The 69,965-nt window shown below is 52.8% G+C and overlaps 2 protein-coding genes and 1 long non-coding RNA gene across 10 annotated transcripts in view; 1 reads left to right on the top strand and 2 right to left on the bottom strand.

Annotated features, from left to right (window-relative positions):
• The window catches only part of TTLL2 (tubulin tyrosine ligase like 2), a 10,265-nt gene extending 5,147 nt beyond the window's left edge, over positions 1-5,118 (bottom strand). Inside the window, exon 1 of one of the 2 annotated variants that reach the window (XM_061428549.1) lies at positions 4,146-5,118. In XM_061428549.1, the coding sequence (XP_061284533.1) occupies positions 4,146-4,217 (72 nt within the window). In that variant the 5' untranslated portion in view covers positions 4,218-5,118. Of the gene's footprint in view, positions 1-3,287; positions 3,536-4,145 lie in introns of those variants that run through there. The other variant, XM_061428550.1, reaches the window with a different exon arrangement.
• Positions 5,119-12,178: 7,060 nt separating this feature from the next.
• UNC93A (unc-93 homolog A) lies at positions 12,179-47,142 on the bottom strand. Of its 7 annotated transcripts, XM_061428551.1 has the most exons (11): positions 47,036-47,142; positions 46,174-46,350; positions 33,506-33,635; positions 28,693-28,869; positions 28,089-28,264; positions 27,412-27,641; positions 25,381-25,506; positions 23,228-23,442; positions 19,443-19,578; positions 18,302-18,433; positions 12,179-12,921 (listed from the first exon to the last, which is right to left on the bottom strand). In XM_061428551.1, exons 3-11 carry the CDS (start codon positions 33,590-33,592, stop codon positions 12,656-12,658), a joined length of 1,545 nt encoding a protein of 514 aa, XP_061284535.1. In that variant the 5' UTR covers positions 33,593-33,635; positions 46,174-46,350; positions 47,036-47,142; the 3' UTR covers positions 12,179-12,655. The 7 variants fall into 7 exon arrangements, with proteins under 7 accessions (XP_061284535.1, XP_061284538.1, XP_061284537.1 ...); XM_061428554.1 differs by lacking the exon at positions 28,089-28,264; XM_061428553.1 differs by lacking the exon at positions 28,089-28,264 and having other exon boundaries at positions 28,693-28,874.
• Positions 34,503-38,520, top strand: LOC133254309 (uncharacterized). The gene is made up of 2 exons (XR_009738644.1): positions 34,503-37,481; positions 37,534-38,520. It is a non-coding gene; the product is annotated as an uncharacterized LOC133254309 (long non-coding RNA).
• Positions 47,143-69,965: the final 22,823 nt, after the last annotated feature.

The raw sequence follows: 69,965 nt of genomic DNA on the forward strand, positions 1-69,965 counted from the left end.
ATGCAAATTGGTGAAACCATTGTGGAGAACAGGTTCCTTAAAAAGTGAAATATAGAGTGACCATATGATCTCACAGTCCCACTCCTGGGCAGAGTTCCAGAGAAAACCCTAACTTGAAAAGGTGCGTGCACCCCCAGTGTTCACTGCAGCGCTGCCTATAATAGCCAAGACATGGGAGCAGCCTGGATGCGCATCAACAGACAAAGATGTGATACATACATACAGTGGAGCATTACTCATCCGTGGGAGGAAACTCAATTGTGCTATTTGTAGTAACAGGTATACCTAGAGACTGTCACACTCAGCGAAACAAGCCAGAAAAAGAAGGACAAATACCATATAATGTCATTTACATGTGGAATCTAAATAAGACGGTGCAAAGGAACTTATTTACAAAACAGAAGTAGCCATAGATGTAGAAACAGACATGGTTACGGTGGAGGGAGCGGTAATCTGGGGGCTGAGGTTAACATACACACGCTACTACATATGAAATAGACGACCGATAGGAACGTACTGCTCCGCTCAGGGAACTCTGCTCAATGCTCTGCAGCGACCTATGTGGGAAAAGCATCTGAAAATGAGTGGATATATATATGTGTGTGTATATAACCGAATCACTTCACTGTACACCTGAAACTAACACCATACTGTAAATCAACTAGACTCTAATTTAAATAAGAAAAACAGGTTGGAGACAAACTCTGAGGCCCTTCTGTGGGAGGAGGGACATGGGTCATAGAGAGTCCCTTGGAGACTGGTACATCCTGGAATGCTCCCAAGCCAGCAACCCCAAGGAGAGGGGTCCCGGCCCCGAGGATGGAAGCCAGGGGTGGGTCTCTGTCCCTGGAGGAGGAGGCGGGCAGCAGCCCCCTCAGCTCTGGGGAGCTGTGAGCTCCGCAGACCCCGCAGCAGCCAAGGCCAGCGTCCTCTGTGTGTGCCCCACGCCACTGCTGCCCGGTCCCTGAGATGAAAAGCCCTCATCTGGACGGACGATCGAGCACACAGGGCCGGAACCAGCCGTGAACTCAGCTGTGTGAACTAGAGCGCCTAAGGGAACCTTGGAACAGGCTCCCCGAGACTGACGTTTCAGACACGCCGAGTCCCACGTCTTCCGTGGGAGGTAACACGCTGACTTTGTCAGAGCACGAGCTGGCCCAGGAGCAAGACGATTCCAGACACAGAGGAGGTCGTGAACGTAATTCCAGCCTCGTGATGTCACAGCTCAGGAGGTCGTGAGCGTAATTCCAGTCTCATGATGTCATAGCTCAGCTCATAAAGAATCTGCCTGCAGCGCAAGAGACCCCGGCCCGAGTCCTGGGTGGGAAGATCCCCTGGAGAAGGGAAAGGCTGCCCACTCCAGTATTCTTGGGCTTCCCTGGTGGCTCAGCTGGTAAAGAATCTACTGCAATGTGGGAGATCTGGGTTCCATCTGTGGGTTGGGAAGATCCCCTGGAGAAGGGAAAGGCTGCCCACTCCAGTACTGTGGCCTGGAGAAGTGGACTGTATAGTCCATGGGGTCGCAAAGAGTCTGACACGACTGAGCGACTTTCACTTTCAGCCCTGTTCACACATAGTCCTGGCCATAAAGGAAGCTTCTCTTTCCCAGACCTTGATGATATCCCAGCACACAATGGGTTCTGGGGATGGGAATCAGCCAGACAGCACTTCTGTCATGGCCGGAATCACAGCTCCCGGGATGCCCCTGTGGGCCCACTGCTTCTCCCGAAAGACCGGTCTCAGCATAAGAGTTCCTAGGAAGGGCTGGCCCCCAGGGCCCGTCAGACTGCCAGCTCTCATGCTCCCTTCCTCCCAAAGTAGACCCTTAGCGAAGAACTGGGAGTTAGTTTTCCCCCACCCCACAGTTTTTTTTAGCACTTTCACTGCTTAAAGGACAAATTGCCCCCGGGGCTGCTTCCATGGGAACGAGATCCCACTAAATTATTAAACCATCTAATTAACACCATGCCCTTCATTCGCCAATGAACTGAGAGAGGGAAGGTGTGGGGGCGGGGAGAGGGACCTTCTCAGGCGACCCTGATTCACCCAAGTGGAGAGTCTGGTTCCATAAGAAACGTCGGTCAGTGGACATGACCGACGAGCCTGTTTACAGCGTGTATGTGCACGAGATGCAAGTCATAAAACTGTATTTCTGCAGAAAGGCCTTGAAACTTCAATTTGAAAAGTTAAATCCAAAAATCTTTTCCCCGCCTTTTTTGGGAATTACTGGAGAGTTCCTTTACAAAGCCTTCACTTTCATGCGTCTCTTAAGACAATGGGATTTCCTTTTCTTTCTTATTATTAATAGCATTACCTTCAGTCACACAGTCAGTGTATTTTAAAATGCCACCTTGGTGTGCAGGTAGAATCTCTACCCACAGCTGACACTTCACACGGCTTAGCACAGCGATTTTCAAGTTGAGAAGTTCGTTAAACTTTAAAAAAACTTCCATTTTTATCGAACGGGAATGAGCACTAGCTGGAGGCTCCAGCGTAATTTTTCTGGATGGAGAAGCCAGTTTATGGGGGCGAGTCAACCTCAACCGTTTGTCTTAGAGACGTCACCATCCTGTTTATCCCCCTTTCCTGATGCTTAGTCTACAGACTTCAGTCATGGTTTATAGTTTATAGAAACACGGAGTGCCTCTCACACTAAACAAATTCCCTATATATTACCTGCCCTACTCTTTTAAGTCTATTGAATTTGCTACAATATTCCTTCTCTTTTATGTTTTGGTTTACTGGCCCCAAGGCATGTAGGATTTTAACTCCCCAACCAGGGACTGAATCCTAACCTCTGTGTTGGAAGGTGAAGGCTTAACCACTGCACCACCAGGGAAGTCCCTGATTTGTCCTATGTTTTAAGTCAGCCAACTTAAGAGTTCCTTCTTACACTTGAAACTGATATTGTTAATCAACTATACCTCAATAATAGCTTTTTAAAAGAGTTCCTATGTACTACATACGTACATGTTCTTTTCAGGAAAAGTTGGCATCGTTTAAACCCAGAACAATTTTTCATTATTCTCAAACAGCACCCATGTGCCAGTTTTGGTGTTAATTGTAAGGAAGTCTATTTAATCATTAAATACTTCAGTTTCCTGAAAGCAAAGGCCACTTCCAAACACCTCTCGGGCCCAGCCTCCCTAGAATGTGTTCATGGTTCATAAATGCTGCTGGAAGGGGACAGACTGGAAATGGGAATTCTACCATGTCCCAGGCTTCCCTGGTGGCTCAGACAGTAAAGAATCCGCCTGCTATGCCAGCAGGACAGGATGTCTGCTCACCGATCCTAGTGACCCTGGACCCAGCACCTCGAGGAGGACAGGTCCTGGGTGCCGGCGCACTTAGGGGCCACCCTCCAGGCGTGGCTGATGTCCAGGCGTGGCTGCGATGTCCAGGTGTGGGTACGATGGCCCCTGAACTGGCTGCATATAAACGCTGGGCACCAAGTGGGAACGGAACGCTGTGTCGTCAGGCCCTGATCCGGGGGTGGGTTTGGGGTCTTCCCTTGGCAGCTGCAGAGCCCAGCTGAGAGGTGCAGGACCGGACGCTGCTGTGTGGGTCACTGGTGATGCGGTTTGCTCTCCTCACAAACCCTGGGGGCCTGGTCAGGGTGTGGGCCCCAGGCTTCCCTCCCTCCAGACCACGCAGGCCGAGGGCTCAGGGCCTGGTCAGGGTGTGGGCCCCCAGCTTCCTTCACCCGCACTCTGGAGGGCTTCCTTCCCTGCAGGAGACCATGAAGGCCGAGGCTGAGTGGTCCCATCGATGACACTCCTGAGGACTCAGAGAAGAGGCGGTGGGCGCCTCTGGTAGGCCCCTGGGAATCTCCTGAGCGTTACTCTAGTGGGACCACAACAAATATTATTTCTACATAAAACATCTGCATTTCCAAAGTGAGCCTTTTTTATCCACTGAAGCCACAGCAGACGCCGGGTGGACACACCCTCCAGGAAGGCTGAACGCTGCCCCAGAGTCTCGCCCCGTTTTCTGGGGCCTGTGGGCCAGGCCTGTGGACTCTAGCCCTCAACCCGAGAGAGCCGTCTCGAAGCCGGGGCCTCGCACAGAAACTCTCTACTCAGCCCCTTCAGGTTCCGGCCTGTTATCACCTCACTGTTAATGTGTACCGTTTCCCCATCATCTACCTCATTACAGGCCCGGTTATAACCACTCAGGACCAATAAACTGCTTCGCATAACTGTATAAACGCTGCACATCCCGGCAGCTGAAGACGTCGGCTGAGTGGTGTCAAGCAAAAGGGAATCACTGCAGATTTTCTAGTTGGCGAATCAAGAATAAAATCGGTCATTGTATGGAGCCTAGAAGGCATCTTTCTTTTTCGATTTGTTGTGTTCACTTGTTATTATTCATTACCGTCCTCCAGCCACCCACCTGGTAAGTTTTCTAAAAACCAAGAGTAATTAAGTCCTTCGGCTGACTGTCTTGAGGCACAGCAGGCGAGGGCAGGCCTGGGAGGATGTCAGGGACGTGCACACCGGCCTAGGCCTCTGGGCTGGAGTGAAGGCGCCTGGACCTGAATTGTCTGAGTTGGATCAACAGTTGCAGATGTTCCGTTCAGTTCGAGATGGTCCTTGAGCTTCTAGAGTTTCATGCTGAGTGCCCCGCTGAGTGTCGGGGCTGGGAAAGGAGGTGATGGTTCCGATGAGAGGTGGTTGCTAAGGGCCCATGAACAGCAAGGAAAGTGCAGGGGGCGCTTATCTGATGACAGTGATTGTCCTTTTCCAAATGAGAACATGCGTTTCTCCAAACTGCCTTTTCCACGTTTGGCCTCCTTTTGATCATTTCTCACTGGGCTCAGTTTTCTCCATGGCTTGAGTTCTCCAGAGGACCCTGGGCCTCCTCAGACATGGGAAGGCTTCAGGATGGCTCAGTGAGTGCCTCCTGGTCACTGCCCACATGCAAAACCGACTCAAAGGGGTGTCCGCGCTCCAGGGCAGGGCTGATCCAGGACTGCCGTCTGCCCAGCTCCACGCCAAACCCTTTGAGGCTTTCTCTCACCAGTTTCGTGGACCTCACAAGCATCCACAGTTTACAGCGTCTGCTAAACTCACCCTCAAGCTTGCAAGTCTGTTCTCTGCAACCAGACAGTCTTATTGTACATTCTGCCCTCTGAGAGGATCAGGAGGAAGCTGGATGTATTATGATGTTTAAAATCTAGAATTTTCACGGAGTCCAAGGAAACTCTGAATCCGTAATAGAATTTTCACTATTTTGTTATACCCCAGTTCCATCCCCAAGACCCTTGCCCGAGGTGGTCAATAGAAAAGCAACCCCATCTACCAAGCCTGAGGGAGGCAGGCAGGGAAAGCAGCATGATTATGGGAATGTGGAAGTCTTTCCTGGACCCCAAAGAACGTGCCAACCAGTAACCACACTGCTGACACTTTGCCAGTTAAAATGCATGGGAAATCGAAACTTGGGTCCTGCCTGGCTCATTGGAAGGATGGTAAGCATTTATTGAGAATGGACTGCTGTTAATTACCATCATCACTTAAGTACTGTTGAAGCACTTACATGAACAAGATACTCTTGTAAGAAAAACTTCAGAGAATCACATGTGAGCAAGCACATAAAATCAGCCTATGGTTTGGGAGCTGTCGCCCTTGGAGGAGGTGATGGCAACGCGTCCCCGGGGCCACGCTGGCGCTGGTTGGTCTCTTGATCTAGGTGCGGGTTACGTCGGTGTGTTCTGTTTGTGAAAATTCACCAAACTGTACACATGTAATTGTACCTTTTCTGTCTTTACGTTGCACTTCAATAAAAAGTTCTAAAAACTGAGCATCTATCTCAGTTGGAGAGCATTGGGAATTCTTTATCACTCTCTTGCCTTTTAGTAGAAAAACATCCTCAACCGTAACTTACGAAACCAGGTTATAGTACCGTTTCCTCAATTAACCAGCTGTGTGGTCCAGGACTAATCACTAACCTTGCTGTCTAGTCCTGCTTTTCTCATCCATTTCACAGGGGGAATTCGATCTAGAATCATCTAAAGTCCTGTCCTTCCCAACCCCCAAATATTTCAACGTTATGGTCCCCACCCCCAAGTAGCTTGTATCTGATCTGCCTGCCAGGCTCCTCTGTCCATGGAATTCCCCAGGCAAGAATACTGGAGTGGGCTGTTATTTCCTTCTCTGGGGGATCTTCCCAACCCCGGGATCGAACCCACGTCTTATGCTTGGCAGGGAGATTCTTTACCACTGAGCCGTTAGGGAACCCTGTACTGAAGATTAATTGTTCTTAAAACAGTCAAGATGCTGCTGCTCAGACCACCAGTGACTGCCAGAGCTGATTGCTGTTCTGCATGTAGCCTCCTCCTTCCATCTATACACCCTGAAACTCCGCCTTAGAAGCTCTTGCCCACTGACCGTCAGTAGGAGTGGGAGCTGGCCTTTGGACAGGAGTCACACTCCCCCCTGGTTTCCAGCATCCAGAATAAAGGAGACTTTCCTTTTCACCAACCTTGTCTGTTTTCTGATTTTTGACCCACGAGCAGCTGGACCTCAGTTTTGGTGACATAATGACCCTTGTGCCCAGGGCCATGCTGGAGCCGTGGCCTCTCCTCTGGAGAAAACTTCTGGGTGGGGCTGGAGACCCCATCGTCTACACTTCTCTTCTCTTTGAGCCACTGTGCTCCCATCTTCATCTCCAAGTCCGCCCAGTCTCTGCGATCATGGACACCAGCAGCCTCAAGACCGCCAAGTCAGCGGCCGCCTCGCCCTCGTCCCACCAACGCCGGGTCTCCGTCTGGACCCTGCAGCCCCGCTCAGCCAGCCTCCCTGGTCACTCCCCCAGCTCCTCGTCCTCATCCTGATGTTTAAACCTTGGAAAATGCCAGTGTTGAGACCTCAGATCTTTGCTTTCCTCCAGCCACTCACTCGAGAGCCAGATAGAACCTAGGTCTCCCGCGCTGCAGGCAGATTCTTTACTGTCTGAGCCACCGGGGAAGCCCTCTTGCGGCTTTTTTGTTTTATTTTTTGTAAGGAAATGAGGGAGCAGAGGTGAAGGAGCGCTGCGTGACAGTCGGACGGATGTTCTGACAGAAATAACACGCGGTTCCTGGAGCCAGAGGGAGGTGGGCGTCACCTGCGGCGGGAGCATCTCTTGGGGAGCTCAGGTGCGGGTCGGCGCCCGCCCCGCCCGCCAGGGGGCGCCGCGCAGCCGCTCGGCCTCCGTGGTCCAGGTGATGCTAGCACGCTGGTCCCCGGCCCCAGACGGACAGACGGGACAGACAGGCGCCTCCCTCTTGCCCGCCTCCCCGGCCCGGGGCGCTGAGCCCCGGCGAGGGAGACGGGGAACAGGCGAACTGCTGACTGCTGCCACAGACCCAGGCTCCTCCTGCTGTGGGATCTGCCTCCATCCCCACTGTCCCGGCTGGAGAGGAGACAGACACACTGGTGAAACGGGCGGCGGTTCGCGTGCCTGCGTGGGAGGAAGCGCTGGACCCTCTGCGGAAGGGTCTCTGCCTGAGGGGAGCAAGGCAGCTTTGAAAGAGTGCCCCTGAGAAAAGGCATCTGAGGTGAATTTTGAGCACAGGGGGAGGAAAGGACTTTTGATAAAGCCAGCGATCACTGCAGAGGCGCAGAGATTATATTTATATGCAATATGTTTATAAATTTATGTTGTACTGGGGGAACTTTATATTGTATTTTGGGGAGAGAAGGGGTGAGGGCAAGGATGAGTCGGGACTGCCTCACCGAGGGTCCAGCATGCCCGGCTAAGGTGTTGAAAAACAGTGGCCAGAGCTGGCCAGTCGTGAGTAGAGGAAGCAGCGTGTGAGTCTGACTCTCTGAAGGATGGTTGTCAGGTCAAGAGCCACAGGAGGCCACAGAGAGCGCAGGGCTGGAAGACGTCCCGGAAGCAAGGCCAATGGGGCCAGTGCCTGTCAGAGGCTGCGGCCGGGCGTGGGTTAGGCCGGGGCAGCCGGCGGGTGTGTGGAGGCAGGGGTTGCTCCCCATGGGAGGTGATGCTGGACACAGAGCCCTGTCCAGGGGCGGGTGCCTGTTGGAAGTGGCGGCTGGGCACGGGTTAGTCCGGGGCAGCCGGCAGGTGCGTGGAGGCGGGGGCTGCTCCCCATGGGAGGTGATGCTGGAGACACAGGCCTGTCCAGGGGCGGGTGAGTGACAGCCGAGAGCCAGGGCACAGTCCTTGGCAGCCACAGGCGCTGTCTGCAGGCATCAGAGGGCAGAGGCCTGCAGGGGAGGCCAGGCCCCTGGGGGGGGTGCTGGAGGCTGAGGGGTGGGGGTGGGGGGCGGGTATGGGACAGGGAAAGGGTCAGTGGACCCGCGGAGGGCTTGGCTGCGCCACCACCGGGAAATGTGAGGACAGTGAAGGCCAAGGCCTTTCCCCCGGAGCTCTGGGCCGAGCGGTGCAGACAGCGGCCGGCGCTTCACTCGGCTGTTTGGCCGAGTGTCAGTGGAGCTGCTACTATTTTCGTGTTGCTTCATGGCGTCCAGGGGACAGTGGGATCCCGTGATGTCACTTGTCATGAGCTGCAGTGACGACAATAAGTGAGGCTTACTCCTAGAAATTCTTTTCAAAAATGTACTTTATATGCTGTTAGCCAGCTAAGTGGGCGAGCTGCTGCAAGAGCCGCTATGTGACATGGCTTTAAAACCAGTGCTCGACTCCCGCCAGCTACACATTCCAACGCTGGGGAGCTCTCCAAAATGCGGATGACCAGGCCCCACCTCAGGCTGAACCCCTGGGTCAGAGGTCAGGAAAGATAAACCCAGTGACCCAGCCATGAGGACGGGATGAGGAAGCCTGGTAACTGGTCATGGACCCAGCGCGACAGTGGTGACGGCCTCTGTGGAGGGCCCACCACGTCCCCGGGACTAGGGGCTACCCTGCGGCCCACAAGGCTCTCCCCCGGTAGCTGGGTCACCCCGACGCTTGGCCAGAAGTCTGGAGGCGGCGGACGCAGCACCACCCGAGAACTCGTCCTGCCTTTTCCGTCTGCAAACCTCACCTCCCTGCAGACGGACGGGCGGAGACCTGCCTGTGAGCTGAGAGGAAGCCATGGAGACAGACTTTGCAGGTAGATGAATGTGTCGGACTTTTAGTCCCAGTATTTGAAAGAGAAAACCAGGAAGCCTGGGCCCCAGGAGCTGAAGGGAGGCGATTAAAGGGGCAGGGAGACGGGAAATGAGCACAGATTATGGGGCGGGGGGAGGCCAGGAAAGGGTTGTGCAGCTGGGGATGGAGGTTCTGAGAGCCTGTTTGGCAGAGGCTGGAGGGGGAGCTCAGAGATGTGGAGAAGCGTGACCTGGGCCTGGAAAGGGTCTCAGGAGGAAAAAAAAAATCTCCGTTTCTGATTTGGACGTGAAACTAGAAAAGGCTGCCAAACCACTGAGTGCTTTTTAACACTCTCACTGCATGTGACTTACATTGTCGCCCTCTCTGACTAGACTAGTTAGCCTGCCTCACTCACCGACTGCATAAACCTGGTCGGAGCCAGGGTGAGGGCAACGGTCTCCCAAGGCCCAACGCTTCTACTTGAGTAGAAGTTTCCGGGCTCCTGGAGGGTGTGGTGTGAAGTGACGGGCCTTTCTCACTGAAGGCTGCCCTCCTGGCTTCCCGGGGCCCCCGGCCCGTCCACAGAACGACCATCCGGTGGCATCCCTGAGCCGTCACTGTCTCCAGGACCAACCTGCAGAAAACACCCGGCCGTCGGTCAGGGCGGTGTCCGTGGGCTCGTCTGTGCTCCTCACCAGTGACCCGAGGGTGCTGGTTTACATCTCAGGATCTGGAGAGCTGTTCTCTTTTAAAGCACTGGTGAGCCCCCTTCCATCAAATAGCGGCCGTTAGGCTGTCTGTGTTCTTTCTTCTTGGCTGGGCTGCCAGTAAACTCAGGACTCGTTTCAGACAATGATGGTGACTCCTGCAGCCGTGAGCCTAGATTCCTACCATGCCACTTTCTCTTTAGTATTATGTGCTCTTAACTTCATTTTTACACTTAGCGTTTTATTTTAGATACACATTTAACTTTTAGGAAAAGTTTAACAGTACACTGTGACCTGCATTGGTACTTTTTATTTTTGAAAATCCTTCCCTGGTGAGTGACTCTGAGCAAGAGGAAGACTGTGCCTTTGTTACTGAGCCCTGGGAGGGGACGAGAGACTTACGGTTGTTGGATCCAGTCTAACCGAGGCTCATAACAGCCCTGCTGGGGGTTAGAGATGGACAAAGCATTGCCTTTAACCTTAGTCTGCGGTGTTCATTCTCATTTCACTGTGCACAGTACTCTGTGTGTGCTCAGTCACTCGAATTGTGTCCACTCTGTGACCCATGGACTGTACCCGCCAGGCTCCTCTGTCCATGGGATTCTCCAGGCTAGAACACTGGAGTGGGTTGTCATTCCCTTCTCCAGGGGCTCTTCCCGACCCAGGGACTGAACCAGTGTCTCCTGCATCGGCAGGCGGGTTCTCTACTGCTGAGCCACTTGGGAAATCTGTACAGTGCTTGTCAGTGTTTTATAACCCACAGTGTTTTTTTAAAAAAATTATAAGCATTATATATATATATATATTTTATTTTTCTTTTTTCTTTTTCAGATTCTTTTCCTTATAGGTTATTATGAAATACCGAGTCTATTTCCCTGTGCTGTACAGTAGGGTCTTGCTGTCCATCCACTCCCTATGTAACCGTGTGTATGTGTTGTTCTCAACCTCCTAATTTATCTCTCCTCTGCTTTTCCCCTTTGAATAATGTCTTGTCTCAATGATTCCTTATGGAGGAGGAACATTCCCATTTAGCAAATGGAGTACTACGCTCAAGATTAAGTCCCTCACTTTCTGCTACAATTCAGCCTTCCCAGAGCAACACTGACATGACCCAGGGACCCCCCGCTCACCCCCCGCCCCAGCCCGAGGCCCAGGAGGAAGCGAGAGCCCTGGTGGTTCTGTCTCCGTGCCCCCATCAAGGTACCCGAACACACACCCAGGTTAAAGGGCGCAGGCCAAGTTCAGAGGATGAGCAGGAAAGAAAAGGCCTGAGTGCCACGGGCCACCTTCTGGGAGCAGCCGGCTGGCAGGCAGGAGCGTGCCGTCCAGTGGGAGCCTTCAGTGGCCCCAGCAGCCACTCTCCAGACGGTTGCCAGACCCAGGCCCTCATCCCCTGGACCTGGAGCCCTCCCGTCGCCCGAGGGGCTGGGGCTCCTGCACATCTTCCATTGAGCAGCAGCAGCCGCAAACAGCGAGGAGCTCAGCCTTCCGCCAGAGCCTGTGGTGCCTTGGCCTCTGACCCCGAATCTCACGGAGATGCAGGGGCCTCCCGCGGCATCTCAGCCTGGAGTCAGGAGAAGGGGCGGCTGTGGGCCTGATGTTCCCGGCCGGGCCCCTCTGCCCACATTTGCACATTTCTGTGAGTCCGCTGGGTCTCTGCAAGCAGAGTGTCCCCCAGCTCCAGCACTCAGGCTCAGGAGGACCAAGCACTGCCAGCCACAGTACTGAGCAGGGGGCACACACAAAAGCCAGCCTCAGGAAGTGTGTGTCCCGCTCACGCAGCACGAGCACAGCCCGGACAAGCCCGAGGGGTCTGTGTTGAGGGCAGGAGGGTGCTCAAGGTCGAGGAGGCCCGTAAGCAAAGCTCTAGAGGCCACAGTGCCCTTGAGAGGGGCCGGGCAGCCCCCTGGAAGGTGGAAGGCCTTGGGCTGGGCTGCAGGACACAACTCGGAAACTTGGCCTTGGGAGGATCACAGGGTCTGGCAGACAGGTTGGCTTCAGGGCTGGAGGAGGGCAGGCAGGTGCCCTGCCACGGGACGCGTGGAAATAAGCCTGGAAAAGAGCAGGGACTGAGGTGGGGAGGAGGAGGCGAGGTGGGGTGAAAGGAGAAAAGAGGAGACATGGGGAGCCCTGCCCAGGAGGTTCCGGGGTGGGGTGTCTCAGAAAGACAGCTGGGCTCAGAGAAGGGCCGTGCCTGCATTACTGGGCGTCAGACGAGGAGGAAGGAGCAGGATGATCGTACCTGCCTGAGAGGCGGGCGGAGGGCAGGAGGCGGGTGGGCCCGCGTCCGGGTTCATGTGTCATCAGCCCCACGTGTCAAGTCCCGCTGGAAGCAACTCGTGTCTCTCGTCATCAGTGGCCTCCGACAAGCCAATGTGATGACGTTTGTGTGTGTGATCCAGGTGAGTGAGTAAAGTATGTGGACGAGAGTTAGGTCCATAATATGATTGCATTTATTTAGAAACTCATACCCAAAAGCTTCAGGACACAGAGAGCCTAGTCTGGCTTCGTCCCTCACTGACTCTAGGAGGCAGTCACTGACTTGCCTGGACGTCAGTGTGCCTGTCTGTAAAGTGCTGGCGTTGGGCTGCGTCTTTTCAGCAACTTTCTAGTTCTTAACCACCACCCCCAAACAAGCCTAGGCTCCTGACCCGTGACTCTAGGCATGTCCCTAGTGGTACCCTGAGCTGATTTCTTTTGTATCTGAATGAATTGATTCCTCCATGTACACTCTGCATCTCCACTGAAGAGATGGAGGACTGAAGAATCTGATAACATAGAGAAAACGTGACATAACAGTGAAACCTCGTTGAAGCGGTCGTAAAGAATCACCTGGAGGCTCTGCGGCGGCTCCGGGTAAGGCCCCCTGCTCTGGGTCCGCCCTGGGCCCACCCACCACGGGGTTTGTCGCTTCACAGTTTCGTCTGTGTCGCCCCCTCCTCGGCGGGCTTTGTCCGCCCTGCGGCCAGCGGCCCGTCCGCCTTCCTGGACTCCGTGTACTCGACGGCCCCGTAGGCGGCCATGGCGGCGCTCAGGACACCCAGGAGGACGTAGAGCTTGACGCTGACGCACAGGAACGTGCTGTATCCGAAGGCGATGACGAAGCCCAGGGCCTCCCAGAGGCGGTAGTTGGCGAAGGCGGCCTCCTTGTTCTTCTCAAACAGAACCCCGAAGAGAGCTGCGGGGAGAGGCGGAAACATGGCTGTGAGACAGCAGACAGCCCTCCTGATTCCTGCAGAAAACGCTGCTGCTTCCCCGAGGCCCAGGTAACCACCCAGGACCTTCCTGTCTGGAAATCAGAAGGCTTTCACGTTGTGGACGATGACCAGTCCGGTGAGTGGGCCTCTTGCTGCGAAGGAAGCACCATCGCGTAGACGAGAAACAGAGCAGAGGAGAGTCACCGCCGGAGGGGCCGTGAGCCAGCCCCGTACCTCGCGGGTCAGGAAAGCAAGGCTGGGAGACGGGACCTGAGTAGATGAGGGCGAGGGGCCCCCTCTGCAGGGTCCACAGGTGGGCTGGCCGTGTGCTGTCCCCCTGGTCAACATGACAAGAAAGGCCCTGCACTCGGGTCTTCCTCCCCGAAACCATAGCTCCAGCCCAGTTATGAGAAGACATCAGATGAACCTGAATTAAGGGACGGTCTACACAACCCCTGACCAGTATTCTCCAAAAGGGCCACAGTCATCAAAGCAGAGAGAAAGAGAAGCTGGCACAGACCAACAAGGCAGGCGCGGTGGCTGCATGTAATGTGGCCTCCTGCCTGGGGTCTCGGAGCTCACAGAGAAAGGGGGGGAAAGCTGGAAAAACGGAATAAAATCGGAAGTTCCGTTATTTCGCAATGTTAATTCCTTGGTTTTGACAAATGTACCACAGGTCTGTAAGATGTTAGAATTGAGGAAACAGAGTGGACAGTATGTGGGAATTCTGCACTCTATTGGCTACTTTTCCGTCGATCTTAAATTATTATAAAACAAAAAGAAGAAAAGCCTGCTCGCAGTCCGGCCTGGCCATCACACCAGGTGAAAGGGACCGGATGCAAACCCCTGACCTCCGATGCCAGGATGAGGTCAAGTCTTTGGTTGGAAACGACAGGATGCATGAACTGGGCACATAAGAAAGGACAGATCTTCTGAATCTATCAGCCTGGAAGCAGCCCCTTTTGTGGCTGATGAGGCAAAAGGGTATTTCAAGGCCAGACATTCCACGTTGTCTCAGATTCAGGCACTGGCGTGCAAGTGTTGCCATGGCAACAGGACTGTCAGGGTGGATAAACAGAGAGTAGCCAAGATGAATGGCTCCAGAGGCGAGAGGACTCCCCGGAGCCCAGTGGGAACCCTGAGCAGGGAGAGGCAGGATTCTGCCCCAGGAAGGAAGGGCTGGGATGGTCCGCCCAGGTGTAGCAATCAGCTTTTCCATTGAGAAGTGGTGACTGCAAAGGAGGGTTACACTGTACTCAATTGTATTGTCTCATTAACTAGGAATGTACATAACTAGGAATGTATGTGACTCACGTCTTTTCTTAACAGGGACGACACATTCTGGGAGAATAGCATTAGAAATCCATCTTGCTATTGAGACAGCAGAAGTGAGATTGCTGGTCTTGGCAGGTGGAAAAGCCACACAAAATGTGCAGTTTTTGAAAACACAGAGACAGTACGGATGGATCACACTGCAGGGAGGGGAGCCCGCAGGGAGCTCTGTTGTTAAAACAGCCCTCCTGGGCAAGACGGTTGCGAAAGTCACAAACCACAGATGGGAAGAACAGTTTCCCCCCAAGAACTGAGTGTTACTCAAAAAGATTTAATTTGAACAAAAAGACAGAGATAGTTCATTTTAAATTGATATTCTTATTCAAGAAGGACCTAACCCAAGTCATTCACTGGACTTCATGTAGCTGCTCAACTTGACGAAGGCTCAGCCTGATAGTCTCTTGTGTCCGTGGAAAGGAAGGAAGAGTTGGGGCAGTTATTCCGATGTCTCAGGGACAGAAAAACCAAACAGGTTTACTGTGAGCCTTCCAAACACCTGGGAATTGTTGTATGCATACGGCTGTGCACCCCAGGCCCTGACCTGACTTCTAAGTGTTCAGTTCAGTTCAGTTCAGTCACTCAGTCCTGTCCGATTCCTTGCGACCCCATGGACCGCAGCACGCCAGGCCTCTCTGTCCATCACCAACTCCCAGAGTCCACCCAAACCTATGTCCATTGAGTCGGTGATGCCATCCAACCATCTCATCCTCTGTCGTCCCCTTCTTCTCCTGCCCTCAATCTTTCCCAGCATCAGGGTCTTTTCCAATGAGTCAACTCTTCGCATGAGGTGGCCAAAGTACTGGAGTTTCAGCTTTAGCATCATTCCTTCCGAAGAAATCCCAGGGCTGATCTCCTTCAGAATGGACTGGTTGGATCTCCTTGCAGTCCAAGGGACTCTCAAGAGTCTTCTCCAACACCACAGTTCAAAAGCATCAATTCCTCGTGTAAACACTTCAAAAAGTTCAGCTGAGCTCAGGGAAGTCAGTTAATGAGAGAGCAAGTCGGCAGAAGCACTGGGATATAAACAGTGGGGCCCCCTCGCCTGTCCACAGGGACGTGGAAGCGCTCTCTCCTGATGAGCCTAAGAGTCCTCCTGGGCTGTCGGGACCGCTCACAGACTTACAGTCCGGACTGCCAAGAAAAGCAAGCGTGGTTTCTGTTTGTCTCCTCTACCGACTCAGGCATTTCCTCTGTTGAGCAACAGACCCACCTGCGGCTAATCTGTCACCGCTTCCACCAGCTGCCCTTTGTCCAATCACAGCAGTCTGTGCTGAGCCGAGCAGACCTCTGTCATCTGGCTCAGAACTCCAGGAGCACGTCCTGCATTGTGGAGGCAGGAGAAAGGCTGTGAAAGCCAAACCCCTTGATTCCAACGGCCTTGGGTTTACTCGGGGATGTTTCCTCAGCTGTTTCACAGGCCAGCACCGACTCAGATGCTAAGGAGGGGCCGTCCTGGAATGCCGAGGCCACGTGTGTGACACCCCTGGGTGCAGGGACAGCAGCCAGGCCCCCGTCCCCGGAAATGGCTGCTGCTGGCTTGTTTGTGGCTGGGCCTGACCTACTTTCCAGTCCCAGGTGCTTCCCTGATGAGGGCTGGACAGTGGGTGGTGTTTCCAAGGGAAGAAGCTCCCTTCTGAGCCGGATCTGCCCCTGGGGCCCCGGCTTACCCCTCGGTGGCTTGTTGGCTGCAGAGATGGCTCACCTCCTGGGGCCTCGGCACTCCCGCCCCCCCAGCCAGGGCCATTGGTGGGTCCTGGGAGACCCTGCCCTCCTGAGCCCCTCGCTGCTCCAGCCCAGACCTCTTCAGGCGCTGCCCTTCTGCTGGGTGAGGTGCTGTGGGGGTGACGCCACCCGCCGGGCCGCATCATGAGTGAATCCTCACGGGATCAACCCACCGGCCCGCAGTCAGTGCCCTCTGTCACGAAGCCAGGACTCTCAGGCCTGAACTCAACTCCTTTCCCCAGAGTGATAGTCTTCCTGTCCTTCATGCTGACTGCCTTCCCACACTTTCCAAAGAAAGGGGACCCCTCCCCTCCCGGCCTGGAGGCCCTCAGGCCCCTGTCCCCACCTGCCCCCGTTGGGCACCCTCCCCACCTCTCAGCTGCCCTCTGCCCCCTGCGCCCCTTCTCCTCTCCTCACAGCCCTTCACTTGGCATCGAAGATTAATAATCAGATTTTCTCTTGCTCCAAAATCTCTGTGGATGGTGACTGTAGCCATGAAATTAGAAGATGCTTGCTTCTTGGGAGAAAGGCTGCGACAAACCTAGACAGCACATTAAAAAGCAGAGACATCACTTTGCCCACAAAGGTCTGTCTTATCAAGGCTATGGTTTTTCCAGTGGTCATGTATGGATTTGAGAGTTGGACCTAAAGAAAGCTGAGTGCCGAAGGATTGATGCTTTTGAACTGTGATGTTGGAGAAGACTCTTGAGAGTCCCTTGGACTGTGAGGAGATCAAACCAGTCAATCCTAAAGGAAATCAGTCCTGAATATTCATTGGAAGGACTGATGATAAAGCTGAATCTCCAATAGTTTGGCCACCTGATGGGAAGAGCTGACTCATTAGAAAAGACCCTGATGCTGGGAAAGATTGACAGTGGCAGGAGAAGGGGATGACAGAGGATGAGATGGTTGGATGGCATCACTGATTCAGTGGATATGAACTTGGGCAAACTTTGGGAGACGATGAGGGACAGGGAGGCCTGGTGTGCTGCAGTTCATGGGGTCGCAAAGAGTCGAACGTGATTGAGCGACTGAACAATAACAACAACAACATTACTGCCACACAAGCCCAGGGCAACCCCTCTCAGGGCTGGGTCCCCCTGATCGGGGTCCTCTGTCCTATTCAAGCCCAAGCCAAGCCTTTCAGTGGACGCCTCCAACCCTGCTGTCTGGGGGCTTGCCAGCCGCCTGCAGCCCGGGAGTCCCGATGTCCAGCCCGGCCCCAGGACTGCCAGGTCCTGGCCTGTCCTGGCTTCCTTTCCTCCCTGTGTCCAGCAGCTCTGCCACTCAGCCCCTTCTCACCACGGCCCTCTGCACGGCACACCCTGCACGTCCCCACATCCCCCTGTGTTGCGGCAGCAGCTCGCCCTACCCCCGTCCCCAGCTGTAAACCCCTGCTGCTGCTTCCGCGGGTGCTGGCTGAACCCGGCCTCTTCACCAGGCAGGTCGGCCCCAGATCGGGCCAGCTGCCGCCCTCGCCTTCAGCACTGCGGCCAGCCTGGCCTCACAGTTCCCCCTAAATACAGAGGCTAAAACCCCAGGTGACGGTGTTGGGAGGTGGTCTCTGGAAGCGATGAGGTGGTGGGGGGAGCTCTCGGGGTTAGAGTGCCCTTGTAAAGGGGACCCCCAATTGCCCCCTTGCCCCTGTGTCCACCGAGGACTCAGTGAGATGTTTATGAGCCAGGAGGCAGGTCCTTCAGACCCCGAATCCGTGGTGCCTTCATCCTGGACACCCAGCCCCAGAACCCTGAGCAGTACATGTCTCTTGTGTACAAGCCCCACCCGCCTCCGCGGGATGCTGTTAGAGACGGCTCCCTTCCGGCCTGCTCCAGGCTCCCCGCTGCAGAGGACAATCAGACAGGACGGGATTTGGGGGTGACCCCCAAGATGAAGTGAAACTGACCCCTCCCACCCCCAACTCAGTTCTCCCTGTCCACTGAGGGACGTTGTCATGGTAACCTGTAAGCTTTGGCTCCTCCCCACACCTCCACTGAGAGCAGACAGAAGCCCTTCTGCCCAGACAGACGGGCAGGACATCGCTCTGCCCAGAGCAGCTCGTTCAGGGGGTGCCACGACGGGACGGTCACGTTAGCATGGACAGCTGCGCGCTCCACTGCCTTTTCTCCCGGGCTCCATTGCCTTTTCTCCCGGGCATCGTGGATCCGATTCCACAGGAGGAAGTGGGGCCCGCCCTCCGGCCCCTGCTCCTTGACGCGTGTCTCCCCATCTCCCTTAGCGGCCCTGAGCCCTGCACAGCCGGCCAAGCTGGGGTCCCCTGAGCAGGCCGGCTGTGCGCCAGACACTCACCATTGTTCTGTGTCTGCCAGACCGCGTCGGCCATGCCCCAGAGGCTGGGGAACACGAAGAACACGGGCAGCTGGCTGGGGTGCGGCTTCCACAGCAGGAGGGCGACGATGCAGGCCAGTTGGGTCACGGCCCCTGGGGGTGGGGGCGGGGGACAGGGGGCTCCTCTGAGACCCTCGGAGCCGCGGGCCGAGCCTCCGAGCCCCTGCTCCCTAGACCACTGCCGCCCGCCTTCTCCGGTGCCTTTGACCTGACCCGTGCCGGCTGCCGGGGGCACCCCTGGCAGGTATGGGACTCTGCCCGCCTCTGGCCTCCACAGGGGCAACGGTGGGGGAGCCTTGGGGTGACGCACCTCTGCGTCTTAGAGCAAAGTGTCATCTTGCTAGGCAGAGGAGGGCCCAGCTTGTGGGGCCCAGGGTGGGAGACACTGGGCTTCTTCATTAGTGGGGACCCCTGCTTCTCTCACTGAGTGGGGGGCATGGGGAGGGGAGGGGAGGAGGGCCCCCCAGCCTGGGAGCGGCCTTCCAAGCAGGACGGGGAGCAGGGGCTGGGGGCAGGGCCTCCTCGCTCCTCCCGGCTTTGTCCTCACGGCCCGAGGTCTCGGCTTCGTGAGTCTGCAGGCCCTGTGATGCCCCCCAACCTGGGGGACAGAGCAGCCTGTGACCCTCCGGGGCGGCCGAGGAGCACGTGGAGCAGGTGCCTCCGGGGTTTCCTGGGGCTGCGTGACCCTGGGCGAGTTACTAGGCGTCTCTGTTCCTCAGTAAGAAGCGAATAACTCGGGCCTCGGCTGGCACTATGTCATGGCTTCCCCTCCCTCTCCCTGCGTCACCACAGACCCTCGGGACTGTCACTGTCAGCTAGCTCTTTCCTTGAACACCCTCATTTCTCACCTTGTCTCTGCTGCTTCTTGGTCCCCCAGGGGAAGCAGAAGGGGGTGTGTGTTTAGACAACCAGCTTCATCCGGCGCCTGAACCAATATCTCCTCCTTCTGGGAGGCCCCCTGCCTCCCGCCTGACCTCCATCCCCCCAGTTGGTGTGCCTCCAGCGACCCCCCTCCTCACCCCAACCCTGGCCCTCTTCACACAGGCTGCGACCGCCCAGAGTGCAGCGGACCCTCCCCAGGCGGCGCCCAGCACCCGCCTACCCAGCGCGAAGAGCACGGTTCTGCCGGTGTGCCGGGCCAGCCTCCCGAAGAGCACGGAGCACAGGGCGTCGGCGGCCCCGAAGCAAATCATCACATAGCCCACGAACTGGATCCCCAGAGCACAGGTGGTGTAGGACTGTGGGAGAGGACAGACGGTCACCCGTGCCAGCCTCGCCCAACTCGGGGCCGGCGCGGAAGCCGCAGTGCTCTGGGGGCTCAGCCTCGCCCCACTCGGGGCCGGAGTGGAAGCCGCAGCGCTCTGGGGGCTCAGCCTCGCCCCACTCGGGGCCGGCGCGGAAGCCGCAGCGCTCTGGGGGCTCATCCGAGTCAGGGAGTCCAGGCTGTGCTCTAACGCCGTCTGCAGTGTGACGGCTGGCCTGCTGAGCTGGCGGGCCTTCCGTCCCCAGGGCGACGGGCCTTCCGTCCCCAGGGCGAGGACAGTGCTGGCGCCGCTTTTGAGCGAGAGCTAACAGGACGGTCTGGACAGACCTCCTCCCCGTGTCCCTGCCCCGCAGGCGTGGTGCACTCGCCTTCCGAGTCTGAAGTCTTCTCCTGGGGTGGGCCGTGCCCTTCCTGCCTGTGGGCGGCTGGCTGAGGACAGACCTGGGGGTGAGCAGGGGGCTCGGGGGGCTTTAGGGCCTTCAGGCTGCTCTGAATGGTACCGTCATGATGCATTCATGTCATCATGCCTGCGTCCAAACCCCGAGAACACCCACACCAAGAGCGAGCCCCCAGGCAGACGCCGGACGCGGGGTGACGAGAACGTGCCCCTGTGGGCGCGCCAGTTGTGACAATGGACAGGTGGACTGTAGACAGTGGGGGGGGCCGTGGCCAGGTGGGGTCGGGGGGGCGGGTACAGGAAATCCCTGTAATTTCTGCTCAGTTTTGCCGTGAACCTGAAACTGCTCTAAAAAATACGGTCTTAATGAAAAAGAAGATGGAAGAAGCAGGGAAGGAATCTCCGTAGAGATGAGAAGAACAGAGAGACTTCCTGCCCCAGGCCCCGGAGGTGGGGGGCGGAGGGGCCCAGGGGGACCAGGGCTCAAGGGCTGCAGCTCTCACACCGTCCCCGTCCCCGTCCCCGCACAATCAGGACAGACTCATCAGGAGGCCCCGGCTCCCGGATGGTGCGGGTCCCCGCACAATCAGGACAGACGCATCAGGAGGCCCCTGGCTCCCGGATGGTGCGGGCCGTGCCTAAGCTCATGGGCAGTGGTCTGTGACAAGTCTGAGGGGAGTGGCTGCATCCAGACCCAGGGACTCTGCTACATCCCGCTTGTTGGAAACTCCAGGTCTCCAACGGGACAGTCTTCAGAGCGGAGGCCACAGGCAGCCCCGGGTGCCTGAACTTGCAGGGCTGTACACCAAGGGGAGTTTGCGGTTTATATGGAACTCAAATCCGTACCCTGCCTTTTCTCCTGCCAGTTTGGCAGCCCGTCCTGGGAAGGAGCCGTAGCGGGGCTGGAGTGGGAGTTCCCGGGGAAGAGTGGGGGTCCTGGGGGCAGCCTCTCGAGACAGGCCAGAGGGTCCAGCCTTGGCCCTGGCTGTCTCCCTCCAACGCCCAGCTCCTCTCCCACACTTTCTGGGCAAAAACCTTCTCCCTACCATCCTTGTCTGTGACATCCCTTATACAGCATCCCACCAGGGTCTCCAGGACAGCACCTGGGCAGGGGCTCCAGAGACAGGGGCTCGGGGAGAGACCCTCGATAAAGGTGGCCAGCCAGACAAGGGGCTCCGCTCCAGCCACGCCTAAAGAAGGACCCCCTCTAGGAACAAAGTGGGCAGACAGTGCAGGGGTCAGGTGGGCATCCAGGTAAAGGTCATCTGAGTAGCCAGGGCAACCATGCTGAGCCACCTCCGTTTCTAGATTGTAACTCAATATTCGAAAACTAGATAAGGACCCAAATAGACTTTTCTCCAGAGAGGACATACAGAGGAGCAAGAGGCACGTGAAAAGATGCTCAACATCGCTAATTACTCAGTTCAGTTCAGTTCAGTAGCTCAGTCGTGTCTGACTCTTTGCGACCCCCATGAATCACAGCACTTCAGGCCTCCCTGTCCATCACCATCTCCCGGAGTTCACTCAGACTCACATCCATCGAGTCAGTGATGCCATCCAGCCATCTCATCCTCTGTCGTCCCCTTCTCCTCCTGCCCTCAATCCCTCCCAGCTTCAGAGTCTTTTCCAATGAGTCAACTCTTCGCATGAGGTGGCCAAAGTACTGGAGTTTCAGCTTTAGCCTCATTCCTACCAAAGAAATCCCAGGGCTGATCTTCAGAATGGACTGGTTGGATCTCCTTGCAGTCCAAGGGACTCTCAAGAGTCTTCTCCAACATCACAGTTCAAAAGCATCAATTCTTCAGCACTCAGCTTTCTTCACAGTCCAACTCTCACACCCATACATGACCACTGGAAAAACCACAGCCTTGACTAGACAGACCTTTGTTGGCAAAGTAATGTCTCTGCTTTTGAATATGCTATCTAGGTTGGTCATAACTTTCCTTCCAAGGAGTAAGTGTCTTAATTTCATGGCTGCAATCACCATCTGCAGTGATTTTGGAGCCCCAAAAAATAAAGCCACTGTTTCCACTGTTTCCCCATCTATTTGCCATGAAGTGATGGGACCGGATGCCATGATCTTCGTTTTCTGAATGTTGAGCTTTAAGCCAAGTTTTTCACTCTCCTCTTTCACTTTCATCAAGAGGCTTTTGAGTTCCTCTTCACTTTCTGCCATAAGGGTGGTGTCATCTGCATATCTGAGGTTATTGATATTTCTCCCGGCAATCTTGATTCCAGCTTGTGCTTCTTCCAGTCCAGCATTTCTCATGATGCATAGAAGTTAAATAAGCAGGGTGACAATATGCAGCCTTGATGTACTCCTTCTCCTATTTGGAACCAGTCTGTTGTTCCATGTCCAGTTCTAACTGTTGCTTCCTGACCTGCATACAAATTTCTCAAGAGGCAGGTCAGGTGGTCTGGTATTCCCATCTCTTTCAGAATCTTCCACAGTGTATTGTGATCCACACAGTCAAAGGCTTTGGCATCGTCAATAAAGCAGAAATAGATGGAATATTACTCAACCGTAAAAAGGATGAAATAACGTCATTGGTAGCAACATGGATGCGACTAGACATTATAATACTATGTGAAGTTGGCCAGAGAAAGACAAGTATCACATGATAAATGATACACATGAACTCATTCACAAAACAGAAACAGACTCAGAGACTTAGAGAACAAACTTCTGGTAACCAGCAGGGGAAGAATGGGGAGAAGGGACAGTTAGGGAGTCTGGGGTGGACATGTGCACACCGCTACATTTAAAGTGGATAACCAACAAGGACCTCCTGCACAGCACAGGGACCTCTGCTCAAGATTCTGCAATAACCTAAATGGGAGAAGCGTTTGAGAAAGAATGTACACATATACATGTATAACTGAACCCCTGCACTCTACACCCGAGAGTAACACAGCACTGTAAATCAACTAGACTTTAGAATAATAAATTTTTAAAAGCTAGGTAGTAAGGAATTTCAGTGTTTTCTCTATTTCCACTCCAAGACAAGGACACAGGGCGAGATGCAGGTAAATAAGGGTCACTGCGACGACTGCCGAGCGGCTTTGGTCCTTTACCTGGAGACACGTCTCAAGCGAGAGGCGTCCCTGGGAAGGTCCCAGGCCAGGTGAGCTCACATCCAGCCCCACGGGCAGCTCCCCCGAGGCCAGAAGGGCAGTGTGCAGCCCGGGGAGCCCCGAGCCGCCCGCCAGCCAGCCCCTCTCTTACCCGCGTGTAGTCGCCTGACAGGAAGGCTTGCTCGAACCCACTGAGCATCGGCAGCAGGATCAGGAGACGCAGGCGCTTGTCTCTGAGCAGCTTAAACGTCGACAGCAAAGTGGACCAGAAAGGGGGCGCCTGCTTCTCGCCCTCACCTTCCGGCCGAGCATCTCTTACGGGTTCCAGAAACACGGCCATGAGCAGGACCGCCAAGAAACCGCACCCTGAAAGGACAGGGAGGGGACAGGCTGCCGTGCGGGGCACCAGGGGCCCCGCACAAGCACGCAGGCTCCCCACCTTGCCGTCTGGCCTCCAGCCCTGCTGGCTCCCTCTGGGGCTTCTCTGCCTTCAGCGCCCACTCATCTCTCCTTCTCTGCCTGGTAAACTCCTACTCATCCTTCAGTACCCGGCTTGGATACCACCTCCCCATCAGAGCTGCCCTAGAACCCAATTTCCCAAGAAGATGTAACTACTCCTCAACTGAGAGCTTTGTTCAAAACTCTCATCCTGTTCAACTAATTTCAATTAGTTGAATGCACATCTGGCCTCTAAGGTCACCAACAGTCAGGACCTCATCTGCCTGGTTTCTGGGCCCCACCTCTAGTCCTCATTCTGGTTTGTCAATGTAAAGGGTCCCCTTGGTGCCTCTGATGTGGAAGTGACTGTGAAAGAGACCGGAGTATTGGTGGCAGCTGACCTCACCGTGGAGACAAGCCGACCGTGCACGTGGCCTCTTGGCCTTTGATTCCCAGTGGCATCTGCACTCAGTCCCATCTGCACTCAGTCCCATCAAATCTGACTCTTATCAGACTCATGGTCATTAAGAAGGACACAATCCAAGACCTTCACAGATTCCAAAATTCAAGAATGATAAAGAATATCCTTAAATTTTCTTCAAATGGACACCAAAAAAAACCCAAAACACCTGATCTAAAGGTACGCCCAAAGTAGTGGCGTCCTTTAGAAATTTTTCATTCAAATAAGCGTCTAAGGATAAGAGATCAAACCAGTCAATCCTAAAGGAAGTCAACCCTGAATATTCATTGGAAGGATTGATGCTGAAGCTGAAACTACAATACTTTGATCACCTGATGCGAAGAGCTGACTCGTTGGAAAAGACCCTGATGCTGGGAAAGATTGAAGGCAAAAGGAGAAGGGGACAACAGAGGATGAGATGGTTGGGTGGCATCACCGACTCAATGGACATGAGTTTGAGCAAGCTCCAGAAGATGAAGAAGGACAGGGAAGCCTGGCGTGCTGCAGTCTGTGGGGTCGCAAAGAGTCAGACACGACTAATTGTCTGAACAGCAAGGATAAGAGCCATCATAGGAACTCACTCCCCTTGGGTAGCCATCTCTTCACAAATTTCCAGTGTCCAACACCTTCTGCTGCCCTGTGACCAGCAGTGGGAGCCACAAGGCTTCACAGATACCCAAGGGTGGGCACTGGGAGATGCCCGCCCAACCCCAGCCTCTCAGAAGAAGTCATTTAAGTATATGCTTCAGAAAAAGGTGATAAGCCCAAGATTTGGGACTTCCAAATCCAACCAGATGTAGTTGAAGTATGAAGTGTGACATTCACTCAGTCATGTCTGACTGTGACCCCATGGACTGTACCCACCAGGCTCCTCTGTCCATGGGATTCTCCAGGCAAGAACACCGGAGTAGGTTGCCATGCCTTCCTCCAGGGGATCTTCTTGGCCCAGGGATTGAACCTGGGTCTCCCGCATTACAGGCAGATTCATTGCCATCTGAGCCTCCAAGGAAGCCCTACAAGTAGCTGATTCACCAAGGCTGTGGGCCATCTCGGTGCCACCCAACAGGGCGGCCACAGCCCCGAGTGGCCACTGAGCACTTGGAATGTGGCTGCTGTGTGACCTCGGAAGAGTCATCTTACTTTCGTTAATTAGAATTTCAGTAAGCACGCGTGATGACCGTGGGCCTGGACGGTGCAGACGTGGGGCTGGTTCCATCATCAAGCGAGACCTCCGACAGCAGAGGCTGCTGCCCTGGGTTTCATGTGGGAAGGCCCCGGGCACCACCCAGCTGAGCGCATTCTGAGGGGCGTGTGCAGATAAGCTCAGCTCATCGGAGCCCTGGGAAGGTGGTCTTTTTGCCCTGGGAAGGTCTTGCTTTGCCCGGGTTCCTGGGGCCGGCACGTACCCGTGTAGATGCCCAGGAGCGTGTAGATGAGGTCCTGGGAGGGCCGCTTCGTGCTGTTGGTGGACACTGTGGCCATCAGGCAGTCGCTGGCCCCGCAGGCCTGCAGCTGCTCCTCCGGGATGGTCCCTGTGGAAGCAGAGAGGCCAACTGAGGACACGGGGAACTCGCGACAGGAGACGGGACACGCGGAAGGAGGTGCTGGGGAGAGTGTGGCCACGTGGAGCGTAAGACCCACCACAGGTCAGAGCCAACCACGGGGGTTGTTCCATCCAGTGTCAGACACTTAAATACTGGCTACTGGTTATACTGCGTTGCTAACTTCATTAAAAGTTTCCCACTTTTCAGAATTATAAATAGGGTATGTTAGACTGGGTGTCAGGCCCACTGGGTTCTCAGACTCATCTGTAAAGAGACCCGTCACTGTGGGCAGGTTCATTCGTGTTTTCTCTGAATGTTGTTTTCTTAGCTGTAAAAAGAATGACATGTGAGCGATCAGTGACTCAGTAGACCTACATCAAATCTCTGAAGAAAGGGGACACATGTCACAGACAAGCATCCTCGGGGTCTCATCGTTCCCATAATACTGATCTCAGTGCACGAGATGCCGCAGCATCCCTGTGGCTCGGGAGGTGTGTAGCCGGGGACAAGGTGGCAGCCTGGAGGCTGGAGGCACAGGGAGGTGGAGAAGCCTCGCAAGGCTCCCAGCGGGCCTTCCAGCCCTCAAATTCTGTGTCCAGTGACCAGTGAGAGATTAAGCTTACTTGTCTGCATATCTTTAAAAGTGAACCTGTTTACGCCCCACACCAGTCATGTCAGAGCCTGAACATGGTTCCGTTGGTCAATTGCTGCCGGTTCTGGCAATTCTGAGTAATGATTGGTGTCTATCAACCCTGTGATTTCCCTCTGCGGATGTACTCAGCAAGGATGACATCATGTGAGCAAAAAGGGAGGAAAGATTCTTATTTCCGAAAGCTGGGACTTGAGTGGATGAGCAGTACAGAGGATCAAGGCAGAGAGACAGATTCCTGATAACAGGAGAGTTAGCACTTCTTCCCCTCTAATAAAGCTTCCTGTGAGAACTGAAGACATGCATTTCCTCTGCCCTTGGCTGAAGTCTTCAGACAGCAAAGTGTGCAGGTGTAAAACAGACGCACAGTCTGTAACTCTGTCTGGGTGAGGCCGGGCAGAGAGAAAAGTTAAGACCCTGGTCATCAAGTGTTCAAATCTGCTGGGGACAGTGGCCTTCTGTGTAATATTGAAAACGCTGGTGAATGAATCGATTCAGCGAGAAAATAAATTCACGGAAACCATTCTTAGTCTAGAGGATAGTAAGGACTCCATGGATGTGTATGGATGTGAGAGTTGGACCATAAAGAAAGCTGAGTGCCAAGGAATTGATGCTTTTAAACTGTGGTGTTGGAAAAGACTCTTGAGAGTCCCTTGGACTGCAAGGAGATCCAACCAGTCCATCCTAAAGGAAATCAGTCTTGAATATTCATTGGAAGGACTGATGCTGAAGCTGAAACTCCAATACTTTGGCCACCTGATGTGAAGAACTGATTCACTTGAAAAGATCCTGATGCTGGGAAAGATTGAAGGCGGGAGGAGAAGGGGACGACAGAGGATGAGATGGTTGGATGGCATCACCAACTGAATGGACATGAGTTTGAGTACACTCTGGGAGTTGGTGATGGACAGCGAGGACTGGCATGCTGCAGTCCATGGGGTTGCAAAGAGTCGGACACGACTGAGCCACTGAACTGAACCGAACTGGACTGAAGGACTCCATGAATTTGCACTCCACAGGTAGTGACCCTCAGTTTCCCCAGGGCACCCCTCCCCAAGGAGTGGCGGCCAAGGCACCCGGGGACCAGATGGGCCCTCAGAGCCACCCAGACTGTCCAGGGAGGAGCCAGGGTCCAGACAGTCTGAGAACCAGGTCTTGGGGCCCCACGTGACAACTGCTCATGTCCTGAATGAGGACATGAGGGGAGGGACCAGGGGCCCTGGGTGGTCCCCACTTCCTATTACCTTGAGTGGGCATCTGGCCGAACACGAGAGACGAGATCAGGTTGCCCCACACGCCAGACGACTGGAATATGAGAAAGAAGATGCCGAAGTACTGGCTGACCACGTCTTTGCCGACTTGTCCCGTCTTCCGCGCCTGCATGTTCCCCACGATGGTGAGGTAGGTGCCCTGTGCCGACCACAGGGCGGCGGCTCCGAGCCCCACCAGGACGGAGGCGGGGATCAAAGTGTACCTGAGAGACGAAAGTGGACCTGGGCTGCCTTGGCCCTTTCCTCCCTCCCTCTGTCCGAGGAGGAGGAAGCTCCTGGCCCGGCCCAGGGAAGTGTCACTGTGTTGTTGGGTTGGTCAGCTTGACTGAGTCGTCCTAAGACTCAGATGAATGAGAAAATCAGACAGTTTTCTGGTTCAGGATCATTTGCAAGAGTGAAATTTGGTGTCAGTGTTTTTGTGCTTGGATGCAGCTACAGCGAGCTGGGACCACAGATAATACTGGGCGGGTTCTAGATATTCTAATGGCAGAAGATTAAACCTGGTTTATTATCCATCTATCCACCCACCTCCCTGTCTGTCACTCTCTGCAGTAAGGATCCCGTCTGAGAACTCTGGTAACAAGAGAAGGAATAATGTGAAGCCATCATATCCATGTGCTTCTCTGACGGCTCAGCGGTAAAGACTCTACCTGCAGTGCAGGAGAAGTGGGTCTGATCCCTGGGTTGGGAAGACCCCCTGGAGTAGGCAATGACAACCTACTTCAGTATTCTTGCCTGGAGAATCCCACGGACAGAGGAGCCTGGTGGGGTGCAGTCCACAGGGTCTCAAAGAGTGGGACATGACGTCACAGCACATGAGTACATCCTGGATGACAAGGGGTGTCCCTCTAGGAGACGCTTGAGCAGCGTGCCCCTGGGAAAAGGGTCCCTTGAGGGTCCCTGTCCATCCTGGAGCAGGCAGAGCTCAGGTGCAGCTCGGGACACCGGCTCCAGCCCTGTCACATGCACTCTCTGTGATGGGGTGAGCGTGTGAGGTCTGGCCCAGGTCACACTCTGCTCGGTCTCCCTAAAATTCACCCTCCACAGCTTAGGCAGCTTCTCCCCCTTGTTGCTGGGGCCATGAAAGTGCCGTCCCTGGCCCAGGAGGGAAGCTGGGGGCCCGAGGAGAGATCAGGCGGGGAGGGGGGTGGCGGTCAGGGGAGCACGGCCTAGCAGAGGGGAAAGCAGGGGACGCGGCCACGGCCTGCCCCAGGCGCGGGGCAGGGTGCGGGCAGTGGCTGGGAGCGGGCGTACCAGCTGGCGTAGAAGTTGCCCAGCGAGAAGGCCACGTAGCAGCACATGGCGAGCACGAGGGTCCACTTGCAGCCGAGCTTCCCGATGAGGACGGGCGGCAGGAACATGGAGGACAGCAGCATGCCGCCGTAGAGCGTGCTGAGCGCTGCCACGCCCAGGCCCTCCTCGCTGTACAGGCTGCTCTGCGGGACACGACCGGCCGTCAGCGTCCGAGGCCGGGGCCAGGCACTCGGGGCCGCCCCCCACCCCCGAGGCCCAGCGGCTGGCTTCCTCTCCTCCAGCCGAGGGGCGGGGGCAGAGGAGATGGCAGTGGGTTAGGGACTGGCAGCCCAGAGACCGCGGGGCGGCCGGGGTAGGGGGCCTTAGGCTTCCGCAGCACCTCCCACCCCCGACCCCCCACTCCCCCACCCCCGACCCCCCACCCGGCCGGGGTGGGGCCTAGGCTTCCACAGCACTTCCCCCACACCCCGACCCCCAACCCCGCCCCCTGGTGAGAGGGGAGAGGGCGTCCAGGCGCCGGCAGCCCTGGTGGCCCCAGGCTACTCGGGAGATGAGCATCGCGTCTGAGCTAGGAGCTCCGGTCAGAAGTTGTGTGGACACAGATGCAGGCTTCTCAGTGCTGTCGTTTTTCACTTGAGTGCCTAGCGAGCTGAGTGTGAAGGGGCCGAAAGGTCAGATAGGTACCAGACCCACTTGGCAAGGGCCATGGCAGGGGTGACGTTTGGTTTTTGCTGTGAAAGAAGAACCAGCCCGATTGCTTCTTCTATTTATTTCACTTATAAAAGGAAAGGAGGGGAGAAGGGGAGGGGGAGGGGAAGAGGGAGAAAAAAGGAGGAGGAGGGGAGAGGGAGGATGGGGAATGCGAGGAGGGGGAGGCTGTGGGGAAGAGGGGGAGGAGGTGGGGAGGAGGAGGGGGAGGAGAGGGAGGGATGGGGAATGGGAGGAGGGGAGAGAAGAGGGGGGGGATGGGGAATGGGAGGAGGGGGAGGAGGTGGGGAGGAGGGGGAGGAGGTGGGGAGGAGGTGGGGGAGGAGAGGGAGGGATGGGGAATGGGAGGAGGGGGAGGGGCTGGGGAGGAGGGAAGGAGGAGGGAGGAAAAGGAGGGGGAGGGGAGAGAGGAGGGGAGGAGGGGGGAAGAAGACAAGGGCTCCCCCGGCAGCCAGACCATCCCTCTCGAGGGTCCTCCCGGCCCTGTTTCCTCCTCCTCCATGTCCTACTCAGCCCGACCCTGCGGTCATTCATGGAGGGACGCCTGCTGGGCTCCAGGCCACTGACCAGACAGCAGAGGAGAAACGTGACCTCGACAGGGTCCCACCCCCGCAGAAGCCAGAGCCCCAGACTCAGGAAACTGCCTCGGCCTGAGTGTCAGCAGCGGGCAGACACTGAGCTGAGAGCCCCCGGGTTCCTTCTCCTCCGGCCCCCGCCGGAGTGTCAGTGGCCCTGCCTCCTCGGGAAACACGCGCACCGTGTGAGTCGCACACCTGGCTAACGAGTCCAGACAACCCTAAACCGGGACGTGAACAGCAGCCCTGCTCACCTTCCTTCCCACCAGGTCCCCCGAGAGACAGACGGCAGAGGCCCCACCCACCCACAGGCCTCTGAAGCCCCCGCAGACTGCAGGCCCGCAGGCTGCAGGCCCGCAGGCTGAGCTCTCACTCCAGGACGGGCTCTTTTCCTCAGGGTAGCCGCCCCGCCCTCTGACCATCCGCCTCTGTCCAGGTGGTGCCCTTTGTCCAAGCGCAGGTCAAGGGTCTTCGAGGGTCTTGAGTTCAAGGCGGGGTGAGCTTTTTCTGAATCTCCCCAAGTGCCTTGCCCCCAGTAGGTACTTAATCGTGTTGGTCAAGTAACTGACACTGAAAATAAGAACCCATTAAAATTCTAAATCTGGTTGGAAGTCAGAAGTCGCATAGTCTGCTGTGAAGTGAGGGTTACCTGGAAATTTCTGCTCATAACTAGTCTCCTGGAGCATGGAGAGAGAGAACAGGCTCGGCGAGGGCCCCTTACTTGCTTAACACTTGAGCCTGACGCCTCCTGACTGGTGAGCTTTCCCCTTCGTGTGCGAATGAGAAGCTGGCAGCAGGGCTCTGCATTAGAATGTCCTTCCCCCCCACAGCCCCACGGCCAATCAGCAAATATGTCTGTTATTGACCATAGCACTCCATTGCCCACCTCTGGGAAGGAAGCTGGATCTCAACATTCAACACGGGAAATGATTTTCAAAAGCAAATCCCTCTCTCTTAATGAGCGACCGTATTCAAAGGCCTGTCTTTGCAAATGTGAGGAGAACCAACTTGCAACATACATGCCCAAGAAAAAGCCCGTGGGAGTGACCTGTACTCAACAGCGAGAATGGTCGCTCAGCTCGATCTGCAAGTCGATCGGGTGATTGATCAGTCATAAGCGGGGACCGTGGCGACTGATGTGCGGCTCCAGGGCTGCTCAAGGAAACGACAACAGCTGCATGGGTGTCAGCTGTCAGTGACGTCCCAAAAGGCCACAGCAGGGGACAGTGAGCCCTGCCGGGGAGACTCGGGGGCCAAGCTCCTAGGAGGACACGAAGGCCAGGCCCTCTCATGCCAGAAGACTTTCTGGAAGGCGTGAGACCTGCAGGACGTGGGGGTGACCAGGGAAATGTCAGGAGGTGTGGGGGGGTGGATGTTTAGGGGGTGGGTTGCAGAGGCCCCATCCTGAGAGGAGAGACCCCAGAAGAGTCAGATGCTTCAGCCAGAGCCACTAAGCTCTCTTCCAGGGAGATGTGGCTGGACGACTAGACCCGCGGGAGACCCAGACCCCGTCCTGGGGACCTGGAGTGGATCTGTAAGCCCATGGAGCACCCCAGAGGGGGCTTAAGCAGATGAGCACATATCAACGACTTCACTCCCCAAATGGCCATCAAGCGTGCTGAGCGCTGTCTGAGGCAGGGACACAGTGGCACAGTGGTGGGGGGGCCCGGCCTCATGGAATTCACACACAGTGCAGGGTGGACCGCAGGACCCCGGGTGCACACACAGGGCTGCCTCTCCCAGACATGGGACCCCGGGCACGGGGAAGGAGGAGGAGAAAGGTGACATTCACACTGCAACCTGAACGATAAACAGGAGACTGACTGCTCATGTGGGAGGCAGTGCAGACCTGTGTCGGGAACCCCGGCAAGCACACGACCACATCCAGACCAGGGCTGGGACGCCAGCATGCTCACGGCCGCCTCTGGTACCTCTCTGGGGCCCGAGAATGACGCCAAGCAGATGAAAGCAGAAGGAAGTGATGGAGGCAGGCAGACCCCTCCAACGTGGGAGTCAGCCACCCCGAAGGCCACATCCCTGCTGTCCTTACATGCTGTTTCTTAAGCCAGGCCCGGCTGCAAGCGTTCAGACACGGCATGCTCTGGATCAGTGGGTGAGGAGATACGGCCCGATTAGCAGGGACAGGCGGGGTTGGGGGTAGGTGGGCTCCTCCCATGACACATCGGAGGTCTGGTTCTCCAACATCTCTGGTCTTCTGAGGAGGAGGAGGCCACACCAGTGACAGCGGGCCCCCAGCAGGCACCCTGGGGAAGATGGGGAGGCCAGCGTGGCCTCCCCTCAACTGCGCGCTCTCCCCACACAGAGGCCTTTCCAACAGGCTCCTGGGGAGGCCCTCAGATCGCGTGTATTCTCTAGTCTCGCGGTCCCAGCCCGAGAGCTAGGAGTCCTGGCACACCCTGAGGCATGTCCCCCTCTCTGCCTGGCTGCTAAGTCCAGGGGCCAATCGGCTGTCACTGGGACCACAGCTGCTCCCTGAGAATTCTGACCCCATCAGCCCATGCCAGCACCCAAGGAGAGTGGCCTGGGCGACTTCCTCCTATGCAGATGGTGGCACCGATGGGTCTACACTCTCGCTAAGCTCTCCTTCCAGACGCCACTCACCACAACCGACACGGGCTCAGTGCAGCACAAAAACGCAGGCAGTTCATACATGCTAGCACTTTACAACATCCCAGAGCTCTGAGCAATGTCTGCAAAGTCACGGATGATCCTGGCAAGAAAGGGACTGTGCCTCCCCTTCAACTTGACTCTGGGCATCACCCGGGCTGAAATTTCACTCTCTGCGAGCTTAAGCAGAATAGAGACCAGATGAGGAAACAGGAACTTGGGGTTCAGGGCTGAATTTGAGCTTCCTCATCAACCACAAGTCCAGAGTTTGCGCCTTAACAATGAGAACAGGTTTGAATCTCTACTCCTGTCTTGACCCTCCGATTCGGAGCCCCTTCCGTGTGCTATTCTGGTTCAATACCGCACGCTCAGAGCTGCCTACTCCTTGTGCGTGACCGACAGACCTTGCGAGACCACGCTACGTGCCATCAGAAACCTTACAAACGCTTCACTGGGGGCAGCACCCAAGGCACAGAGCTGCTGGAGGCGGCGCCAGGGGCACGATGACCGGCCCCTTCCTGCCCAGCCCTGGCGGTTCCTTGAGGCTTCATTCACAGTGAAAAGTCAGACTTAAAGTGGAACTACCCCGGGGCAGATCAAGCAGGAATCCGTGTGGACCTCCGATGAGTTCGCATTACTGCCCTGACCACAGACTCACAGTGATTAGTCTTGTCTCCTCTCACCCACAAAAGGTAAGGCAGACCTTATCAAAGCCCTCACCCGAGTCCAGCTCTCCTCGTCCAAGGGTCAGACACCAGCAGTTGTGCAATCCCGCTGAACTGGGAGCGGAGGCTGCGTGTAGAGCCACCGTCTGTGTAGAGGACTCGGGGGGGTGACCTGGACAGACATCCCACGTTCCTCGCTGTCCCGAAGGGGAGGTCAGGCGGCCGTCGCACACCTACCTGCAGGCTCTGCAGCCCTCCGTAGGCAGTGAAGAGCAGCAGAAACCCAAAGGACAGCACGAGCACATTCTTCAGGTTCCCTTCCATGGCGCCGGCCGAAAGCGTCACGCCCGAGCAGCTCTGCAGTTCCCTGAAAGACACCAGCCCGGCTCAGGGAGAGCAGCCGGTACCCAGAAGTCACGTTCTGTCCTGGAGTCCGAGTGAGGCGTGCGATAGTCACCCAGGCTGCTGAGAGCTGATGAGCTCGATAACCGCGGACTCCACGAGGCACCCCAGCACTGGTATTGCTAACCAGGCAACACTTAGGACTCTCATCAGCTTGTGTGCACCAGAACTTTTTTCTGTTAATTTCCAGTAGATATGTCCATGTGGGAAAGTGATGATTTTCATATCACATGGTATAATTGCCTACATTACATAATTAGATATATGTGAATATCTTAAAGAACAAAGTATACATGTCAGCTTCAAGATCCATAATTCAACTTCTGAAAAAGAGCTGACATGATTGTAAGACCCAAGGGCCAAAGTATTAGTATGTCAAAGACTAAATGACTTTATAGCACTGCAATAAGGTAACAGAATTTATATAACACTTTATAGCTTGCAAAGCCTTTTATACGCTGTCTTACTTACGGTACAGTGATAATTATCATCAGATCTTAGACCCATTACCAGACAGGGAACAGCATCAGAAGACTTTGAGGGGTTTGAATTTCAGATTTAGACCAGTGCTGTCTTAGAGAACTTTCTGCACCATCCAATGTAGCAGCCATTTAAATTTCTATTTTAATCAATTAAGATTAAATGCAGACTTCCCTCATTTTCCTGTGTGGAAATGAGGCGGGGTCTCGGGAATCACTGCAACAGGCGGGCACACAGTGAAGGGGCGGGTGACCTGCCTTAGAAATGAGGGAGGTCTTGAGAGCCCACTGCTGAGAAACATGGTCAGGTAAAAAAAAAAAAAAAAAAGATTAAATGCAACTGTGAGTACACTTCCTTAGTGACACTGCTACATCGCTTCAGTCGTGTCCGACTCTGTGAGACCCATAGTCAGCAGCCCACCAGACTCCCCCTCCCTGGGATTCTCCAGGCAAGAACACTGGAGTGGGTTGCCATTTCCTTCTCCAATGCATGAAAGTGAAAAGTGAAAGTGAAGTCGCTCAGTCGTGTCCGACTCTTAGCAACCTCATGGACTGCAGCCCACCAGGCTCCTCCGTCCATGGGATTTTCCAGGCAAGAGTACTGGAGTGGGGTGCCATTGCCTTCTCCCCTCAGTGGCACTAGCCATGTTTTATGTGCTTGAAAGTCACATGGTTATTGCAACTGAGGAAGTGAATCCATAGTTGCATTTCATTTTAATTGATTAAAATAGAAATTTAAATGGCCACATGTGGCCAGTGTGATTGTATAGAACGGGGTCAGTCTAGAGTTTAAAGAGCTTATCTCATATCTCACAGCCAATAAGCAAGCAAAATCGCTTGCTTTCTGATTGTGTGTCATTCTATTCAATTATTAGTAAAACTTGGAGTTTGAAGACTGTTTTGAAAGCTCTGTGCAGACAGTTATTTTAATCTAATTTGGATTAATAAGGCAAACCTTACAGTGAAGGTAAGTGTTACCCGGGGTGGTGACCCAGTTCAGGGAAGCAAGTCATACCACATGAACAGCATGATGAAGTTCTTCTCCTTGCAGCTTAACTTATTCCTATGGAAATAACATTTTGCAGAAAATGAGAGTTCTGGGGACTGACTGAGCATGAACTATCACACCCACAAAGACGTGAGAGCAGCAAGGTCTACGAAAAGCGATGGTGGCGACAGAGACGAGCGAGGTCTGAGGGTCTGACCCTGATCCTGTAACTTCTCAGCCGGACCATCTCAGACGGATCACTGACTCCTCAAATCTCAGTTTCCTCTTGAAAAAGGAGGGTTGCAGAAGTTCAAGAAGCTAATCACTGGGAAAGCCCTTGGAGCAGCCTTGACACAGATCACCAGTGAATGTTAACTGGCTAAGATGACATGTCAACTTTCACTGAAGATATCGGCGGGGACAATATTCCAAGAAACGTCGCACCTATAAGCTAGTGACATTACGTATGAAATAGATAACTGATGAGAACCTACTGTATGGCTCAGGGAACATACACAGTGCCCTGCTGCTAAGTCGCTTCAGTCGTGTCCGACTCTGTGTGACCCCACAGACGGCAGCCCACCAGGCTCCCCCGTCCTTGGGATCCTTCAGGCAAGAACACTGGAGTGGGTTGCCATTTCCTTCTCCAATGTATGAAAGTGAAAAGTGAAAGTGAAGTCGCTCAGTTGTGTCTGACTCCTAGTGACCCCATGGACTGCAGCCCACAAGGTCCTCCATCCATGGGATTTTCCAGGCAAGAGTACTGGAGTGGGGTGCCATGGCCTTCTCCTACACAGTGCTCTGCAGTAACCTAAATCAGAAGGAAATTCCCAAAAGAGGGGCTATATGTTAATAGTCAATTTTCCAGTAGTCATGCATGGATGTGAGATTTGGACCATAAAAAAGCCTGAACACCAAAGAATCGATGCTTTTGAATTGTGGTACTGGCAAGGACTCTTGAGAGTCCCTTGGTCTGCAAGGAGATCAAACCAGTCAGTCCTAAAGGAGATCAGTCCTGAATATTGATTGGAAAGACTGACGCCAGAGCTGAAGCTCCGATGCATTGGCCACCTGAGGAGAAGAACTGACTCATTTGAAAAGACCCTGGGATGCTGGGAAAGATGGAAGACAGGAGGAGAAGCAGGCGGCAGAGGATGAGATGGTTGGATGGCATCACCGACTCAGTTAACGTGAGTTTACCCAAACTTCGGAACAAAGTGAAGGACAGGGAAGCCTGGCGCGCTGCAGTCCATGAGGTTGCCAAGGGTCAGACACGACTGGGCAACTGAACACAGCATAGCTGCTTCACTGCACTGGGTGGTAGAAACTGACGTAAGCAACTACACTCCAATAAGTCTTTTAAAATGTCATACCTAGCAAAACATGGACTTTTCACACCAATCTTATTATCGATTATCTGACATCCTTTTTATTCGTCAGCAACTCTAGCTTACTTCTATTCCGATCTGTCTTTAGCCATGAAAGACTTATCTTTTGATATCAGAAGACCTTCCTAGGGTTTTCTTCTGCTACTCGCTGTTCAAAGTTACCAGAATGACCTTCTGGACTTTCTAACTGGCTCCATGCGCACCTCCAAGTAGCTGCCGATCCAGCCGTTTCACCCTCAACCAGGGTCTCCCGAGGAGCTGTGAGTCTGTGCAGAGGCACGTCGGGGGTCTGCTTCTGGTCTCTTCCACCCCGCCCCCTAACTGTCCTCTTCTAATCAGGAATCAATCACTGAAATCATTGCTTTATCAGGTTTTTTTTTTCAGTCTCCCTCTTGGTGTTTCCCCTTTGTCTTAAGAGGGATTTTTAAAATGAAACAGATGGTTTGCAATCAACCTTGCTCTCTAGCAAGACAAAAATGTTTCTTTTTTCCCCTCCAGTTTTATTGATAAATAATTGACACACATCACTGTCTAAGCTGATGGTGTGCAGTCTGATTTACATCTATTGTGAAATTATAGTCACAATAGGTTCATCTAACACCTGTCTTCTCATATGGATACAATAAGAAGAAAAGAGAAATGAAAAAAATTAAAGGTTTCCTCATAATGAGATCCTAAAGATTCATTCTCTTAATAACACTCCTGTGTATCAAGTAGCAGTGAAAACTGGAGTCATCATGTACGTTACATCACAGTACTTACTTATCTCCTAGATGGAAGCTTGAGCTTTTAGCCCACCTTTCTCCAGTCCTTCCCCCTCCACCTTCTGCCTCGGGTAATCATAAGTCTGACCTCTTTTTCATGAGTTTGTTTTTAAATTTTTCTAAAAAGATTCCCAATGTAAGTGAGTTCATACAGTATTCCCTCTCTCCGTGACTTCACTTAGCCCAATGTAAGTGAGTTCATACAGTATTTCCTCTCTCCGTGACTTCACTTAGCATAATTGAGGGCAAGGTCCGTCCACACTGTCACAAACCGTAGGATCTGCTTGCTTTTCACGTTGCGTATGACATTATATTAATCGTGTATATATGTTATATAAATGTGTAGTGTGTTTGTGCTAGTCACTCAGTCGTGTCCGACTCTGTGACCGCATGGACTGTAGCCCACCAGGCTCCTCTGTCCGTGGAATTCTCCAGGCAAGAATACTGGAGTGGGTTGCCATTGCCTTCTCCAGGTATATATATGTACATGCATATTATATATACCACAACTTCACTCGTCTGTCTGTTGGTAAAAACGTACCTGACTTCCTGGCTCTGGTAAGTCACGCTGCTGGGCACCTGAGGGTGCAGGCATCTTTCTAAGTCAGTGTTTTCATTTTCTTCGTGTAAATACCCAGGAGTGGAATCTCTGGACCAAAGGGCAGCTCTGCTCATGATTTTCTGAGAACCTGCTCTGTGTTCCATGGTGGCTGCCCCAGTTCAAAACCCTCAGTGCACGAAGCTTCCCTCCTCCTCATGTTCTTGCCGGTGTTTGCCACCTCCTGTCTTGATGGTGATGGTGGTTCTAACAGGTGTGAGCTGATATTGCTTCATGGGGAGAGAGTCAATTCCTAGGCAGGTGGATAAGAAGTCCAGGGGTCCCCAAGGAGAGAGGGGTCTGGAATTCTCAAGGAGGAAGAAAGGAAAACCTTTTTTTTCCCCCTCTACATTCCTTAGTATTATATAACAATAATGTATCCTGCTTGAGGACAGTTTCTGGAAAACACCTTCTGGCTAAACCTGTTATCTTAAAATGTAAATTATGGGAGTAGGTCTAGTAAAATCTTTACAACCTCCAGACATTCTTTTGATTCATTGTAATAACTAATTAAAAGATATATAACTCCGTTGCTAACACTAGCTAGGGGGCACTCTCCATCCCCCTTCTGATGTCTGTGTCAGAAGCTTTCTCCATCTCTTTTATACTTTAATAAAACTCTATTACACAAAAGCTCTGAGTGATCAAGCCTCGTCTCTGGCCCCGGATTGAATTCTCCTCCAGAGGGCAAGAATCCCGGCGTCTTTTATGGTTCAGCAACAACCTTTCAGTGGTTTTGAATTTCCGTAACACTAGTGATGATGAACACTTTTCGTGTATCTTCTCTGGAGTAATGCTCAGTTCCTTTGCCCATTTTTTAATTGAGTTATTTTATTTTCTACTGTTGAATTTATATGGGTTCTTTATATATTTTGAATATTAGCCTTTTATCAGATATATGGTTTGCAAATGTACTTTCCCATCACGTAGGCCGGCATTTCACTTCGTTGATGGTTTCTTTTGCTGTGCAGAAGCTTGTTAGATTAACGTCCTCCCACTTGGTCGGCATTTCACTTCGTTGATGGTTTCTTTTGCTGTGCAGAAGCTTGTTAGATTAACGTCCTCCCACTCGCTTAATTTTTATTTTGCTGCCTGTGCCTCCCTTGGCATATCCAAAAAATCATTGCCCAGATCCACATCTGGGAGAATTTTCCCATGTTTTCTTCTAGGAGTTCTGTAGTTTCAGAACTTCCATTAGTTTTTAATCTCCCTTGAGTTAATTTTGGGAAATGGTGTAAAACATAGATCCTATGTCATTCTTTTACCTGGGAATATCTAATGATTCCAGCACCATCTATTGAGTATTCTTGGTTCCTTGTCAAATATTGGCCGTATATGATTTGGTTTATTTCTGGGCTGTCTGTTCTATTGGTCTAATTGTCTGTTATTATGTTGGCTCCACACTATTTTGATGACTATAGCTTTGTAGTATAGCTTGAAATCAGGACGTGTGAGTCCCCTTGCTTTGTTCTTCTTTCTCAGGATTTCTTAGGCTCTTCAAGGCCTTTTGTGGTTTCACATAAATTTTAGAGGTGTTTTTTCTACTTCTGTAAAAAACAAATGTCATTGGAATCTTGATAGGGATTGCATTGAATCTATAGGTAGATTTTGATAATATTGCTATTTTAACAAAATTAATTCTTCTAATCCATGAACACAGAATACCTTTCCATTTATTAGTGTCTTTAATTTCTCTCGTTGATGTCTTGTAGATTTCAGAGTAGAGATCCTTTGCTTTCTTAGTAAAATTTGTTTCCAATGATTTTGTTTTTGATGCTATTTTGAGATCAATTTCTTTATTTCTCTTTCAGAAAATTTGTTGTCAGTGTATAGAAACACTGCTGATTTTTATATGTTATTTGTTTGTATCCTGCAATTTTACTGAAATCTTAAATTTTTTTTGGTTGAGTCATTAGAATTTTCTTTACATAAAATCAAATATAAATAAGGACAGTTTTTCTTTCCCCTTTACAATTCTGATGCACTTTGCTTCTTTTTCTTGCCTGATTGATCTGCTAGGACTCCTAACACTATGTTGAATAGGAGTGGGAAGAGTAGGCTTGCCTTATTCCTAATCTTAGAGAAGTTCTCAACCTTTCACCGTTGAGTATGATGCTTGCTGTGAGCCTGGGGACCCAAGTCAGGTCTGAGCATGCACTGAGCTCTCTGGTCTGCCGACAGGTGAAGCTACAGGCTGTGCTCTATGTCCAAGACCCCTGCACGTGGGGCTGTTGAATGGGCTTTGTGGCTCCCGGGTGCTCTGGGTGGGTCTCTGGTCGCTCAGGCTGAAGCCTGTATTCAGTGATGAGCAGGCCTCTGGGTCCCTGCCCTGGCTCAGCTGGAAAAGCAGCTCTAAGGCCAGGAAAGGGCTGGGCTTTCTTAACTGAAGCCGACATGCACCCCGAGCTTCCTGATCAGTCACTGGCAAACCATCAGCCCCACCCACCTCTCAGCTCAAGGCCTGCTGGGTCACACAACTTCCAGGAGCCCTTGCTGGTCCTCCAGTCAGATGGGGCTGGGAGGCACCCTGCACGTGGGTGGGGGTATGCCCAGCTCCCTTGCCTGGGCGGGAGGGGAGGGGCTGCTCCTGGCTACCCTCAGTTTCCTAGTCGGCTCTCCAGCCTGGAGATGCAAGGAGCTGCCGTCAACCTTGGCCCCGAGTTTGTCCCCTGCCTATGGGCAGCAGGGGGCAGGCCACACTGGTCCCCAGCTTTGCTCTGGGGGCCACCTGCTCTGCCTGCCTGCCTCCCAGCTTGAGCGCAGCTGGGCGCACAGCTTGCAGGAGTCTTGCCAGCCTCCTGGTCAGACAGGGCTGGCCGGCTGCCTGTTAGCGGGCGGGGCCGTGACTCAGCTCCTGCCTGGACCTGGGCAAACAGCTCTTAGGTCAGCAAAACTCCAGTCTGAGGATCTAAATCAGGCGAAACCACACCCAGCAAAGCGGCGCACAGTGCTGGGGGCGGGTGGGGGGAGGCTGCCCCCACCCCAGGTCTTGTCCCACTCGGGGGTCTGGAGGCTCGAAGGGGCCCCTTCACGTGGTGCCAGCGGGGGGAGGGGCAGAGCGAGAGCCTGTGGCCACTTTCTTACCCGGCGCACGGTCTCCCGGTCCCTGGGGTCAGGGCGCTGTAGCCTCTGCGCAGACTTCCAGGGCTTGCTCAGTGTTGTCCCGCTCTCCAAGGTGGTCAGTTGCCCTGCTTGTGAAGGGAGCGAAGTCAGGAAGGACCTGTGTCACCATCGTGGTGACATCACTCTCCCAAAATACTTCTTAGAAGAGACGTCCGCCAGGAGGGCTTCCAAACTGTTACTGTGAGGAAGGCAGTCATGTGACACTTTCCCCACGATCAGAGGGGCCCGGGCTCAGAGGTGTGTCCCTACCAACTCATGCCTACTTGCAGACGTGTGGTGGCGACGGGCAGGGCAGGGGAATTTCCGGAACTGAAAGGAAAGCTGTCTCGACCTTTCAGCAGCAACAGTGATGTGTTGGCAGAATCGTGAACCTGAACCCCAGGACGGGGCAAACGTCAAGTGGCTAAAGAGATGCGGTGTAAGTGACTCAGAAGATATCAGCCACCGTTTCACTCCCAGTGTTAACATCAATACCAGACCCTTTGATTAGCTTCCCCAGTGGCTCAGGTGTGAAGCATCTGCCAGCAATGCAGGAGATGCAGGTTCGATCCCTGGGTTGGGACGATCTCCTGGAGGAGGGCATGGCAACCGACTCCAGAATTCTGGCTTGGAGAATCCCATGGGCAGAGAAGCCTGGCGGGCTACAGTCCATAGGGTCACACAGAGTCAGACATGACTGAGCATTGCCACTGTGCAGAAAAAGGATGATTTTGCAGACCTGCTTAAACGTTCGTGATCACTTGCTAGATATAAAAGTGATGGAATGTTCTAGAGAACTGGGTGATGGCCGACGCTGGTGTGATTCCACCAGTCACTAGGTGTCACTGTTTGGCTGCCAGTGTGGGCGCGCTCTGTCCCGTCCAACTCTGTGCGACCCCAGGGACTGCAGCTCCCCAGGGCCCTCTGCCCATGGGATTCTCCAGGCAAGAATACTGGAGTGGGTTGCCATTGTCTACTCCAGGGGATCGAACCCCAGTCTCCGCGTCTCCTGCTTGGCAGGCAGGTTCTTTACCACTGAGCCACCTGGGAAACCTTCTGCTGCCCAAGTTCACCAAAAGCAACTAGGGCTTGAGAGCTAAAGAGCCACATTTTAAATTTTATGTATTTACTTTTGGCTGTGCTTGGTCTTTGTTGCTGCGTTCTCTAGTTGTGGAGAGCGGGGGCTATCATTTAGCCGCGTCTGAGCGTCTCGCTCAGTGGCTTCTCTTGACGGGAACACGGGCTCTAGAGCGCTCGGGCCTCACAGCTGCAGCGCCACCCTCAGGAGTTGTGGCTCTCGGGCCTAGTTGCTCCGAGGCGTGAGGGATACTCCCGGATCAGGGATGGAACCTGTGTTCCCTGCGTTGGCAGATGGATTCTTATCCATTGCGTCACCCAGGAAGTCCAAGAATCACATTTTAAATGAGCAGACTTTCTGCTAAGAAGCTAAACATTGCTCTGAATTCAAGGGAAGTCTAATCAATGATTTGCTCTTTTAAAGGATTTGTTTATGTAAGGAAATTTATATCAACTTTTTTGACATTTAAATCTGACATCTTTGTTAATAAAAACAGAACCAAATAAATTTGCATTTGTCCTATTCATTAATTAGACTTTAATCTACATAAAGAATTAAAAATGTATATGTAGGGCCTGAAACAAATTATTGCCTAAGTTAAATTCTTACACTTTGGAAATAAATGTACTTAGTGCTTTTTTTTTAAGAAAAAAGAAAAGCAATTTATGTTAGCACAACTCTAACTTGAGAAAGTGTTTTTGAAACAGGAGGGAAGGGGGTGGGGTACAACCTTTGAAATAATGACAGGGCCCGGGGACTCAACAGGAACTGATTAGACTCAAATGGGTCCAAGGTGGCAGAGTCAGCAATATTACGCTCACTGTGCTCCAAGGCCACTCTCGCCTGTCACTCCAGGAATCTCTTGACGTCCTTCTTTTGCATTCCAGTCCCCTACAATGAAAAGGACTTTTTTTTTTTTTTTTTTGGTGTTAGTTCTAGAAGGTCTTGTAGGTCACAATAGAACCATTCAACTTCAGCTTCTTTGGCATTACTAGTCGGGGCATGGACTTGGATTGCTGTGATACCGAGCGGTTTGCCTTGGAAAGGAACGGAGATTGTTCTGGCATTTTGAGGTTGCGCCCAAGGACTGCATTTCGGGCTCTTCTGTTGACTATGAGGGCTATTCCATTTCCTCTAAGGGATTCTTGCCCACAGTGGTAGATACAATGGTCGTCTGAGTTAAATTCACCCATTCCCGTCCATTTCAGCTCACTGATTCCCAAGATGTCAATGTCCAGTCTCGCCATCTCCTGCTTGAGCCACGTCTGGTTCCTAGTGTTCCAGGTTCCCATGCAACATTGTTCTTTACACCATCGGGCTTTACTTTCACCACCAGACACATCCACAGTGCAGTGTTTTCCCCATTGGCCCAGCCGCTTCCTTCTTTCTGGGGTTCTTAGTAATTGGCCTCAGCTCTTCCCCAGCAGCATACTGGATGCCTGCTGACCTGGGGGGCTCGTCTTCCAGTGTCATATCTTTTTTACTTTTTTTACTGTTCATGGGGTTCTCTCAGCACCTCAGCAAGCAAGATGACTCAGAAGTTCCATGACGGTTGCAAGGTGGGCCATCAAAACCAAAACGTGAGCAGTGGCCCAATGCCTAGAAATTTCCACCCCTTCCCCCGAATAATTGGAATAATCCTCCCACCCATCAGCCTACGAAGTTATGCAGCCCATACAAGCTACCACACCTCGTGTCGAGGCTGCATTCGCCCTCTGTGGCAGCCCACTCTCTGGGCTGTGCGGTGTGCTTCTCTCTGAATAAACCCACTTCTTGCCTCTCACTGTCTCCCACGGAATTCTTTCTGAGATGAGACATCAGGAACCTGAGCTTCATCAAGTCCTGAAACCAGGCGTGTGCTCTTGGTTGGAAGACCGTGGGGTTTGGCCGGGTTCAAGCCCCAGTCTGAGGGAAACGGTTTCATCTTCTCAGAGCACGTTTTCCAAAGCAGCTAAACCTTTAGAGCAGCAGGCCCTCCTGCTGGCCCCACGTTGAGATGGTCTGGGCCACGGGGACGATGACACTGGGGCTGGCAGGGGCCTCTCCTGGGTCCAGCCCCGCCTCTGCCAAGCCGGGGCCTCTGCTGACACGGGGCAGAAGAAGACGAGAAACAGCCCAAATGCTTTCGCCCTCACAGCACTCGCGATGGGAGCAGCGCCCCGCCCTCGCGAGATTCCGGCTCTCCTCTGCCCTCTGGATTCTTAGCATCGATTTCCACCGGGTCCATCTGGGCCGCCTGACTGCACAGCCAGAACCTTCCAGGGGAACTGCAGAGGCCCTGGCCTGCAGCACTGGAGAGGCCACCCCCACGCTGGACGGAGGCAGCAGGGAGAGGGGGCCTCAGAGGACCGACACGGCCATCGAGGACACCGCGTGAGCGGGTGGGACCGACTGGGCCCGCGATGGCGGAAGACTCAGCTTCCCGCGGTCCTTGAGCCTCACTATTCATTCTCTCTGACACATCAGCTAAATGACACACCCACAGGCAGCATCCCATTCCCGGGCTGATCATGAAAGGTCAGAAAGTGGGCAGTGGGGCCCCTTCCCCAAAACAGAGGGCAGAGCCCCCAGTCATTAGCCTATGAAATTGCCCAGCTCGTAGAATCGAACCACCCCACACCTCGGGCGCTCCCACCTTGTCAGAGGGAACACATTCTGTCTATGGCCTGAGCCCCTCCCTCGGTGACCTGCTTTCCCTTTACTGCGGCCCGCTCTTGAATTCTTCCCGGCTGGGAGCCAAGGACCCTCATGGCAGCCCGTCCCGGGGCTCAGCCAAGGCCTGCGATGAGAGCATCCTCTCAGGCCCCATCGTCCTGCACCATCTTCACAAAGGAAGAGGGAGAAGACGGCCTTTCCCTTCTCTCTCGTTCTCCCTGTCATTATAAAAGCGTAGCCCACTTATTTCTCCGGACAGAGCCCCCTTACCTGCCTGCTTGTACCCCTCCCAGTGTCCTATATTAACACACCTACTTCTCACATATCACTTTGCCTCTCGCTGAATTCCTTCTGGGCTGAGACATAAAGAACCTGAGCGTCAAGTCCTGAAACAAAATGTATGACTTCAGTTAGAAGATTGTGGGTTCGAGTCCCAGCTGAGGAGTTGAGTTCAAGTCCCCCCGGAAGCCAGACACTGTGGGTTGGAGGTCATCCAGAGGAGGGCGGTTTCGGAACCAGAGTGGAGGAGGCCGGCAGGGCAGGGCAAGCACTTCTGACACGCCTCACATCTGCCGTGACAGGCGTGCAACAGAATGGGTCAGCGGGGGCACTGTGATGGGGGCTGCTGGAGCAGGGCACACTAATGCACACACAAACATGTACACACGCGCGCACACACACACACACGCCATGTACACACGCATGCACACCTTTCCTTTCCCAAAGGCATAACCTTTCTCCCCGCCCAAGGCGCCCTCTGCTGCCTTAGACAGAGAACTGCTTTCACAATCTCCCACATGCCTGCTGGGTGCCCATCCCACGCCAGGTGCCCCCCAGGAGCCGGGTCCCCGCACTGCTGGCATGGTGAGAGCCCCTGTCCTAGAGGAGGAACGGGAAATAGACAACTAGGCAAAGAGAGAAATCAGAAAAAGGCAGGGGAGACGTGCGTGTCATCCCCCAAACAGAGCAGGGAGCCTGGCCGAAAGCCTGGGCACGTGTCCCACCAGGATCCCACCCCCACGTCTCCATGAAGCTGGCCAAGTAACTGCAAGCCCCTGATACAGCCGCTCAGCTCCCCGGATACAAACCCAGGCAGATTTCTCTGGGTGGAAACCCACAGCCCCAGGTCTGCCGTTCACAGACCGGCTCGGCGAGCCCCGCGGAGGAGAGCAGGCGGCCCTGGCAAGGCAGGCAGAGTGCCGAGGAGCCGAGGAGCCGGACGCCACAGCTGGACAGCAAGGGCCCAGCGCCCACGGGCTCCCGAAGCCCAGATGCAGGCAAGGGTGGCGATGCTGATGGCGCGTTTTCTCTGCAGGCCAGGCCGCGGCGGGCAACGGCGCGTGGGGAGATCTCCAAAGATGACTGCACGCCTCTGCTCCACAGCGCACAAACATCCGTACAATTTGAATCTTGCCCCCAAACTAAATAACGCCACCCTCCATTGATTTTACCTAGTTCCGTGGCCTCCTCAGTTCCATCGCAGCACACGGCTTCTTACCCTTGGAGAGTGTCTGAACCCTGAGATGCTTCCCTGGTTGGCTTCTGGTTGCAAAGGGAATGGCTCTTTTCAATGGTACCGTGGGCAGGTGTGTTGTAATGCTTGTTTTCGCTCCAGTAAGAGGCAGGACCTGTTTGTAAATTGCAGAGCCCCTGGCAGCTGCTGACCTGGAAACTTCTGAACTCTTTGGGGAAAAAAACTTGCTGGCAAGATGTAGAGAGACTACAGAGAGACTGGGGGTGATTAAATGAGAACATTGTGTAAAGATTGCTACTGAAAATGATTGTGTGGGTTCTAAATAAAAATGGCAGGAAATCATTGGCCGCTCATACCCTCCTGAGCTCCCCGACGAGCCCCGCCTTCCCTGAGCCCCACCAACGCACGGGCCGGCCTTCGGGGGTGAAGTGGTCCCACCGCCCCACCCTGGGCATCGATCTTCCTGCTGCCTGCCCACTGGACCGACAACTCCCTGAGGCCTCGCCTGTCTAAAGGCGGCTGGAAAGAAGCAAGAGATGTGGTGGGGCCCTGGAGAGGCTGGCAGACAGAGGTGCAGACGGCCTCCCCACGTCCAGCAAACTTTCCTGGGGCTGCACTCTGCATGGGCTGCAGGGGCCTGGACGCAGAGGAGAAGCAGGGCTGCCTCCCAGCCAGGAATCATGGTGCTGAGGGCCCGGCCAGCAGGACTGACAGCCCTCTCTCTGCCTCAGAGAGAGCTGGACCAGATGGCCCTCCCTCTGCCCCAGAGAGAGCTGGACTGGGCATCCCTCCCTCGGCCCCCAGACAGAGCTGCCTGTCTCTAGGGCATCGCCACGTACCTGCTCATCTCGAGCAGTCTAGTCACTTCCCGTCCTCCCGGGGGTGGCAGCAGGCCGGGGAGGGGCACTCCTGCTCAGGCCAGGCGAGGGCAGGTTGATGACGAGCTCTGAGAACTGGACGGGATTGTGAGTCACAAGGCGGGAGAGTTCTGTGCAGACAGTGAGCCGCTCACAGCCCTGGCCTCTGCGGTCTGGGTGAGCCGAGTGTCCAGCGCCCCCGAAGAGGGACAGCCAGCTGGGGGTTCGCAGAGCCTCCATGGCTGGCATCTCTCCTGAACAGTCTTTCATGGCCAAGAGGCAGCAACATGCCCACTGCATCAATGGCCGTCCAAGCCGGGATGGGACTCTGCACCAGGACCCGAGCTCCTCCTGGGGAAGGGTCTGGACGTGGGCACCACAGGCAAAGGCAGGATTCTCCAGGGAATCCCAAACATCCTGCTTCTTAAACTCTGGGTGCAGCTGAATAACGGTGTGACGTTTCACTGTGTCTGACCCACGGCTTGGGAAGCGCCGCTCACCTGGACGGCTAGAGTAGGGATGGGGTGGTGCGACGAGCACCTCTCGTCTCCACCTCTCCTCTGCCCCTCCCCAGCATAGATGCGTCAGGCCTGTTCTCAACAGCTTTCCTTCATGGTGCTCACACTGAAGTTCCTTTATTTCCTAGGAGCTGAGAACCCTGTGTCTTAAGAGCTGGTTATGAACTCTGCTGAGCATCTCACTGTGCCTGGGAGACTGGGGGGGGTGGGGGCGTGGTCCAGGGGCCTCAGCAGAAAACTACATGGACAGCGGCTCCTTGGGCTGCAGGAGAAGGGGTACATGGGTTCGCAGAGGTCACGGGACACCCCCCGAGTCTCACCCCCACCTCGGGGTTAGGGGAGCTTGAGGTGTGTTGCTGGGGGGCCTCCGAGGCCGGGGACCACAGCTGTCCATCCATCCATCTGTAGCCCCATCCCTAGGACTGACGGGCATTGCTCTCCACCTTTGCACTCAGCCTTTGCTACCTATTTTTGGATTTAGTAAAACAGACAGACTCTACCAAACAAGACGATGCCTGACTTGTGGGTATCACACCCCCAGGACACTCCGGGAGATTCTGACTCTACAGAATCATTTCCTGAAGTGCCCTGGGGTCCAGAAGAGACCGAGATGGTTGAAAGGTTTGCAAACGACTGTTACCTTTGGCCTCCTAAGTGACGCTGACATTGCTCGTTGGAAGTTCCTTCCTGCGACCACGGTTGTAACGTCTCTTTCCCTGTGAGGGGTCTCTGGTCCTGCAGACCCACTACCGAGGAACGAGGACTTGAGCCTCATGCTGCTGAGACCGGAGGTCGTTTGTGTCCCCTCTGTCACAGGAGCCCCGGGAAGGCCTGCTGAAGGGCGCTCGTGGGACCAGCCTTGCCTGGGCAGCTCGCCGGGTTCGATCACTGCTCCGCCTCCTTCACAACCAAGACCCACTTTTACATGTCTTCCTTCAGTCCCACTCCTGGAAAAGATGGCCCCAACTCCGAGAGCGCCAAAGCAAAGTTCTTGGGCAGGAAGGCAGAAGGTTGGGGCCCACTCCAGAGGGACACCCACCACACTTGCTGGTCTGGTTCACCCATGCACAGGGGTGGGGCAGGAGTCCAGAGGACGCCGGTGGGCGCGAGGCCATCCCTGGGACGGGGCAGGGAGGAGCAGGGCAGGTGTGGTCCCTGGGCCTGGTGGCCCTGAGAGTCCCGGCCCCGCAGCCACGCCCCCTGCTGTGTGAGGCTGGCAGGGCCCTCCCCCGCCCTCTGGCACCACTGCCTGGATTCACCTGAGATCTTGAGAGTTGGACTATAAAGAAAGCTGAGCGCCGAAGAATTGATGCTTTTGAATTGTGGTGTTGGAGAAGACTCTTGAGAGTCCCTTGGACTGCAAGGAGATCCAACCAGTCCATCCTGAAGGAACTCAGTCCTGAATATTCATTGGAAAGACTGATGTTGAAGCTGAAACTCCAATACTTTGGCCACCTGATGCGAAGAGCTGACTCATTGGAAAAGACCCTGATGCTGGGAAAGATTGAGGGCAGGAGGAGAAGGGGATGACAGAGGATGAGATGGTTGGATGGCATCACCGACTTGATGCACATGATTCTAAGTAAACTCCAGGAGTTGGTGATGGACAGGGAGGCCTGGCGTGCTGCTGTTCATGGGGTCACAAAGAGTCGGACACGACTGAGCAACTGAACTGAGCTGAACTGAATACCTGTTTTCATACTCCATTTTCTCTCTATTTTAGATGTTACGTATTCTTTTTCTACTCCTTTAATGGTGATCCTTGACTTTTAACTTACCTTAAGTTAATGAATGTCTTAAACTTTCCATTTGAATAATAAGAATTTAAGAACATCCTTCCCAATTTATATGTTGCTGTTTTGTATTAACTGTTCTCAATTTAATCTCCCAAATTAAACTTTTTTTCCATGGACGATTGTTGGGGGCCAGAGTGAGGCACTCCGCCCCTGGCAAAGGTCATGAGGAAGGAGGCTCGACATACGCAAAGGCGGGATCGAGCCTCAGGAGTCCCCCTGGAAATCCTCGAGCATCTACCCCCATAACCTGAGCCTGCCTACTTTGCTACTTTGTGCTCTCACCTACACCTCTGACTTTACGGGGGGCTGTTTCCCACCACCTCTTTTGGAGAAGGAGTTAACTTAGAGCTCCAGTTAATAAAAACTCTTGGGCGTGACAAGAGTGTTTTAACCTACAAACTCCTCTGAAGGTTCTCTAGCCTGCCTGACAGGCTTGTCCAGCCACATGTGATTGCTCACAGCCTCCCAACCGTGAGAGGCACAAGATGCTTTAAACCTTCTAAAAACAGGTTCTTTAGAGAAGTTAGAAAGCTATTAGTATAAGTATAATGGGCTGATTAGAAATTGTATTGGTGAAGGGTTTTTCATTTGTTGAGCCAGTGTTTGCTGCTAAGTCTCCACATTCCCTGCCCTTACACACATTAATGAATATATAGAAGAAATAAGTATTAACCTTTGATATTAATCACGTTAGACCTTAGGCTAAGTAAATTCTTTCCTTAACTAAAACCCACTACACCCTCACCCTGTAGGAATGTAACTTTATTTGGGTGGCGTCTGTTTTAAGAATAATCACCCCTGGAGAAATAAGTGTCCTGGTTGACTGACCGCTGTCACAAGGAGAGGGTCATAAATTGTCAGCAGGCCCCCTGGCCAGAAGATGATGTAACACCCCTAAGACCTCTGTATACATTTGTATGAAGCATCTGACTTTGATAAAAGTCAGGACTGCTGACCCCGCGGGACTTTTGCGTAACATCTCAGTGTATAAAAGTAGACCATGGAAAATAAAGAATTGGGATCAGTTCCTCGAAATCCTGGTCTCCCCATGTCGCTCTCTCTCTCAAACTCTGGCTGAGTCTCCATCTGGAGCGCGGAACCCGCCATGCTTACTAATTATGCCTGGGCTTCTAAGATCCGACCGGGGAGGCCTCAGTGTCTCCTCTCCTTCAGGAGAACGGAAGGACGCCTGCGGCCTCCGTAAGTGGTGCAAACTTCTTGTCTTGAAGTTTTATTGGTCTCCCGCGTAAACCAAGCTACTCAGCCTCTTTTCTCCACTGAATTTTCCTACTGAAATATCCTCATTCTATTACTCTTTACATCTCTAATTAATATCTAATTGAAGCTATTGTATCCTGATCCTCACCGACGCCGTCCCCGCTTCGAACTCCCTGGATCAGCCAAGGCTGGACCCCGGCAGACTATATTAGTTTGCATTTCCCTGTATGCTCAACAGTGTCTTTGCTCATCATTCCTTCTTAAGTGTCAGCCCTTCCTACAGGATAACTTCCCTTTTCTGGAAGTTTGTTCTATAGAATTTGCTTTAGTGAGTTCTAGGGTGGTAAAACCTCCCAGTTTTTGTTTGTTTGTTTGTTTTAATCTTAAACTGTATTTATGGCACTGGGCATATAATTCTAGATGAACATTTATTTTCCGCCAGAGCTTAGATTCTAAATGAAAGTTTGCCAGGCAGAGAGAGGTGGGCAGCAGCAGGTCCCGTTCCTCCTCTCAAAGCGTCTCCAGCTCTTGCAGCCTGAGCAGGCCTTGTGTGTTCTTTCTCCCAGCGTTGTAACGATGAGCCTGTTGTCCATCACTGAGCAACAATGGGGTTTGTCACTGAGAGTGGCGCTCTCTCCTCACTGCTCATCCAGTACTTGCCAGTCTCCATGGTAAAAGCTCTGCATCCGTGAATTCAGTTCACTCTCACGATCTGCTCCTCACTCTTGTTTCTGTGGCATTTCGTGTTTTGCGAAACACTTTATAGTGTCCACTTTGCAAGAATGAGACCCAAGGACACAGGTGGGGTGTGCCCTTGAACTTAAGGTAGGGGGACAGACTCTGCCCCTGACACCAGGGCCCTGCCCTTCCCAGCACATCATACCCTTGGCCAGTCTCTGAGCTGCTCTCATCGTCCTTCAGATGCCCTTGGCCTTCCAACTTTCAAGTCACAGAGCAGCTTCTGATAACTGTACGAGTGCAATCTGGTGCAAAATCAGAGTTTAGTTTTCTCTTTGTTAGAAACAACAAGATTTTCTTCGACTATTGTTCTGCTCTTGATAAGAGATTGTGAAGAGTTCTTCTTTACATTTCGGGTTATCTGCCTGGAAAGCAAAGGTTTTGCATCCCATAAAAATCTCCTATGCTTTGTGTCTTTCTTGGGTCTTTGATTACTTGGGAGAATTGAGTCTTCTCCATATTAAAAGAGCTAAGTTTTATTCATAATTATATACACTTTTGTGCATGCTAAGTTATTTTAGTCCTGTCCGACTCTTTGTGACCCTATCTGTAGCCCACCAGGCTCCTCTGTCCATGGAATTCTTGAGGCAAGAATATTGGAGTGGGTTGCCATTTCCTTCTCCAGGGGATCTTCCTGACCCAGGGGTCGAACTCTTGTCTCTTGCATTGCAGGCAGATTCTTTTCCTTCTGAGTAACCTGGGAAACCCCCCAAACTTCTGTATTTGCCTTTAAAATCTCATATTGTCACCTTGTTCCAACAGATAATTAAACATTATTTACCAATGATCTATGATCCTATTTCATCAAATGTTCAAAACTGTTGACATTTTGGACAACTTCCCCAAATCAGATTCTAAATGGAATCTTTAGACCTCAAATTGACTTTGAAATTTCCCAGAGAGAAATACCTCAATTTGATTAATTCTTTTTTTTTAATTTTATTGAAATATAGTTGATGCATAATGCCATGTTAATTTCTGCTGTACAGCAAAGTGATTCAGATACATACATACACATATACATTATTCTTTTAAAAATACTCTTTCCCATTATGGTTTATGACAGAATGTTGACTATGTTCCCTGTGCTGAGCAGTTGTTTAGTTGCTAAATCATGTACGACTCTATGCAACGGCCAACTGCAAATTGGCTCTTATCCTTGACTGCATCATCAAAGATTGAATAACAAAGGCATTTGCCATCTGCCTCTATGGAGACTGAACCCCGTGTTTCGATAGCCGTTGACCTTCAACAGCCCCTGAGGGAGTTCAGGGCCGAGGGAGGCACTCAGTGCTCCAGGAAATCAGGTGGGACAGGTCTTTAGATAGTTGGATGTTTTTAGAAATAGATCTTATGGTCTCAATCCTTAAATCTCCTCATATCTAGAGAAGATCCTCATGACTAAGGATCAAAAATCCTTTTGTAAAATGAATGCTTCATGGCAGCAAACTCTCCCTTCACCAAAACCTTATACACTGGCCGTCCCCCACTCCGCTTCGGAGCAGACTCTCGGACACGACCCCGTGGACTGAAGCCCGCTCGGTTCCTCTGTCCACAAGACATCCTGACAAGAACACTGGAGTGGGTCGCTATTTCCTTCTCCTTCCCTTTTCTTTTAATATTTATATTTATTTATTCGTTTGGCTGTGCTGGGTCTTAGTTGCAGCATGCAGGGTCTTTGGTTGAGGCATGCAAGGTTTTTTTTTTTTTTTTTTTGGTTGTGGCATACAGAATCTAGGTTCTAAGAGAAGCTGAGCACAGCCAGCCAGCAAGGCTCTCAGCTGCAGCCCAGCACAGTAGTCCTTCCCCTGCCCCTGCCTTTCCTCCATCCCATCCCTTCCAGGTCTGGTCAGGGAGAACTCTCCCCACCTCTGTGCTCCCTTAAGCTCTCAAGACTCAGAACAAGACAGGGGGAAGACCAACCGGACCAAAGTTCTTTTTCCTTGTGAAAAATGGATAACAGACAAACAACTGCCACCTCTGGGAGGAGAGAATCTGCAAACTGAGAGTAATTTACCAAATGTCCCCTGAGTCATTGAGCCAAGAAATTAGCACCATGCTTTCTCCTGCTAATATGACTTTAGAAAAGAGATAAAGGACTCTTACCACTCAGTTTCCACCAGACCCTGCAGGCAGAGCTTCAAGATGCTCAGTGCCGTTCAGTCGCTCAGTCGTGTCCGACTCTTTGCGACCCCATGAATCACAGCACGCCAGGCCTCCCTGTCCATCACCAACTCCCGGAGTTCACTCAAACTCACGTCCATCGAGTCGGTGATGCCATCCAGCCATCTCATCCTCTGTCGTCCCCTTTTCCTCCTGCCCCCAATCCCTCCCAGCATCAGAGTCTTTTCCAATGAGTCAGCTCTTCGCATGATGTGGCCAAAATACTAGAGTTTCATTTCAGCTTTAGCATCATTCCTTCCAAAGAACACCCAGGACTGATCTCCTTTAGGATGGACTGGCTGGATCTTCCTGCAGTCCAAGGGACTCTCAAGAGTCTTCTCCAGCATCACAGTTCAAAAGCATCAATTCTTCGGCGCTCAGCCTTCTTCACAGTCCAACTCTCACATCCATACATGACCACAGGAAAAACCATAGCCTTGACTAGACGGACCTATGTTGGCAAAGTAAGGTCTCTGCTTTTCAATATGCTATCTAGGTTGGTCATAACTTTTCTTCCAAGGAGTAAGTGTCTTTTAATTTCGTGACTGCAATCACCATGTGCAGTGATTTTGGAGCCCAAAAAAATAAAGTCTGACACTGTTTCCACTGTTTCCCCATCTATTTCCCATGAAGTAATGGGACCAGATGCCATGATCTTCGTTTTCTGAATGTTGAGCTTTAAGCCAACTTTTTCACTATCCTCTTTCACTTTCATCAAGAGGCCCTTTAATTCCTCTTCACTTTCTGCCATAAGGGTGGTGTCATCTGCATATCTGAGGTTTTTGATATTTCTCCCGGCAATCTTGATTCCAGCTCGTGTTTCTTCCAGCCCAGCGTTTCTCATGATGTACTCTGCATAGAAGTTAAATAAGCAGGGTGACAATATACAGCCTTGACGTACTCCTTTTCCTATTTGGAACCAGTCTGTTGTTCCATGTTCAGTTCTAACTGTTGCTTCCTGACCTGCATATAGGTTTCTCAAGAAGCAGGTCAGGTGGTCTGATATTCCCATCTCTTTCAGAATTTTCCACAGTGTATTGTGAGCCACACAGTCAAAGGCTTTGGCATAGTCAACAAAGCAGAAATAGATGTTTTTCTGGAACTCTCTTGCTTTTTCGATGATCCAGCGGATGTTGGCAGTTTGATCTCTGGTTCCTCTGCCTTTTCTAAAACCAGCTTGAACATCTGTAAGTTCATGGTTCACATATTGCTGAAACCTGGCTTGGAGAATTTTGAGCATTACTTTACTAGCATGTGAGATGAGTGCAATTGTGTGGTAGTTTGAGCATTCTTTGGCATTGCCTTTCTTGGGATTGGAATGAAAACTGACCTTTTCCAGTCCTGTGGCCACTGCTGAGTTTTCCAAATTTGCTGGCATATTGAGTGCAGCACTTTCACAGCATCATCTTTCAGGATTTGAAAGAGCTCACCTGCAATTCCATCACCTCCACTAGCTTTGCTTGTAGTGATGCTTCCTAAGGCCCACTTGACTTCACATTCCAGGATGTCTGGCTCTAGGTGACTGATCACACCTTCGTGATTATCTTGGTCGTGAAGACGCTGACTGACCGTAAAAATGCTTACCTCAAGCCTTCTTTTATTAGGAGTTTCAGGCTCTCTGAGCCTCATCAGCCATGGGGCAAGGAGTGTTCCATCAGTAAGTTGAATTCAGCCACCTATACCGCCAACTGCTGCGGATGAAGAAGTTGTCCTCTACCCTTTTAGGTTCATTTGGCTAATCTAAGAATTAACACAAGACAGATCAATCGGAGAAAATCACACAACATTTACATAACGTGTATACATCAGTCAATTCAATTCAGTCACTCAGTTGTGTCCGACTCTTTGTAACCCCATGGACTGCAGCATGCTAGGCTTCCCTGTCAATCTCCAACTCCCAGAGCTTGCTCAAACTCATGTCCATTGTGTCGGTGATGCCATCCAACCATCTCATCCTCTGTCGTCCCCTTCTCCTCCCGCCTTCAATCTTTCCCAGCATCAGGGGCTTTTCCAATGAATCAGTTCTTTGCATCAGGTGGCCAAAGTATTGGAGATTCAGCTTTAGCATCAGTCCTTCCAATGAACACCCAGGACTGATCTCCTTTAGGGTGGACTGGTTGGATCTCCTTGTAGTCCAAGGGACTCTCAGGAGTCTTCTCCAACACCACAGTTCAAAAGCATCAATTCTTCGGTGCTCAGCTTTCTTTATGGTCCAACTCTCACATCCATATATGACTCATGGAAAACCATAGCTTTGACTCCCTGACCTTTGTTGGCAAAGTAATGCCTCTGCTTTTTAAAATGCTGTCTAGGTTGGTCATAGATTTTCTTCCAAGGAGCAGTTTCTTAATTTCCAGGCTGCAGTCACATCTGCAGTGATTCTGGAGCCAAGAAAAGAAGTTCACCGCTCTTTCCATTGTTTCCCATCTATTTGCCGTGAAGTGATGGGACCATGGATGCCATGATCTTAATTTTTCGAATGTTTAGTTTTAAGTCGGCTTTTTCACTCTCTTTCACTTTCATGTCTAATTAGTTACTCAGTCATGGCAGACTCTTTGTGACCCCACAGACTTCTGCGGGGTCCTCTGCCCATGGAATTATCCAGGCAAGAATACTGGAGTCGGTTGCCATTTCCTTCTCCAGGGGGTCTTCCCAGCCCAGGGATCAAACCGACGTCTCCTGTGGCTCCTGCATTGACTGGCGAATTCTTTACCATTGAGCCAGATGGGAGAAACACAAGAAAACTGAGTAATTCACCAAAATTGCCAGAGTCCTCACCTCAAATACCATTTTCAGCTAAATGCAAAAGATGATGTTGGGTATTTGAGACTTATGAAGGGAGCAAGGCAATTCACATGGAGATAGCGTCAACTAGAAACTGGCACTTGCCAAGAGCATCTGCCAGTAACTGAACAACAACCGGGGCATTTGCCATCTGGCCCCGCAGAGATCGAACCTTGTGTCACTACGGCTGCCAGCCTACAGCAGCCCCCAAAGGGAATTCAGGGTGGAGAAGGAGGCACTCCATGCTCTGAGGAAACTGCGGAACTTCTAAAGAAAGAGATTTTCAGGAACTGATTTCATGATCCCAGTCCTTGCATTGCATCATGTCTACAAGAGCACCGAATCCCCCAGCTCCTGGTGACTAGCAGCACGCCTCTTGTAAAGTAAGCGCTTGACCGCACTGAACTCCCCCTTCAATAAAATCTTACATATTGACCTCCCCGCACTGCCTCTTTAGAGCAGACTCAGAGCTGTGTGAGGTGCTGTCTCCCGGGCTGCAGTCCTCATTTGCCGCAAATAAAACTTGATTCGAAACTCTCACATTGTGCATTTTTTAGTTGACAATAGAAAAACAAATGTTGGGTAAATTAGTGTTCTTTTGGCCAGCAGAAACAATGGGGCATAGAGGGGAATTTTAGCAAAGCCATCCTGAGGATAACCATGGATATAACCGAGTATAGCTCCGTGTGAACGACTGCGGGGAGGAGAAAGGATACCTCCCCTCTGGAGGCTGCCCACAGCGAGGGAATGTCTGACTTTATTTCCTCCTGTTTTAGTATAAAAGAAGCCTGAACTCTAACTCAGGCAAGATGCTTCTTTGGGACATGAGTCCATTGTTCTCTTGGTTTGCTGGCTTTCTGAATACAGTTGCTATTCTTTGCCCAAATAATAATAGCAACAACACAAAATGCTGTAGACAGATTTCCCCTGTTTACACACCTGTCAACTTAAAGACACACACACACATGTGAGAGTTTCAAGTTCAGTTTTATTTGGGCCAAATGAGGACAGCAGCCAGAGCTCTGAGAAACTTCTCCAGAGAGGCAGGGCCAAGGCCAGCAGAGGCGACTCTGTTGAACGGGAAGTTCATACCGTCAGGCGCTTCTCTTTGCAAAAGGTTTTCTGCTAGTCACGAGAAGCTGATGTCACCACGATTCAGTGCTTGTCTGGATATGAGGAGATGCCAGGATTGGACTCATAAAATCAGTTCCTGAAAATCTGTAATTATCTAAAGGCCTGTTCCACCAGTTTTCTGAAGCACAAGATAGCTCATTCCTATTTTCCACCTAGAACTCCCTTCAGGGCAGGTTGAAGATCAACATCTGCAGCAGCTCAGGACTCGGTCCCCACAGAGGCAGGTGGCAAATGCCCTGGTTGTTGTTCAGTTACTGGCAGATGCTCTTGTTCAGTCGCTAAGTCATGTCCCTCTCTTCGTGACCCCACGGACAGTGGCACCCCAGGCTCCTCTGTCCTCCATCATCTCTCAGAGTTTGTTCAAATTCATGCCCATCAAGTCAGTGATGCCACCTAATCATCTCATCCTCTGCCACCCCCTCCTTCACTGTCTTCAATCTTTCTCAGCATCATGGTTTTTTCCAATGAATGGCTTTCACATCAGGTGGTCAAAGTATTGGAGCTTCAGCTTCAGCAACAGTCCTTCCAATGATTTTTCAAGATTAATTTCCTTTAGGATTGACATGCTTGATACCTGTCAGTCCAAGGGACTCTCAAGAGTCTTCTCCAGCACCACAATTCAAAAGCATCAACTTTTAAAACTCAGCCTTCTTTATGGTCCAACTCTCACATCTGTGCATGACTACTATAAAACCCATAGCTTTGACTAAACAGACCTTTGTCAGGAAAGTGATGTCTCTGCTTTTTAACATGCTGTCTGGGTTTGTCATAGCTTTTCTTCCAAGGAGCAAGCATCTTTTAATTTCATGGCTGCAGTCACCATCCCCAGTGATATTGGAGCCCAAGAAAATCTGTCACCGTTTCCGCATCTATTTGCTGTTGTAGTGGCTGATGGATTGAGGGCCTCAGCATCCTTTGTTTACGACATGGCAACATTTTTCTTTTCTGTCTTTCTTTTCCTCTGGCCATTCTCTGCTTGTGGGATCTTTGTTCCCTGACCGGAGACTGAACCTGGGCCCTCAGCAGTGAGAGTCTAGAGTCCTAACCATTCTTCATCCCCAGCACATTCTGTGCAGGCATCTGTGTGTTCTATCTGAGAGGCTGTTTGCAGAGAAAGGGAAACCATGATGTGTCAGGGAGAAAGAAAGGTTTCACCATCCTTTCAGAGAAAGCTAAAGGAGAGGCCCTCAGGAGCTCACTTTCTTCAGAAGTCCCCACCAGAGCCAGAGCAAGTAGGAACTGCTAAGGAGTTGAATTTTTAAAAGTCAAACCAGTATATTAAAAAAAAAAAATTACATTGCTTCCCAGTGTTGGCTGTATTGATAAACCCAACTTTTTTTCAGAGCTCAGTATCCACTTGAGAGGGGAATAAATGTTGGGTCACAAAACCCCAAGCATCTCACCTCAAGGCTAATTGGTAGAGAACAGCTGGCGAAAGTCCTAAAGGTTTTATCTTCCCTACAACCGATACTGTTACGTTCTAACCCCAACACCAGAGCCCATACTCGTTGCTTTCGCTAATTCTGGAGAATCCAGCTCAGATCTGAATCCAAGGAATGACTCACTCTTGGGACCCCGGAGCGCATCCTCCAGGAGGGGCAGAGTGTCGCCGAGAGGGACTGGCCCGGTGGGACGTCCAGCTGTGCCCAGGCTCTGCTGGGGAAGGAGCCGGGGAGGAAGCCACCGGCCTGGCGGGCTTGCCCCTCCGGGGAGCCTGAGACCGACCACACATGCACAGACGCACCCGAAAGCCACCTCTCCAGACGGTGAACAGCCAGGCCCCGAAAGCCCTGGGCTGCAGCCCCTAGGTCTGGCTTCTCGAGGGGCTGGAAGATGCCACCCCAAGCACACCACTCTGCACAGGGAGGCTTCTGAGCTGAAACAGTGAGATAAAGAAAATACAAGATAAACTCTGCCCCACCCCCTGTCAGTAAGGGCTGGATGATTCTTAATTATTTGGCAGTTCTAGACTGTTCTCAGCCCACAGTCGGCACCTAGGACTCTGATAGCAAACCCTGCTGAAACACTTTTGCCTTCATCAGCCTGTGCCAGCCCGTCTTCCCTATCTCTGGGGGCTCGAGTCCCAGGCCTCTGTCGTGTCCCTTCTCTCCCAGCCCCTTGTTCTTCTGCTGGGACGCTGTGGAAGCTGTCGTGCCCAGCACCCCGGTGCCGCGCCACTGAGGTCTCCTGTAGATGCGCCGTGCATGCCTTAGAAGCTCCTGTTGTTTTTCTCCCATCCATCTGTCTCAAGTGAGCCTCCTCTGCGGCCCCCATCTGTGCCCCTGAGACAGGAGAGAACTGAGGCGCCCTGGAGACAACGAGTGGCCGCCAGGTGTCAGGAGAGTCCACGTCTGCAGCTTGTCCTTGAGACGCCTGCGTTCTCTGGGCGACCGTGAGAATCACCTGGAAAATGGAGGGGTGTGAGGAGGCCACACTCCATCAGACAGACACACGGACAGACAGAAAGCCAGCTGGCTGAAATGAGCCAGACACAGAAAGACAGACACTGTGTGACCTTAAAACCAGCCAGACTCCCAGAACCAGAGCAGAGTGGTGGTCTCCGGGGGCGGGGGGGAGCGGTGAAATGGAGTGGGGATGGGGAGGTGTTCCTCAGAGGATGCAGACCTCCAGGTAGAAGGCGAAGATGCTCTGGATCGATGCCCAGCCTGGCGCCTGCAGTTGGTAACGCTCTTGCGTTTGCTTGGAACGTGCTCAGAGAGGAGATGTAAGTGTTCTCATCATGAGGAATAAAAGGTGTCTGTGGGCATGCTGGACGCATCAATGGACCTGGTGTGGGAAACATGTCACATGTATGCAAAACACCACACCACACACCTTCAGAAGCAATTTCCATTTGTCACGTTTACCTCAAACAAGCTGGGCAGAATAAATCAGCTTCTTAAAAGGAGGACCAGGACATGGGGAGAGGCTGGCGTCTGGCCCCAGACCCAGGCTGAGGGCTGAGCTGAGGACCAGAACCCCTGGCGGGCCCCCGCTTCCTTCCCGGGCCGCGCCAGTGCGTGCAGCCGGCTGATGTGTAATTACGAGCTATCAGAGAGCCATTCCACTTGGTTCCAACCAGGAGGGCCTCCACCGTCCCAACTGAGGGACCCGAGCCCTCCTGGGATCAGGTGGCTGTTTGACGGACAGACCCTCAAGTCCTGGTCTCTGATTTTGTCCCATTCACTGCAGCCAAGGAAACGGGGCGGGGTGGGGGTTGTTACTCGGCAGGAATGCCGACCCCGATGGCTGAAGACTGCTGAGTGAGGGCGCCCCCCTCACCGACTGTCACGGGCAATTTGAGGACCCCTATGTCACAGATGGATGAAGGGATGGAGCTTCAGAGACGGGCAGCAGGGAGACTCAGGGCAGAGAGAGCCGGTCTGAAAAGCAGGAACACAGGTATTGATCGAGGACCTGCTGAGAGTAGACCCTGGTCGAGTAGCCCCCGGATTTCCTGTCCTGCGATCCTGGCTTGAACACAGCGAGGCAAGGAGTATCATTCCTCACTGGGTGGATGAGACATCCAGGGCTGGGCGTGAGTGGGGGCCACTGGCCCGTGTTTCTCAGGGGATACTGACTCACCGGACACCCCAGTTCTGTAGCTGAATTTCAGAAAGCTAATTTTTGCTTAGAAAACATTCATCGCCGAGTTCCTGGTGGTGAGTGACCTTCTCTGTGGTCATGCGGGCCCCTGGTTCCGGCACCATTTTGCCTCTGGAGGCCATGAGGTCTCCCCATTCAGCCAGAGAAAGAGGAGGGAGGAGGCTTCCAGAGCCAGGCTGCCAGGGTCCCCGGGCTCATCCATGCCCTCCCCGGGCAGAATCGGCCACATGGCCGGCCCACCGGGGGTGGTTGGGAGTGGGGTCGTGGGCGGCAGAGTCCTGGGCTCAGCAAACCTGGCCAGGCCGTCAAGGTCCCCACCAACCTCTGTCAGCCAGACTCCAAGCCGTGCTTTCTCTTGGACTTAAGGTTTCTGAAAACCAGGGGCCTCCCCCACAGAGTGGGGACCATTCCAGAATGAAAAAGAAGACCACTGTGGAAGGGGCATGACAAGAAAGGGCTGTGGCTGCTCCATCCTTCGCCCTGGGGACCAGGATCCTCACCAGACAAGAGCCGCTCCTCCTGCTGCCGCCACCCCGCCCCCAGCAGGAGCAGGCATCCAACCTCATGCCAGCCAGGCCGTTTGGTGAGATGTCCTTTGAAATCCAGGGCAGAACCGGAGGTGGCAGCAAATGAAAAGGGAGTTTTACTAACTGAGCAGGAAAACCTGGAACAGAGAAAAGAATATAAAGTTCCCGTCTGCAAGTGAGCAGTCAGCAACCGTAACACAGCTTCAAGGCTGCAGCTTTCAGAAACCAAACTCCTCAGTGGCCGTGGCCGGGAATGCCTTCCTCTGATGTTGGAGTCCCCAGAAATGCCCGGGGTTCCCTTCACACCCACGTGCAAGGGCTCGGGATCGTCCAGCTCTCCAAGAGGATCCTGGAAGCAGCCGTTGTAGGTTTGAATATTTCTGTTTCTCTCCCTTTCTTCAATTTACCCCAAAAAGAAAAGCAAAGAGTGGGAGCAGTGGCTTGACTGGCGGAAGCAGGGTAAGTGGCTGCTCTGGGTTATTATTCCTACCCCAGTGAACTTGGAGAGAACAGGTCATTTCCTGGAGCCCCAGGGATGGCCTTAGTTCCCCGACCTCATGGGCTGCAGGGGAAGCCATGCTCCCCTCCCTCCTGGCTGGGCCCCGGGATGCTGTGGAGGAAGGAGGGGGCGGTGAACAGCTTCAACACCCCCAGGTCAGACTTCAGTGTCTCCACGAGGCTCAAATCTAGCACGAGGCTCTTGAATGCAGTCAGTGTTGAGATGTCGGCGGTGGGAAGTAAAGGAAGGGCCTGCAGGCCATGGGCCATGCTCTGGCCTCTGAGTTCGCCCACTCAGCAGTGAGGACCCAGAGAAAAGAGACTCTGAAGGCAGAGCCTGTATGGCTGGAGGCCAGCCAGGGACAGCCAGGAAGCCTCTGGCCTGTGGTCAGGGACACACCGTTCCCTGCCCGGCGAAGGGCCTGAGCCTGGGGCAGTTCCCTCAGGCCCAGTGATCATGGCTTTAATCCCGTGCTTGGCTCAAAAATCATCATTATTTCAGACTCAGTAAGCCTGGACTCAGCTTATTAACACGGCATTTTGGTTGCAAAAGGCAGAATCCAGAAGCCATCTGTGAGCTATGATTTCAGGGCCACCAGAAAATCCCCCACCTGTCCCTGACTCTTTCTCTGTTATAGTTTATGAAATCTCCCCACCAGACACAGCTTATCTTAAGGCCTTTAGCTGACTTTCTAGATGGCATAGTTGGTAGAGAATCTGCCTGCCAGCGCAGGAGACTCAACAGACTTGGGTTCGATCCCTGGGTCAAGAAGATCTGCCGGAGAAGGAACTGGCAGCCCATTCCTGTATTCTTGCTGGAGAATCCCATGGACAGAGGAGCCTGGCAGGCTACAGTCCCCAGGATTGCTAAGAGTTGGACATGACTGAACAATTTAGCACACACGTTCCCAGATTAGACAGGACTCTGAGTGTGTGTGAGAGTGTTTCCAGATGAGATTAGCATTTGAATAGGTGGACTCAGTAAATCCCCGGGCCCCGCCCGTTGTGAGTGGGCAGCGTCCAGTCAGCTGGGACCCCAATAGGAAAAAGGTGCAGGGAGGAGGATCCCCCATTTCTCCTGCTCATTGACACGCTTGGCTGGCTCGTTCAGCCTCTCCTGCCCCTGGCTGGGGTTTACACCTTCCGCTCTGCTGGTTCTCAGGCTTTCAGACCAAACTGTCCTGCACCATCCTCTGGTCTCAGCTTGCAGACGGCATGTGGTGGGGCTTCTCAGCCTCTGTAACCATGTGAACCATTTCCTTTCATTGTGTATGTATATGCAAACATGTGTATGTGTGTATGTTTATGTATATATGCATATATATACATGTGTATATACGTGTATATGTATGTATGTATATGCATATGTATATACACACACACACACATAAATATATCTCAGTGTGTGTCTCTGAGTCGGCGGGTGAGGACTCTGGAGGCCATCTGAAGGCTGGCCTTCCTCAGTGGCACCTCCCGTGGCCTCCACACCTCGAGCACGGCCTCCTAAAGGGATGCTGGCTGCCTTCAATACACAGTGCTGGCCTGTCCCCAGCGAGGGCTCCCAGGGAGCATGAGGAGGAGCCACCTGCCTTGGTGATCTGCAGGGGAGTGATATGAGTCACGTCCACCGTACTCCACCCGTGGAAAGCGAATCACAGTGTCCAGCTCGCATCAAGAGGCGCGAACGTGCTTTAAAATAGCACCTTTCTTGAAAACCCTGCTATAGAATTTTTTTCATTCTTAGTGTAATTACCTTTCAGGAAAAAGTTGAGCGAGACCTGGCTATAGCGTGTGAATTCAAGCGTTAGGCTTCTTGCTATTTCATGAATAAACCAGGTTAGGGGATTAGGAACTAGACCTTGATACGACACATCCTTGGTTTAAACTACAAAGTAAGATTTTCCTAGCCCTTGAAATATTCAGGAAACGGATATCCCCAGAGTCCTTATTGATCAATTTTGGGTATTTGGAAGTCTTTGTTTCATTGCATTCTAAATCCTTAAATAAAGATTTGTTTGGTTATTTCAGAATAGAGGCCGGTTCATTTTCCAAGTGTCTACAATTCCTAATTGTATCTGAGTATCAAAGCTTCTACAGCCCACACCTATAAATTGTGCTTTATTTTAGGAAATGGGCCTGAGAAATAATATAGCTTGGTTTCTAATGTTAAAACAATTCTCATAACTATCAAAATGACATGGTTGATTCTAGAAAGAGAATAAACTAAGCCTCTGCCATTTTGGGGGGGTAGGGTGTCATTCTTGGAGTCAAAACTGATCTGGGTTTTTAATCATGCCCTATAACTTAATCAAGCATTTGATAAGGCATGTAATTGTGCAAATGTTCTGAGTGGCTTTGGCAAAGAATGTGCTCTCATAAATGCCCTATCTACTCTATTTACATTTCCCACAGTCCTATTCATACAGATAAATGCATGTCTTTCAGCAAAAAATTAAATCATAACTCAGCTCACTTGCTAACCTGCCAAAGACAACACTTGTTTAGTCCCTCAATCGTGTCCCACGTATTGTGACCCCACGGACTGCAGCCCCCCAGGCTCCTCTGTCCATGGGATTCTCCAGGCAAGGACACTGGAGTGGGTTGCCATTTCCTTCTCCAGGGGAGCTTCCCAACCCAGGGGTCACTGCATCTCCTGCAAGTGTCCTGCGTTGCAGGATGACTCTGCTGCTGAGCCTTCAGGGAAGCCCAAAGACAACATGCCAGTCCTTAAAATGATCGGACCAAGGCAAGGCCACATTTGAAAGGCAAATGTGAAAGTCAATCGAGTTGAAATTTGAATAATTAAAGCTTTCTGGTTTATGTAGACAGCATAAAATTATAAGAAGCTAATTATGTCAAGTAATTAGCACATCTTCGGAAATCAAGTGCAAGGGCAGTCTGCTTGGAGACCAGAAGAAACTATACAATCAGAGAATTGAGAAAATGCCGTCGTGTTCTGTGTGGGGCCATGAACTCCACACAGGAAGGGGCAGCGCATCGGCTTGCTGCCTTTAAAGGAGCCTGCTCCCCACGTGCTTGCAGGGCTGGTTTCAGTGTTTAAAGCTGCATTCTTGTCTTCCTGGCTGAAGTTGAAAATTGGTCTGCAGAATGGATGGATCAGATCTTACTCATGAATGGATTTATATTTAATGGCATTTTAAAGGTTGTTTATAATTGGCAGTACAACAGAAAACATCCTTGACACCTATGAGGAAGGCAGCCTGTGAGGCCTGGGACAGAAAGGAGGGGGAAGGGGAGACAGACCTGCAGGGCAGCTGGGTAATCACGCAGGCGGGGAGTGGGCGCACCGAGTCCAGGGACCCTGTTCTCCGACCAGAGACATGCGACCCGGCCTCTCTGTCAAGAGCAAAAAGAGAGGTGGAGTTCAGGGCCGAAGCAGAGCACCAGCATCAGCCGAACCACCTCCTCCCCGCGGGCCTGCGCAGCCAGGGTACCAACAAGCCTACTGAGAGAGAAGCATTTTAATGACTTCCTCGAGGCTGCTGTGTTTTAAGGTTAATGTCTCTTGAGAGATGCCCTGGTCTTTTCTAAAAGATTACAGCATAAAGGAGAGTATTTTGGGTTTTTAGCACCTCTGCCAACAAAGGTATGTCTAGTCAAAGCTATGGTTTTTCCATTGGTCATGTATGGATGTGAGAGTTGGACCATAAAGAAAGTTGAGTGCAGAAGAATTAATGCTTTTGAACTGTGGTGTTGGAGAAGACTCTTGAGAGTCCCTTGGACTGCAAGGAGATCCAACCAGTCCATCCTAAAGGAGATCAGTCCTGGGTGTTCATTGGAAGGACTGATGTTGAAGATGAAACTCCAATATTTTGGTCACCTGATACGAAGAACTGACTCATTGGAAAAGCCCCTGATGTGGGAAAGATTGGGGGCAGGAGAAGGCGACCACAGAGGATGAGATGGTTGAATGGCATCACTGACTCGATGGACATGAATTTGAGTGAACTCCGGGAGCTGGTGATGGACAGGGAGGCCTGGCGTGCTGCAGTCCATGGAGTCGCAGAGTCAGACATGCCTGAGTGACTGAACTGATAAGACCAGGGAGAAACAAAGAGTCAAGAGCAGCCTTGGGGAAACCTTCTGTTTCCCCACCACTGACCGCACACAACAGGATCTCTCAGCTATTTTGCAGATACTGAAACCCCCTCCAGCGGGGAGAAGCTATTGAGTCACAGGTATGCTGCCCATAGGCATGTGGACACCAGACCAGTTGACCTGAAGGTTGGTGATGCTGACCCCGCCTCACGGCACCACCACCAGCCCATCAGAAGAGTGCCCACCAAGTGATCACGCCCCCTTTGAACAATTGCCATAGACTTTCTCACTGTCCTCCCCAGGTGTGCCCACTTGGATTTGAGGGCATTTGCCTGCTGTGGCTCCCTTTGCCTGGCTAAGCAATAAAGCACCCTTTTCTACTTCTCCCAAAGCTCTGTGTCTGAGATTTTATTTAGCACCAGTACGCAGAGAAGCTGAGCTTTCGGCATCGCAGGTAAGCTAGCCTAATCGGTGTGTAAGAAAGATGCAGAGGTTATGCAGCTGAAACAGTGCAATAACCACAGGGCATGGACGCGGGGGCCAAGAGGCCTGGCTGTCCCATGAGTGGTGACGTGAGCTTGAACAAGCCCCTCACCCCTGGGAGGCCCAGCCCCCTCCTCTGTGGAATGGAGACCTCACTACTTCCACAGGTGTGGCAGGTTGGATAATTGGTCCCCACTCTTCCATTAGCTATGAAAGAGTGTTCACCTGCCCTTTACCCTGTGACTTTGCAAGGCCTCCCGGAAGGATCTGACCATGTGACTTGGCCCATTGGCATCAGGCGTGCCCACCGAGCTTGCCTGGCAGGGATGTGGGTAGAGACATCAGTGTGGAGGCTCTGGAAGGAGGATCTAGAGGTCCTTACTAATTCTCACACTCCACCATGAAAGGAACAGCTGGTCAGCTGCTGTCCTTCAGCTATGGCCCCGGAATAGCATTCGGGTCAGACAGAAATTCAACCCATAGCTTGGAGCCAAGCCACCCACACAGCCAGCCCAGCCCTGTGTGGACCAACTGAACCACCAGTGACCTAGACACTCACGAGGATGAAACACAACGTGTGTTCCTGGGAGCCCCTGAGCTTGGGGGTGGCTTATTACTCAGCATTACTGTGATGGCTGTGGACAAATACACTCAGAAGTTCCTGTGAGCTTCTCCTAAGCCAATGAGCATGAGAGTGCTTCGTAATCTGCTTTAAAAAAGACACTCATCTGGAACGAATCCTCTAAAGGCAGAAACTTTCGTTACTTTACCTAGAAGAGCTCCTGGTACAAATGGATGGGTGGATTTTTGATAGAAAATATCCGTGTATGGGTTCAATCCCTGGGTTGGGAAGATCCCCTGGAGGAGGGCATGGCGACCCACTCCAGTATCCTTGCTTAGAAAATTCCGTGGACAGAGGAGCCTGGTGGGCTACAGTCCAAGGGATCTCAAAGAGTCAGCCACGACCGAAACGAGTTAGCACACACACATATATGTGTATGAACCCTGGAATTTCTACTCTAGGCACTGTTTTTCTTGGATTTAAGTAATTCATTTCAGTTAATATAAATATCCCTGAGAAAGGTGGTGTTTTTTTTTTTGTAACACTATGATTTGAGGACGTTTGAAGCCAGATACTTGGAATGATTATAGGATCTGTAGAAAATCAGAGGTAAGAGCAGGGGTCTAAGAAATGAATTTCCCACTTTGACCCATGGATAATTTACACCCTTCAACAAAACTTTAGGCGTTTTACTGAAACTAGCATTCTGTCCCCCCAAAAAATATCTTTCATAAAATAAAGGCACACAGATACACACCCAAACATGTGCACTAATACAGCCCTGAGCACATTTGCAGAGGCTGCACTTGTGTGGGTGTGTCTGTCTACCCACCCATCTATCTTCTGTTTATGCAGAGACAGATCTTTTGCAACCACAAGGGGACTCACATGCTCTGGGAGACAAGAAAGAGAGCTTTGAGAGAATGATTCCATTTGTGTTGAATCTGTACACAAAACGTGTGCTTCATGGACCTGGGGCTCAAGAATATGGGCTGGAAGCCTTGCTCCTTGATGGGACTTTGGACAAAGCATAAAGTAAGGGAGTTTGGGTTAGATAAGTTCCAGCTTCTTTGAAATGTATTCTCTGTACCTTATGAAGGGTGAGATTCTGAGTTTACCTGAACCATTTTGTGACCGCGCTGGCTTAGGGCACTGCTCCTTGAAAGCGGTGTCTGTGACTCTAGGGGTCAAAGTGGGAAGCCCATTCCTGAAACCCCTGCTCTGAAAGCTTAATTCCCGGTCTGCTGGCATGCTGGCTGTGATGTGCCCGTCACTCTCTCGTCCCACAGCCTTGGTGCCCTGGGCAGTGTTAACACGGTGTGTTCGAGCGTCTTTGCTGGGACACCTGCGAGTCTTGAAGGCCGGAGTGCGCACAGCACGCTACCTGATGAAGGGAGACTTTGCATCTTGGCCCGAGGAGTTGAGCAACCCACACGCGGCCCAGCACACAGCTGCTGGGTGCTTGCTTGTTTCTCCTGCTATTTTTTATGACCTTTGAAAGCTTTCCTAAACCTGGACTGGACGTTCCTGGGGCCACATGCTGCCCTCTGCTTGCTTTTTGCCGCATGACCAGTGGTGTCTGTGCCGGTCCAGTCTCGAGCCAGAGGGGAAGGCCTGGAGGCCCTCAGGGTCCAGGGGCTGTGTGTTCCCTCGTTGGGCCGACAACGACCAGTTTGGAGACCACGGCGCGTCCAGTGTGGGTTTCCGCGCTGCCTCAGCCCAGCCCCCTGCAGACCCGTGTTGTGTTCAGCGTGGAGACCCGGGCCCTGCGCTCTGACGGTCCTCCACGGAGCACCCCCAGTCCTTGTCGCTGGGCGAAGAGGACGGCACGGCCCCAGCGCAGGCCCTGGGCACCCGAGGCAGGCGGGCTGCGGGGCGCCCTCTCTGCACCCGAGCTTGTCGCCGCAGCATGCAGAGCCCGCCGTGGCCCGGCTGCCCCTGCTCCGTCCACCTGCCGCCCTTTCTGAACTCCAGGGGCGCCTGTTGTCGGCGTCACTGGGTGGGGACAGGGTTTCACACCCAGACCCTGTGTTTCGGGGGCACAGGGGCTCAGAGCTCGGGTTCAAACGCTCCGCTGACTCAGGGCCACGGGAGCGATGGCTGTCGTCCGGGTCTCGTTCTGGGGTCTTCACACAGTCACAGTCCCCAGGGCGTTGCCTCTCGCTGCAGGTGGGGAAATAGAGGCTGCAAGCTCGGGGGCCGCCAGGAGGCGCAGGGGACGCCAGCACCGACCCAGGAGGGACCACGCACCCCCCGGGCCCGGTGCTGCGTGCTGAATTCTCTCTGAAGAGCGCCCCCTCCAGGTACCGCCCGGAAGGGCCTCCCTGGAGCTCCTCTTGGCCAGGGTAGTCTTCCGGGTTTGGTGGAAGGACTGCAGTGAGCGTATGCGCTGGGTGGGAGATGGCATTTTCTTCCAGGAAAGACGGTCAGCGCTCCACTCCATCCCAGTATCTACCCAACAGCTGCAGCTGCGAGGGAGGGAACTTGCTGCCTTGCCAAGAACATGAGAGGCGGCCCGTAGCCACGTTGCAGCCCGAGTACTGTTCCCAGGGACGTCGTCAGCCTTAGGGGACGGCTCTGGCCTGAGCATGCGCTCCGTGATACTTAGCACAGCGCACGTGGCCCTTCTCCCAGAGAGATGCCCCGCGGGGAGACCGGTCCCAGCTGCCCGGCTCAAGGGCGTGGGGGTACCATGGGGACAGGCGGCCTGGCGCCCACAGTCCAGGGCAGGAGCGTCCTCCATCCAGCAAGGTCGCTCAACACACACAGCTTCAGCGGTGGCCAAGCCTGCCTTCCTTGATTTTCTGGGCAGCTTGCTGGGATGGC

Source organism: Bos javanicus, chromosome 9 (genome assembly GCF_032452875.1).
Source record: "Bos javanicus breed banteng chromosome 9, ARS-OSU_banteng_1.0, whole genome shotgun sequence".
Classification (NCBI taxonomy): Eukaryota; Metazoa; Chordata; class Mammalia; order Artiodactyla; family Bovidae; genus Bos; species Bos javanicus.

Excerpts from the sequence above, each read along its gene's own strand:
- UNC93A (XM_061428551.1), bottom strand. The coding sequence starts at position 33,592 with ATGGAAGGGAACCTGAAGAATGTGCTCGTGCTGTCCTTTGGGTTTCTG. Across the intron at positions 25,507-27,411 it reads CGGCCAGATGCCCACTCAAG|GGACCATCCCGGAGGAGCAG; the intron begins GTAATAGGAAGT and ends CTGCTTCCACAG. Across the intron at positions 19,579-23,227 it reads TGTCAGGCGACTACACGCGG|TCCTACACCACCTGTGCTCT; the intron begins GTAAGAGAGGGG and ends CCTCTCCCACAG.